Below are 71,700 nucleotides of genomic sequence, written 5' to 3' on the forward strand. Positions count from 1 at the left end.
AAATATCTGTATATTAGTCACTGGGTAATTGGTAGTAATGGCTAGAATTAGTGTGTATGTGAAACCTATAGGCCAGAGAGGCCTTTGTTTTTGTGAGTGCATGTGAAGGAGAGAGAGGGGGAGGGAGAGCCCAAGGGTTGTAAAGTGTTAGAAGCATGGGGGAGTGGAGGAGGGGGGCAGCGTGTGTGAGAACGTGCGTGTCTTAGCAGCTGTCTATGCCTCCCTGCACTGGTCAGTATGGAAAATGAAAATATTCACTGTAGAGCTGTTTGTGGACGGATTTGGCTCAAACTTGGCACACAGCACCACAATGGTCATGTGAATGTGGATGTCAATTTTCATAACAATCAGACATACTATGGCGTAGTTATTGAACTGTGAATTTGATGTGTTACGATGGTAGCATTGTGATGCATATGAAAAATATTAATTTGTGAAAACCTTAGGATTTTTTTGCTAATCTTAGCATTTTAGAGTCTGCTGAGTATTACAAGGTGTGATTTAAAGGTAATGGAGTTAAAATGCTAGGACTAGTATGAAAATGACAAGTTATATATATTTGATAATAGTGAAAAAGTGGTACATTTTTGCAAAACACATGTAATTAGAAAGTTGCTAGGAATTCTGCATACAATCATATGAGTGCAAGCATTTCTTGATCAGTGAAAATATGTAGGAGAAATTCTGGATTTTCTAGTATAGCGCCACCTAGTGGTGCAATTCCCTTCTAACATGAGTATGTCTTAGAGGGTGTGTACATGAACATACCATGTCAGTTTCATGTGTATGAACCTATGGTAAGTCTGTCAAATGGCCAATTAATTCAAATAAAAATTTATTAGCTCCTGGCGGCCATGTTTTTTGAGTGATGATGTCATCCATGTGTGCCTTGATACCACTTGGGCCCCTGATGATGCCTGTAAAGTTTTGGCTTGATGTGACTAATGGTTTCTGAGAAACAGTTTTTCCCATGTTATAGCGCCCCCTATTGGACAATCGTGGCCAGCTTTGACCTCTGACCTTTCAGTCATGTGCTCTAACAACTGATAAATTTTCATGAAGAAAGGTCAAAGCATTGCTGAGATATAGCTACTGAAGTAAATTTGGCCACGCCTCAGAGCTATTGATTGACATGTGACAACCAGACTGTATACCCATGTCACAGTTTTGTTGATATTCCTTAATAATGAGATTCTTGTGAATGTTTTGACACCAAGATTGTGGTGATCAGATGAAAAACCAGGGACTAGTATAAAAAAGTAGGTTTTGCATATTATGCAAATTAGCAAAAAATCTAAGTAGGCGGAGCTTAATGGTTCTTGAGGCTTTTTTGTTTGTCTGGAGCCAAGGAATGCACCTGAAGTGGAATTTTGTTTCTAGGACCTACGGGGTGGGAGATATGAACCCAAACGCAAAATGCTGCGCTATAGCGCCACCATCAGGCCAATTTGGGTGTCTGTACTTTAGCACGGTCCCGCAAACAGACTACACCAGTCTGCCAAGTTTGGTCTCCCTGGGCCTTACAGTCTATGCTGCAGTATGCGTTTTATGCGGAGAAAAATAATAATAAGAAATATAGCCGCAAGCGGCGATTGGCGGGTTCACACAAAAAAGGCAAAAAAGCCCAAAAGGTCTTTTAGACTAACAAATTGGCCTCTTGGCCTCAATAGGCAAAAAGAAGCCCATTAGGTCCTTTATACCCAAAAGTGAATAGAAGCTGTTTGAGTGGAAAAAATGCACAAATAAATCAATGTGACAAAACATTCAATTCAACTGAGGCACTAAAGGCCCAAAAGGATCACAATAATGTGTACTGGGAAATTGAGTCAGATCAAAAAGCTAAACCACATGCTGAGATCAGCTTTGTGTGTGTTTGTGTGGTATTTCATGTGAGCAATAGTTTTCAGTCAGTTCTGGAATATGGCCACTAGATGGAGGCCAAGTACTACCATACTGATATCTCATTAATCTCAGTAATGAAATAGGACATTTTGGTGAAATAAAAGGTTCATTTCTGGTCAGGCAGTGCACTTTTTGTTATGAGATGTAATTGCAAAGTTATAGACCTCATTGATCTGAATCATACAAGCCCCATTACTTGTCTGTATTCTGCATAACAACATTCCTGCATGAGTTTTTATGATTTCTTAGGTTTTTGGGTACTGTAGCGCCCCCGACAGGCCAATTTAAACCAACCTTGGCATACCTCAGAAGGACCTCAGGCTATAAAAGGCTGTCAAATTGGGAGTAGATTGCATACATGGTTTATGAGTTATAGCAATATAGGTCATTTATGGCATGGCCAGAAGGATATAATGGAAAAATGGACCTGCCTGAATATTTAAAAATCCAACATTTTTAAAAAAAAATTTTACCTCCAGAGTCTACAGATTATGCTCATATCATTTTTTCCATAATTGCATCAAATTCCTAGGACTAATTCCAAAAGAGCTATTTTCAAACAATTGATGAATGTGACAAAAGTATGCATTTTTTAATAGGACTTGTAATTGCAAAGTTGTCAGGTCTACTGCAAGGACTCAAAAGAATCAAGCGGCATTTTCCTAAGTGAAAATTTGGAGGAGTTATGCATGATTTTCACAAATAGCGCCACCTAGTGGCCAAATGTTTCAAAACTGCACAGCATGACACATAGTCCTGAGAAATGCACAGTGGTGAGGTTTCATGTTGATTGGGCAATGTTAAGTCTGTCAAATGGCCAATTAATTCAAATAAAAATTAATTGGCTCATGGCGGCCATGTTTTTTGAGTGATGATGTCATCATTGTGTGCCTTGATACCAATTAGGCCCCTGATGATGCCTGTAAAGTTTGGGCTTGATGTGACTAATGGTTTCTGAGAAACAAATTTCCCCATGTTATAGCGCCCCCTATTGGACAATCGTGGCCAGCTTTGACCACTGACCTCTGAGTCATGTGCCCTAACAACTGATAAATTTTCATAAAGATAGGTCAAAGCATTGCTGAGATATAGCTGCTGAAGTAAATTTGGCCACGCCTCAGAGCTATTGATTGACATGTGACAACCAGACTGTACACCAATGTCACAGATTTGTTGATGTTCCTTGATAATGAGATTCTTGTGAATATTTTGACACCAAGATTGTGGTGATCAGATGAAAAACCAGTGACTAGTATAAAAAAGTAGGTTTTGCATATTATGCAAATTAGCAAAAAATCGAAGTAGGCGGAGCTTAATGGTTCTTGAGGCTTTTTTGTTTGTCTGGAACCAAGGAATGCACCTGAAGTGGAATTTTGTTTCTAGGACCTACGGGGAGAGAGATATGGACCAAAACGCAAAATGCTGCGCTATAGCGCCACCATCAGGCCAATGTGGGTCTCTGTACTTTAGCACGGTCCCGCAAACAGACTACACCATTCTGCCAAGTTTGGTCTCCCTGGGCCTTACGGTCTAGGCTGCAGTATGCGTTTTATGCGGAGAAAAATAATAATAATAATAAGAAAGAAAAATCCGAGCAATAACAATAGGTTTCCCACACTATGTGTGTGAACCCTAAAAATAGCCGCGAGCGGCAATTGGCGGGTTCACACACCAATAGGCCTCTTTGGCTGTATAGGCAAAAAGAAGCCCCAAAGGTCATTTAGAACTATAAGTGAAAAGAAGCTGTTTCAGTGGAAAAAATGCATAAATCAATGTGCAAAAAAGGTTCAATTGAGGCACTAAAGGCCCTAAAGGTTCAAAATAAATTGTATTGGCAAAATGATTTAGATCACAGAACTAAATCACATGCTGAGATCAGCTTTGTGTGTGTTTGTGTGGTATTTCATGGGAGCAATAGTTTTCAGTCAGTTCTGGAATTTGGCCACTAGATGGACCCAAGTTCTACCATACTGATATCTCATTAATTTCAGCAATGAAATAGTACTTTTGGTGAATTAAAAGGTTAATTTCTGGTCAGGTATTGCACTTTTTGTTATGAGATGTAAATGCAATGATATAGACCTCATTGATGTGAATCATACAAGACCCATTACTTGTCTGTATTCTGCATAACAAGATTGCAGCATCAGTTTTTATGATTTCTTAGGTTTTTGGGTACTGTAGCGCCCCCGACAGGCCAATTTGAACCAAACTTTGCATACCTCACAGGGACCTCAGTGTTTAAAAGCCTTTCAAATTGGGAGTTGATCGCTTACATGGTTTATGAGTTATAGCAATAAAGGTCATTTATGGCATGGCCAGAAGGATATAATGGAAAAATGGGCCCACCTGAATATTTTAAAATCCAATATTTTTAATAAAGTTTTTACCTCCAGAGTCTACAGATTATGCTCATACCAATTGTTCCATAATTAGATCATATTTCTAGGACTAATTCCAAAAGAGCTGTTTTCAAACAATTAATGAATGTGACAAAAGTATGCATTTTTTAATAGGACTTGTAAAGGCAAAGTTGTCAGGTCTACTGCAAGGAATAAAAAGAATCAAGTTGCATGTTCCTAAGTGTAAATTTGGAGGAGTTATGCATGATTTTCACAAATAGCGCCACCTAGTGGCCAAATGTTTCAAAACTGCACAGCGTGACACACAGTCCTGAGATATGCACAGTGGTGAGGTTTCATGTTGATTGGCCAATGGTAAGTCTGTCAAATAGCCAATTAATTCAAAATAAAATTAATTGGCTCAAGGCGGCCATGTTTTTTGAGTGATGATGTCATCATTGTGTGCCTTGATATCACTTGGGCCCCTGATGATGCCTGTAAAGTTTTGGCTTAATGTGACTAACGGTTTCTGAGAAACAGTTTTTCCCATGTTATAGCGCCCCCTATTGGACAATCGTGGCCAGCTTTGATCTGTGACCTCAGAGTCATGTGCCCTAACAACTGATAAAATTTCATGAAGATTGGTCAAAGCGTTGCTGAGATATAGCTGCATAAGTAAATTTGGCCACGCCTCGGAGCTATTGATTGACATGTGACAACCAGAATTTATGCAAATGTCACAATTTTTTTGGATAATTATTGATAATGAGATTCTTCTGAATATTTTGACACCAAGATTGAAGGAATCCGATGAAAAACCAGGGACTAGTAGGAAAAAGTACGTTTTGCATATTATGCAAATTAGCAAAAAATCTAAGTAGGCGGAGCTTAATGGTTCTTGAGGCTTTTTTGTTTGTCTGGAGCCAAGGAATGCACCTGAAGTGGAATTTTGTTTCTAGGACCTACAGGGTGGGAGATATGGACCAAAACGCAAAATGCTGCGCTATAGCGCCACCATCAGGCCAATGTGGGTGTCTGTACTTTAGCACGGTCCTGCAAACAGACTACACCATTCTGCCAAGTTTGGTGTCTCTGGGCCTTACGGTCTAGGCTGCAGTATGCGTTTTATCAGTAGAAAAATAATAATAATAAATATAGCCGCAAGCGGCGATTGGCGGGTTCACACAAAAAAAGGCAAAAAAGCCCAAAGGGTCTTTTAGACAAACAAATTGGCCTCTTGGCCTCAATAGGCAAAAAGAAGCCCAATAGGTCCTTTAGACCCAAAAGTGAATAGAAGCTGTTTGAGTGGAAAAAATGCATAAGTAAATCAATGTGACAAAACATTCAATTCAACTGAGGCACTAAAGGCCCAAAAGGATCAAAATAATGTGTATTGGCAAAATGATTCAGATCACAGAACTAAATCACATGCTGAGGTCAGCTTTGTGTGCGTTTGTGTGGTGTTTCATGTGAGCAATTGTTTTCAGTCAGTTTCGGTGTTTGGCCACTAGATGGAGCCCAAGTACTATCATACTGATATCTCATTAATCTCAGTAATGCAATGACATTTTGGTGAATTAAAAGGTTCATTTCTGGTCAGGCAGTGCACTTTTTGTTATGAGATGTAATTGCAATGTTATAGACCTCATTGATCTGAATCATACAAGCCCCATTACTTGTCTGTATTCTGCATAACAAGATTGCTGCGTGAGTTTTTATGATTTCTCAGGTTTTTGGGTACTGTAGCGCCTCCGACAGGCCAATTTGAACCACACTTGGCCTACCTCACAAGGACCTCAGTCTATAAAAGCCTTTCAAATTGGGAGTTGATCACTTACATGGTTTATGAGTTATAGCAATAAAGGTCATTTATGGCATGGCCAGAAGGATATAATGGAAAAATTGACCAATCAGACAAATAAAAATGCAACATTTTTTCCTTATTTAGTTAACTACAGTGTCTACAGATTATGCCTATGCCATTTTTGCCATCATTGGATCAAATTCCTAGGACTAGTTCTTAAAGAGCTATTTTCAAACAATTGATGAATGTGACAAAAGTATGCATTTTTTAATAGGACTTGTAATTGCAAAGTTGTCAGGTCTACTGCAAGGAATAAAAAGAAACAAGTTGCATGTTCCTAAGTGAAAATTTGGAGGAGTTATGCATGATTTTCACAAATAGCGCCACCTAGTGGCCAAATGTTTCAACACTGCACAGTATGACACATAGTCCTGGGATATGCACAGTGATGAGGTTTCATGTTGATTGGCCAATGGTAAGTCTGTCAAATGGCCAATTAATTCAAATAAAAATTAATTGGCTCATGGCGGCCATGTTTTTTGAGTGATGAGGTCATCATTGTGTGCCTTGATACAACTTGGGCCCCTGATGATGCCTGTAAAGTTTGGGCTTGATGTGACTAATGGTTTCTGAGAAACAAATTTCCTCATGTTTTAGCGCCCCCTATTGGACAATCGTGGCCAGCTTTGACCTGTGACCTCTGAGTCATGTGCCCTAACAACTGATAAATTTTCATAAAGATAGGTCAAAGCATTGCTGAGATATAGCTGCTGAAGTAAATTTGGCCACGCCTCAGAGCTATTGATTGACATGTGACAACCAGACTGTATACCAATGTCACAGTTTTGTTGATGTTCCTTGATAATGAGATTCTTGTGAATATTTTGACACCAAGATTGTGGTGATCAGATGAAAAACCAGGGACTAGTATAAAAAAGTAGGTTTTGCATATTATGCAAATTAGCAAAAAATCTAAGTAGGCGGAGCTTAATGGTTCTTGAGGCTTTTTTGTTTGTCTGGAGCCAAGGAATGCACCTGAAGTGGAATTTTGTTTCTACGACCTACGGGGTGGGAGATATGGACCAAAACGCAAAATGCTGCGCTATAGCGCCACCATCAGGCCAATGTGGGTCTCTGTACTTTAGCACGGTCCCGCAAACAGACTACACCAGTCTGCCAAGTTTGGTCTCCCTGGGCCTTACGGTTTAGGCTGCAGTATGCGTTTTATCCGGAGAAAAATAATAATAAATATAGCCGCAAGCGGCGATTGGCGGGTTCACACAAAAAAAGGCAAAAAAGCCCAAAGGGTCTTTTAGACCAACAAATTGGCCTCTTGGCCTCAATAGGCAAAAAGAAGCCCAATAGGTCCTTTAGACCCAAAAGTGAATAGAAGCTGTTTGAGTGGAAAAAATGCATAAGTAAATCAATGTGACAAAACATTCAATTCAACTGAGGCACTAAAGGCCCAAAAGGATCAAAATAATGTGTATTGGCAAAATGATTCAGATCACAGAACTAAATCACATGCTGAGATCAGCTTTGTGTGCGTTTGTGTGGTGTTTCATGTGAGCAATTGTTTTCAGTCAGTTTCGGTGTTTGGCCACTAGATGGAGCCCAAGTACTATCATACTGATATCTCATTAATCTCAGTAATGCAATGACATTTTGGTGAATTAAAAGGTTCATTTCTGGTCAGGCAGTGCACTTTTTGTTATGAGATGTAATTGCAATCTTATAGATCTCATTGATCTGAATCATACAAGACCAATTACTTGTCTGTATTCTTTATAACAAGATTGCAGCCTGAGTTTTTATGATTTTCTAGGTTTTTGGGTACTGTAGCGCCTCCGACAGGCCAATTTGAAACAAACGTGGCCTACCTCACAAGGACCTCAGTGTATAAAAGCCTTTCAAATTGGGAGTTGATCACTTACATGGTTTATGAGTTATAGCAATAAAGGTCATTTATGGCATGGCCAGAAGGATATAATGGAAAAATTGACCAATCAGACAAATAAAAATGCAACATTTTTTCCATATTTAGTTAACTACAGTGTCTACAGATTATGCCTATGCCATTTTTGCCATCATTGGATCAAATTCCTAGGACTAGTTCTTAAAGAGCTATTTTCAAACAATTGATGAATGTGACAAAAGTATGCATTTTTAAATAGGACTTGTAATTGCAAAGTTGTCAGGTCTACTGCAAGGTATAAAAAGAAACAAGTTGCATGTTCCTAAGTGAAAATTTGGAGGAGTTATGCATGATTTTCACAAATAGCGCCACCTAGTGGCCAAATGTTTCAACACTGCACAGTATGACACATAGTCCTGGGATATGCACAGTGATGAGGTTTCATGTTGATTGGCCAATGGTAAGTCTGTCAAATGGCCAATTAATTCAAATAAAAATTAATTGGCTCATGGCGGCCATGTTTTTTGAGTGATGAGGTCATCATTGTGTGCCTTGATACCACTTGGGCCCCTGATGATGCCTGTAAAGTTTGGGCTTGATGTGACTAATGGTTTCTGAGAAACAAATTTCCCCATGTTATAGCGCCCCCTATTGGACAATCGTGGCCAGCTTTGACCTGTGACCTCTGAGTCATGTGCCCTAACAACTGATAAATTTTCATAAAGATAGGTCAAAGCATTGCTGAGATATAGCTGCTGAAGTCAATTTGGCCACGCCTCAGAGCTATTGATTGACATGTGACAACCAGACTGTATACCAATGTCACAGTTTTGTTGATGTTCCTTGATAATGAGATTCTTGTGAATATTTTGACACCAAGATTGTGGTGATCAGATGAAAAACCAGGGACTAGTATAAAAAAGTAGGTTTTGCATATTATGCAAATTAGCAAAAAATCTAAGCAGGCGGAGCTTAATGGTTCTTGAGGCTTTTTTGTTTGTCTGGAGCCAAGGAATGCACCTGAAGTGGAATTTTGTTTCTACGACCTACGGGGTGGGAGATATGGACCAAAACGCAAAATGCTGCGCTATAGCGCCACCATCAGGCCAATGTGGGTCTCTGTACTTTAGCACGGTCCCGCAAACAGACTACACCAGTCTGCCAAGTTTGGTCTCCCTGGGCCTTACGGTTTAGGCTGCAGTATGCGTTTTATGCGGAGAAAAATAATAATAATAATAAGAAGAAAAAAAAAGAAGAAAAATTCGAGCAATTACAATAGGTTTCCCACACTACGTGTGTGAACCCTAAATATAGCCGCAAGCGGCGATTGGCGGGTTCACACACAAATAGGCATATTTTGGCCTCAATAGGCAAAAGGAAGCCCAAAAGGTCCTTTAGACCTAAAAGTGAAAAGAAGCTGTTTGGGTTTGGCCAGTGTGTGCTCTACAGATAGTGTGTGATGACATCTGCGTGTGTCAGAAAGGGAGACACAGAAATAGCACATCTGGCTAGGGCTGCATCTATGTGAACAATATAGGAAGGCCTATATTGTGTCTATACATGATTGGGCCTGTATATTACAGACAGAGAGAGATTGAGGGTGCCAGAGACTATGCTTTGTTAATTCACTCCTTGCACACCTTGCACGCCTAACATGACTGCCCGTGTATTCAAAGTATGAATGTAGTCTGCAAAGCCTGGCATTACATGACTGACATGACTGGCATGACTGACATAACTGATATGACTGAAATGACATCACTGGCATGATGAACAAAAGTAATATGACTGATATGACTGACATAACTGGAATGAGTGACATGACTGGCATGACTGTAATGACATGACTGATATGACTGACATGACTTATGTCTGACATGACTGGACTGACATGACTGATATGACTGGACTGAAATGACTGACATGACTGGACTGACATGACTGTTATGACTGGACAGATATGCATACAAACTATACATACATTTAGGTAGAAGTGTGTGTGTGTGTGTGTGTGTGGTAGTGTATGTACTGAAACTATGACAACATATACTAATACATACATACATAAGTATACATAGAAACTATACATACATATAGGTATAAAGGTGTGTGTGTCTGTGTGTTTGTGTGAGAGAGAGAGACAAAAAAGAAGCCAAATATCAGTTTGTATGAGCATGTGTTAGTCACTGAGATATGGGTGGGTATGGCTAGGGAAGTGTCATTGTGAATGCTATAGGAAGGCCTGCTTGTGCCTGTATGTGTGTGTGCCTGGTTAATAGACACAGAGAGATCTAGGTAGCCAGAGCAATGTTTACTTAGGGCACAGAGATGGGAGGGGGAATGTGGGTGAGAGTGTGAGAGAGACTGAGAGTGTGAGTTTCAGCTTGCGTGCGTGTGAGAAGGAGAAGGTGACAGAGGGACTTTACATGCATTCTTATGCATTGTATATAATACTGCACTGTAGAGCCATACGATAACCGATTTAGATGAAACTTGACAAATTTGTTCAGGATGGGATTCTGAATGGGCTTGTGCATTTTGGTCAGAATTGGGTAAAATATGAAAGAGCTTTAAGAATATGAATATTATATGTATCGATGCTGTCCATTAAAAAAATATTTAGCAGGTATAAGTGTCCTCAAATTCAAAATCTTTGGATTGTTTTTTGATTTCACACTCTGTAGAGTATTATAAGACTTTGCTTGACATGATAGTATGAAAATCCTAGGAGGAGTATGAAAAATGATGATTTCAAACTATTATTAACTGTAAATAAACTGTGCATTTTTTAATAGGACATGTAATGGGAAAGTTGTTCGCACTACTGCAAGGAATCAAAAGAGTCCAATTGCATGTTCCCAAGTGGAATTATGTAGGGGATACACTTGCTTTTTTTGCAATAGCGCCCCCCAGTGGCCAATCGACACCCGGCTGGATTATGTCATAGGGGGCGTGCACTTGTCCACACCCAAGAGGTTTCGTGCAGATCGACCAATGGTAAGCCTGTCAAACGCGTGCCGATCACTGATTGGCCGATTACGTCAGCCATTTTGGAAGTATGGCATGTCTGCTTTAGGACCTGGTTTCCAGAGGCCCATAGATGATGTCTGTCAAGTTTCATGTGGATCGGCCAATCTGAGTGCATGGGGCAAATTTTTGCATGTTATAGCGCCCCCTAGCAGGTGAGGTATGGCAACCACTGCGAGCTGCCCCAGACCCTCACACGGAAGCTGTCTGTGAAGTGCCATCTCATTACATGCAAGTTTTCTTAAGTTAGAGTTCCATATGTGCAAAATTTACTATTGAATTTACGCCCCCTCATTTGATTGGCTTATACTGACTAGGTAGTGAAGAAATTAGCATTTTTGTTGGATACATTTTAAAGTTCAGACTCTTCTGAACGTTTTGATACCACATATGTGCACGTATGTGAAAAATCCAGGGACTAGTTCGCGCTCAAAGATGTGTGTGATTTTGCACATTATGCAAATTAACTCGAAATCTAAGTGGGCGGAGCTTAATGGTTGTATATTAATTGTCCTATTGAATTTAGTCAAGGAATGCATAGGAACTGGAATTTTGGTTCTAGGACCTACGGTGTAGGAGATATGGACAAAAAGTCAATATGGTCTGCTATAGCGCCACCATCAGGCCAATTTGGGGTCCCTGTATGGGAATCTGGTCCTTGGAGGTAACTGAACCTTTTTGCCAAGATTGGGTTTTCTAGGCATTACGGTCTAGGCTGCACGATGCATTTTATGTCAAAAAATGGGCAAAAGAATAAGAAAAATAAGAAAAATACCAGCAATTACAATAGGGTTCCCACACTATGTGTGTGTGAACCCTAATAATAAGAAAAAGAAGAAAAATTCGAGCAATTACAATAGGTTTCCCACACTACGTGTGTGAACCCTAAAAAGAAGAAAAAGAATATAGCCGCAAGCGGCGATTGGCGGGTTCACACACCAATAGGCATTTTGGCCTCAATAGGCAAAAGGAAGCCCAAAAGGTCCTTTAGACCTAAAAGTGAAAAGAAGCTGTTTGGGTTTGGCCAGTGTGTGCTCTACAGATAGAGTGTGATGACATCTGCGTGTGTCAGAAAGGGAGACACAGAAATAGCACATCTGGCTAGGGCTGCATCTATGTGAACAGTATGGGAAGGCCTGCACTTGTCTATACATGATTGGGCCTGTATATTACTGACAGAGAGAGATTGAGGGAGCCAGAGACTATGTTTTGTTATTTCACTCCTCGTACACCTAGCACGCCTAACATGACTGCCCGTGTATTCAAAGTATGAATGTAGTCTGCAAAGCCTGGCATTACATGACTGACATGACTGGCATGACTGACATAACTGGCATGACTGTAATGATTTGATGATTTGACTGACATGACTGATATGACTGGACTGAAATGATTGGCATGACATGACTTACATGACTGGCATGACTGACATGACTAATGTAACTGACATCACTGGCATGACTGACATATACTATACATATACTATAGATATGCATACAAACTTTACATACATTTAGGTAGAAGTGTGTGTGTGTGTGTGGTAGTGTATGTACTCAAACTATGACAACATATACTAATACATACATACATAAGTATACATAGAAACTATACATACATATAGGTATAAAGGTGTGTGTGTCTGTGTGTTTGTGTGAGAGAGAGACAAAAAAGAAGCCAAATATCAGTTTGTATAAGCATGTGTTAGTCACTGAGATATGGGTGGGTATGGCTAGGGAAGTGTCATTGTGAATGCTATAGGAAGGCCTGCTTGCGCCTGTATGTGTGTGTGCCTGGTTAATAGACACAGAGAGATCTAGGTAGCCAGAGCAATGTTTACTTAGGGCACAGAGATGGGAGGGGGAATGTGGGTGAGAGTGTGAGAGAGACTGAGTGTGTGAGATTCAGCTTGCGTGCGTGTGAGAAGGAGAAGGTGACAGAGGGACTTTACATGCATTTTTATGCATTGTATATAATACTGCACTGTAGAGCCATACGATAACCGATTTAGATGAAACTTGACAAATTTGTTCAGGATGGGATTCTGAATGGGCTTGTGCATTTTGGTCAGAATTGGATAAGATATGAAAGAGCTTTAAGAATATGAATATTGTATGTATCGATGCTGTCCATTAAAAAAATATTTAGCACGTATAAGTGTCCTCAAATCCAAAATCTTTGGATTGTTTTTTGATTTCACACTCTGTAGAGTATTATAAGACTTTGCTTGACATGATAGTATGAAAATCCTAGGAGCAGTATGAAAAGTGATGATTTCAAACTATTATTAACTGTAAATAAACTGTGCATTTTTTAATAGGACATGTAATGGGAAAGTTGTTCGCATTACTGCAAGGAATCAAAAGAGTCCAATTGCATGTTCCCAAGTGGAATTATGTAGGGGATATACTTGCTTTTTTTGCAATAGCGCCCCCCAGTGGCCAATCGACACCCGGCTGGATTATGTCATAGGGGGTGTGCACTTGTCCACACCCAAGATGTTTTGTGCAAATCGACCAATGGTAAGCCTGTCCAACGCGTGCCGATCACTGATTGGCCGATTACGTCAGCCATTTTGGAAGTATGGCATGTCTGCTTTAGGACCTGGTTCCCAGAGGCCCATAGATGATGTCTGCCAAGTTTCATGTGGATCAGCCAATCTGAGTGCATGGGGCAAATTTTTGCATGTTATAGCGCCCCCTAGCAGGTGAGGTATGGCAACCTCTGCGAGCTGCCCCAGACCCTCACAGGGAAGCTGTCTGTGAAGTGCCATCTCATTACATGCAAGTTTTCTTAAGTTAGAGCTCCATATGTGCAAAATTTACTATTGAATTTACGCCCCCTCATTTGATTGGCTTATACTGACTAGGTAGTGAAGAAATTAGCATTTTTGTTGGATACATTTTAAAGTTCAGACTCTTCTGAACGTTTTGATACCACATATGTGCATGTATGTGAAAAATCCAGGGACTAGTTCGCGCTCAAAGATGTGTGTGATTTTGCACATTATGCAAATTAACTCGAAATCTAAGTGGGCGGAGCTAAAGGGTCCTAGAGGCTTTTTTGTTTGGTTTGAGCCAAGGAATCCATCAGAAGTGGAATTTCGTTTCTATGACCTACGGTGTAGGAGATATGGACCAAAACGCAAAATGCTGCGCTATAGCGCCACCATCAGGCCAATGTGGGTCATTGTCTGGGTTTCCCTCATTGCACCTCTGGTGCACCTGTCTGACAAGTTTGGTGTTTCTGGGCCTTACGGTCTAGGCTGCAGTATGCGTTTTACAGCCTGAAAAATAATAATAATAAGAAGAAATATAGCCGCAAGCGGCGATAGGCGGGTTCACACACACAATAAGCAAAAGGAAGCCCAAAAGGTCCTTTAGACCTAAAAGTGAAAAGAAGCTGTTTGGGTTTGGCCAGTGTGTGCTCTACAGATAGTGTGTAATGACATCTGCATGTGTCAGAAAGGGAGACACAGAAACAGCACATCTGGCTAGGGCTGCATCTATGTGAACAATATAGGAAGGCCTGCATGTGTCTATACATGATTGGGCCTGTATATCACCGACAGAGAGAGATTGAGGGAGCCAGAGACTATGCTTTGTTAATTCACTCTTTACACACCTAGCATGCCTAACATGACTGCCCATGTATTCAAAGTATGAATGTAGTCTGCAAAGCCTGGCATTACATGACTGACATGACTGGCATGACTGGAATGACATCACTGCCATGGCGAACAAAATTAACATGACTGATATGACTGACATAACTGGCATGACTGTAATGATTTGATGATTTGACTGAAATGACTGATATGACTGGACTGAAATGACTGATATGACTGGACTGAAATGATTGGCATGACATGACTTACATGACTGGCATCACTGACATGACTGATATGACTGACATGACTGGACTGGCATGTCTGATATGACTGACATCACTGGCATGACTTACATATACTATACATATACTATAGATATGCATACAAACTACATACATTTAGGTAGAAGTGTGTGTGTGTGTGTGTGTGTGTGTGTGTGTGTGTGGTAGTGTATGTACTCAAACTATGACAACATATACTAATACATACATACATAAGTATACATAGAAACTATACATACATATAGGTATAAAGGTGTGTGTGTCTGTGTGTTTGTGTGAGAGAGAGACAAAAAAGAAGCCAAATATCAGTTTGTATGAGCATGTGTTAGTCACTGAGATATGGGTGGGTATGGCTAGGGAAGTGTCATTGTGAATGCTATAGGAAGGCCTGCTTGCGCCTGTATGTGTGTGTGCCTGGTTAATAGACACAGAGAGATCTAGGTAGCCAGAGCAATGTTTACTTAGGGCACAGAGATGGGAGGGGGAATGTGGGTGAGAGTGTGAGAGAGACTGAGAGTGTGAGTTTCAGCTTGCGTGCGTGTGAGAAGGAGAAGGTGACAGAGAGACTTTACATGCATTTTTATGCATTGTATACAATACTGCACTGTAGAGCCATACGATAACCGATTTAGATGAAACTTGACAAATTTGTTCAGGATGGGATTCTGAATGGGCTTGTGCATTTTGGTCAGAATTGGGTAAAATATGAAAGAGCTTTAAGAATATGAATATTATATGTATCGATGCTGTCCATTAAAAAATATTTAGCAGGTATAAGTGTCCTCAAATCCAAAATCTTTGGATTGTTTTTTGATTTCACACTCTGTAGAGTATTATAAGACTTTGCTTGACATGATAGTATGAAAATCCTAGGAGGAGTATGAAAAGTGATGATTTCAAACTATTATTAACTGTAAATAAACTGTGCATTTTTTAATAGGACATGTAATGGGAAAGTTGTTCGCACTACTGCAAGGAATCAAAAGAGTCCAATTGCATGTTCCCAAGTGGAATTATGTAGGGGATACACTTGCTTTTTTTGCAATAGCGCCCCCCAGTGGCCAATCGACACCCGGCTGGATTATGTCATAGGGGGCGTGCACTTGTCCACACCCAAGAGGTTTCGTGCAGATCGACCAATGGTAAGCCTGTCAAACGCGTGCCGATCACTGATTGGCCGATTACGTCAGCCATTTTGGAAGTATGGCATGTCTGCTTTAGGACCTGGTTCCCAGAGGCCCATAGATGATGTCTGTCAAGTTTCATGTGGATCGGCCAATCTGAGTGCATGGGGCAAATTTTTGCATGTTATAGCGCCCCCTAGCAGGTGAGGTATGGCAACCTCTGCGAGCTGCCCCAGACCCTCACACGGAAGCTGTCTGTGAAGTGCCATCTCATTACATGCAAGTTTTCTTAAGTTAGAGCTCCATATGCGCAAAATTTACTATTGAATTTATGCCCCCTCATTTGATTGGCTTATACTGACTAGGTAGTGAAGAAATTAGCATTTTTGTTGGATACATTTTAAAGTTCAGACTCTTCTGAACGTTTTGATACCACATATGTGCATGTATGTGAAAAATCCAGGGACTAGTTCGCGCTCAAAGATGTGTGTGATTTTGCACATTATGCAAATTAACTCGAAATCTAAGTGGGCGGAGCTTAATGGTTGTATATTAATTGTCCTATTGAATTTAGTCAAGGAATGTATAGGAACTGGAATTTTGGTTCTAGGACCTACGGTGTAGAAGATATGGACAAAAAGTCAATATGGTCCGCTATAGCGCCACCATCAGGCCAATTTGGGTCCCTGTATGGGAATCTGGTCCTTGGAGGTAACTGAACCTTTTTGCCAAGTTTGGGGTTTCTAGGCATTACGGTCTAGGCTGCACAATACGTTTTAGGTCAAAAAATGGGACAAAGAATAATAAGAAAGAAAAATTCTAACAATTACAATAGGGTTCCCACACTATGTGTGTGTGAACCCTAAAAACTTGAGCAATTACAATAGGGTTCCCACACTATGTGTGTGAACCCTAAATAGCCGCAAGCGGCGATAGGCGGGTTCACACACACAATAAGCAAAAGGAAGCCCAAAAGGTCCTTTAGACCTAAAAGTGAAAAGAAGCTGTTTGGGGTTGGCCAGTGTGTGCTCTACAGATAGTGTGTAATGACATCTGCATGTGTCAGAAAGGGAGACACAGAAACAGCACATCTGGCTAGGGCTGCATCTATGTGAACAATATAGGAAGGCCTGCATGTGTCTATACATGATTGGGCCTGTATATCACCGACAGAGATAGATTGAGGGAGCCAGAGACTATGCTTTGTTAATTCACTCTTTACACACCTAGCATGCCTAACATGACTGCCCATGTATTCAAAGTATGAATGTAGTCTGCAAAGCCTGGCATTACATGACTGACATGACTGGCATGACTGGAATGACATCACTGCCATGACGAACAAAATTAACATGACTGATATGACTGACATAACTGGCATGACTGTAATGATTTGATGATTTGACTGACATGACTGATATGACTGGACTGAAATGATTGGCATGACATGACTTACATGACTGGCAGAACATGACTGGCATGTCTGATATGACTGACATCACTGGCATGACTTACATATACTATACATATACTATAGATATGCATACAAACTACATACATTTAGGTAGAAGTGTGTGTGTGTGTGTGTGGTAGTGTATGTACTCAAACTATGACAACATATACTAATACATACATACATAAGTATACATAGAAACTATACATACATATAGGTATAAAGGTGTGTGTGTCTGTGTTTGTGTGAGAGAGAGACAAAAAAGAAGCCAAATATCAGTTTGTATGAGCATGTGTTAGTCACTGAGATATGGGTGGGTATGGCTAGGGAAGTGTCATTGTGAATGCTATAGGAAGGCCTGCTTGCGCCTGTATGTGTGTGTGCCTGGTTAATAGACACAGAGAGATCTAGGTAGCCAGAGCAATGTTTACTTAGGGCACAGAGATGGGAGGGGGAATGTGGGTGAGAGTGTGAGAGAGACTGAGAGTGTGAGTTTCAGCTTGCGTGCGTGTGAGAAGGAGAAGGTGACAGAGGGACTTTACATGCATTCTTATGCATTGTATATAATACTGCACTGTAGAGCCATACGATAACCGATTTAGATGAAACTTGACAAATTTGTTCAGGATGGGATTCTGAATGGGCTTGTGCATTTTGGTCAGAATTGGGTAAAATATGAAAGAGCTTTAAGAATATGAATATTATATGTATCGATGCTGTCCATTAAAAAAATATTTAGCAGGTATAAGTGTCCTCAAATCCAAAATCTTTAGATTGTTTTTTGATTTCACACTCTGTAGAGTATTATAAGACTTTGCTTGACATGATAGTATGAAAATCCTAGGAGAAGTATGAAAAGTGATGATTTCAAACTATTATTAACTGTAAATAAACTGTGCATTTTTTAATAGGACATGTAATGGGAAAGTTGTTCGCACTACTGCAAGGAATCAAAAGAGTCCAATTGCATGTTCCCAAGTGGAATTATGTAGGGGATACACTTGCTTTTTTTGCAATAGCGCCCCCCAGTGGCCAATCGACACCTGGCTGGATTATGTCATAGGGGGCGTGCACTTGTCCACACCCAAGAGGTTTCGTGCAGATCGACCAATGGTAAGCCTGTCAAACGCGTGCCGATCACTGATTGGCCGATTACGTCAGCCATTTTGGAAGTATGGAGTGTCTGCTTTAGGACCTGGTTCCCAGAGGCCCATAGATGATGTCTGCCAAGTTTCATGTGGATCGGCCAATCTGAGTGCATGGGGCAAATTTTTGCATGTTATAGCGCCCCCTAGCAGGTGAGGTATGGCAACCTCTGCGAGCTGCCCCAGACCCTCACAGGGAAGCTGTCTGTGAAGTGCCATCTCATTACATGCAAGTTTTCTTAAGTTAGAGCTCCATATGCGCAAAATTTACTATTGAATTTACGCCTCCTCATTTGATTGGCTTATACTGACTAGGTAGTGAAGAAATTAGCATTTTTGTTGGATAGATTTTAAAGTTCAGACTCTTCTGAACGTTTTGATACCACATATGTGCATGTATGTGAAAAATCCAGGGACTAGTTTGCGCTCAAATATGTGTGTGATTTTGCACATTATGCAAATTAACTCGAAATCTAAGTGGGCGGAGCTTAATGGTTGTATATTAATTGTCCTATTGAATTTAGTCAAGGAATGTATAGGAACTGGAATTTTGGTTCTAGGACTTACGGTGTAGGAGATATGGACAAAAAGTCAATATGGTCTGCTATAGCGCCACCATCAGGCCAATTTGGGTCCCTGTATGGGAATCTGGTCCTTGGAGTTAACTGAACCTTTTTGCCAAGTTTGGGGTTTCTAGGCATTACGGTCTAGGCTGCACAATACGTTTTAGGTCAAAAAATGGGACAAAGAATAATAATAAGAAAGAAAAACCCTAACAATTACATAGGGTTCCCACACTATGTGTGTGTGAACCCTAAAAAATCCTAACAATTACAATAGGGTTCCCACACTATGTGTGTGAACCCTAATAATAATAATCGGAACAATTACAATAGGGTTCCAGCACCGCTGGTGCTTGGACCCCTAATAATAGCAATTACAATAGGTTTCCCACACTATGTGTGTGAACCCTAAAAAACAAAAAATATATTTACAAAAATATATGTGACAATCATTGGCAGTCATAGAAAGGTCTTATGAACAAATTCTAACTTGTAGATTTAGATTTTTAATTTTAGTTTGTAGGAATGCTTAAGTGGTTATCCATGCCTGCATGTTTCACTGGTGAATGAATATGAGATGACATACAAGTCAAAGTGAAGTCTCCCAGTCATCCAGCAACCAATCAGAGAATGCATAAATACATACACGAGTTCCAGATTTAAAATAAAGGTCTGGCTAAGTCTGCCAGGAAGCTACAATTGGCCTGAGGTCTGGTCTTTCAGCAGGACAAACTCCCAAGTATATCTCAGCATCCATCAGTGGGTTCATGATAAAAGAATCAAGTTTTTATCATGTCCATCTGAATCTCCAGATCTGAACCCTACTGGAAACCTGTGGAGTGAATCCACAAGCAAGGACCCAGGACTCTGATCTAGAGAGATTCTGTACAGAGGAATGGGCCCAGGATTCTGATCTAGAGAGGTTCTGTACAGAGGAATGGGCCCAGGATTCTGATCTAGAGAGGTTCTGTACAGAGGAATGGGCCCAGGACTCTAATCTAGAGAGGTTCTGTACAGAGGAATGGGCCCAGGACTCTGATCTAGAGGTTCTGTTCAGAGGAATGGGCTCAGACGCTTGTCCTGGGCTCTCTCACTCCATCTAGCATTACTGGTGTATGGCTGCTGTTATGTTGACTTAGGGAGGCTGGAGGCTACATAATAAAATTCTAAATGTAGGATTGTCTCACTTTTTATCTGATTTTGAGAATGATGATCATCTTAGTCATTGACATTTCACTAGAAGGTTATTAAGATTAGTTCTAATCCTAATCATGAAATCAGACTTTTAAACTCTTAAGGTAATATTATTAAGTTATTTTCCATTTATGAAAATTTTCTTATGGAAAAAACATTATCTTATATCCAATACATTTGGGGTTAATAACAACTAATAACGATATAATCTTTTTTAACACTAGAAATTAACATCTTCATATCAACCTCTGAAATAGGCCTCTCTCACCTGAAATAGTCACTACAGACACAAAGGACGATCTTGTGAGCACTGATCTCTACATCTTTGAACTTGAGGATCACGTCACAGAGTTTTCCCTCCAAACGAAGATCGTTGAAGGCAGTACAGGACATAGCACTCATTTTGCGCTCCATGTGACGTTGCCCGTGGGACACCTCTGCTTGCTCATTCATTGTCACCAGTTTTGGACACGTGTGAGTTTAGCTAGGACTTCCTTCAACACTGTTAAGATTGTTAAATATAATTCTAATAGCCACATAAGACTCAAGAGAGTTCCGGAATGAATCTCTATTACATCATAGTAACTCTATTTACATCATAGTAACAATATGTTGATGAGGTGAGCTTTATGTGCTTCATAAGGTCTGTCTTGAGTGCCTAATTTAAGGCAATGACAGAGTACACATTTCATGCAATAGCCAGTGCCATACTTTCACATTGAAATCACAGTTACAGTTAAATGGGAGGGGAAACATATGTTTTTACAAAATTCCTAACTGTAAATACAAGTTCAGTGTTTGTAACAACCAGATGAAGCTTAAAGGGAACCCTGGCTGGTAACACTTGTAAGCCTTAATATGCTGTAATTAAATTATTAAGACATGTTGTAAAAAAAATCACAAAAGCAGCAGATTTATTTACAAATCAACGCTTTTATTCGAAATATTTGACATATGGGCGCAGCCATGTTTTCTGACGCGCAATGCCTGCTGGGTAGATGACGTCAAATGGTTGCAGCGCGCTAAACTTAGCTACCTTAAAGAAAACCAAGCCACACTGTGTTGCCGTTGGATGTTATTTCCAGTCGAAAGGCAGTGGGAAGACTGATATTAGTCTTCACAGTTTTCCCAAAGATAAAAATTTGTGAAGCAGCGTGTGGACGAACACAGCTACCAAAAGACCCGCGGCTCTGCTCACTTCAGTCCCGATGCGTTTGAGTCATTCAGTAGACCCCAACTGGTGAGAGAGTTGACGGATGCTGTTGGTTTTAAACATAGACTAAAACACAGTGCAGTGCCCACAGTTTTCCCACACAGAAAGTCCAAAAGCCCCAGAATGTGGAGCGAGAACCGCACGAAGAAACGTGAACATAAATATGCACTGGATTCTCTCCTGGCGTCCCGGCAACAACGTTTACCGCTAACGTTTACTGCTTCTCCCTCGTTTACCGCTAACGTTTACTGCTTCTCCCTTGTTTACCGCTAACGTTTACTGCTTCTCCCTCGTTTACCGCTAACGTTTACTGCTTCTCCCTTGTTTACCGCTAACGTTTACTGCTTCTCCCTTGTTTACCGCTAACGTTTACTGCTTCTCCCTCGTTTACCGCTAACGTTTACTGCTTCTCCCTTGTTTACCGCTAACGTTTACTGCTTCTCCCTTGTTTACCGCTAACGTTTACTGCTTCCCCCCTCGTTTGCGGATCCTGAACTTGAAGGTACAGCATTAGCGGTCATTGATAAATCTGACGATCTGCTAGATACGAATCAATTACAGATAGTCGAGGAGTCCGTAGGTGTACAGTGTTCTCCATCCAAGACGGATAACGCAACTCAAACAGACATGACTTTTACATCAGATGTAGCGGCCAAAAAGATTAGGGTTAATTAAATGTGAATCACAACATATTAGCCTGTCACTAATCACTACTAGACATGTATAAAAGAAAGCCCTGTGACCTTATATGCGACGTCAATCTTCAATAAGAGCTCGCTACACGTTATTAGAAATACCGGTAAGACAAAAGTTACGGCCAGTCACTGCAACCATTTGACGTCACTACCTGCTGCGCCCGTCAGCAGTTATAAAAATGGCGACCTACGTGCAGCGGGATTTTACAGAAAATCTAATAAATCTGCTACTTTTTGTGATTTTTTACAACGTGTCTTCATAATTTAGAGTAATTACACGATATTAAGGCTTACATATGTTATCAACCGGGGTTCCCTTTAAAAGTAGCTTGTAGTGTCTTTGGCCTATGTTATACTTTATGTAATGATTTCAACTAACACACACCACAGCTTTGCTACCTCTGGACATAATGGTTGGCCCCTGTCCGCAGACACAAATATTTTGCATTGAAATACTTTAAATTAGGCTTTTGATTGTATTATCTGAATAGAAATATTGGGTGAAAAGAATGTGTGGATCCATCGCGGGGATAAAATATTTAGGGGGAAATACTGGTCAGCGCGGCCATACTGGAAGTCATATTTTTCATAATTAGGATAGCAGTACGTTTTAAAAAATGTCTGCTTATTATCCAAATGTTTAATCCGCGAGAAAAACACCCGAGAGCGTGTTGCAGTTGGCATCCGCACTGCTAGGTATTGGAGTTTGTTTATTAATGTTCTGGCTGTATATTTTCCCTCAGCAGTACTAGGCGGTGCCTCAAAACGTAAACAAAGGGGAGAATTAACCAAGCGGGCTGCTCGCCTTCGAAGTCCACCCGTCTTTGAAGAACCAGAACACCGTACCGCGACACACTCCGTTCTACCCAGCAACAAAGCGGCGGCGTTCGGTTCCTCCGAAAACTGGGACTTTTATCCGCGCGAACGGACCGAGCCCGACGAGCCCGACGAGCCCGACGAGTCCTGCAGAACCGTGCAGAGCGCGAGGCTTCGCGCACCCGGTGCAACGTCGCCCTTTCCTTCAATACGGTTATACAACAGAAAGGAGCAATAACAAGGGTGTGTGTGGTCCAGAGGCGGTCTTTGCATAGAGGCGTGGCTAGGCAACTGCCTTGGGCCCCTCCCACTGTAGCCCACTGTAGGGGCCCCCTGATTAGCTGACTTCTTTCTCGCATATTAATGTTGATGGGCCCCCTAGTTAAATTCGCCTTGAGCCCCCAAATTGCTAAGTCCGCCACTGGTGTGGTCTGAGCTTAAAATACTGCGTGGAAGTCCGATCAGGAATAAAAAAGCGAGCCGTTTGACTGAAGGGATGATGGGCAATGAGAGGGAGGTGAGGCGGGACCCGCTCCAATGCAGAGAGAAAGAAGAGCGTACATTTACCACTACATTTACCAGATCGTACATTTACCACTACATTTACCAGATCGTACATTTCCCAGTGGATTTAATTGGGTTATTAATGGTTTCAATCGTTTTCATATTTTGCGGTAAAACAAAGTTACTGCCGTTCTCTACAGCGTTGAATATAAATAGGTAGATAGATAGACCTATTAAGTTTTTTCTAGGGTCTGTAGTTGTAACTGGTGAATCCAGGGACGGGTGAGGATAACATTCGCGCCAGGGCTGAAAAGGTTGAAGATGAAGTTGTAAACGCTTGTCGTTTGAGTCTACCCTGTGCTTTAGCCCATGTTAGAAAATAAAAACACGTGAACCCTGGTATTTTTACCATTTTCGCTGCTGATGTATTTATTGGTTCATTAAGACGTAATGGTTTTGACTGAGCCATCTGGAATGGCGAAAGCGGCCTCTCGCGTTTAAGGATCTGGCTCCATACATTGAATCCATTGACAGAGCCCGTAAGGTGACATCATGTAAAAAATAATAATAACGCGTGGCCACGACTTACTAACGCGTGGGAACGAGATACTAATGTCGCCTTTCACACGCGGCAACAAAGTTTATTTTTTCACAGCAAAGCAAGCAGATCCCAGGGATGTTCGCGAACTGACTGCCCAAGGAAGGTAAACCTGGCTTTATATAAAGTAATACTTAATTATCTTGTTCACACACGTTAATTATCTCGTTCGCACGCGTTAGTAAGTCGTGGCCACGCGTTATTATATTTTTTACATGATGTCATGTAAAAAATACACCCATGACGTCACATGTCCCGCCGTATACCCATGACGTCACATGTCAACGCCCCGTATCCCCATTACGTCACATGCCCCTATGTCTTCTCACCTTTTTAACCCCTGACCCATTTTCATGCCTGGTTTATAAAAAGACACGTTTACTGTGACGACGGCAGCACTTCATGTGTGAGCCCATGCCGCTTAAAGCACCGCGATAACCGTCGGTGAAAAGTTGAGAGCGCATTTCAGAGTTCCCAACGCACCCAAATTTGCCCCCGCGCTGTGAAATCTCGGTAAAGCGAAGAATGGAATTGCGCCAAGTGACATATGAAACTCCTCCTGTTGTAGAACCCCCTCCCTCCACCAGCCCAACCAGCGCCACCCTCACAGCACCATCCTCACGCCTCCATCAGCGCGCAGGCTCCCTCTCCCCCCGACGTCTGGCCATCTTAACGGTTCGTGTTCTGAAACAAACCAATGCTTCAATGGACGTGGTTGTTTTGACCTATTTCTTTGTATTATGACAGAGACCGAAAAAAATCTCGAATCACAATGATACCAAATTTGCACTAAGATTGTATTTCAGCTACTTATTTAAAATTATACGGTTTCCATAACCTACAACAATTTTAATAGTTTTAAGACATGGTTTAAATTGCTTTTGTAACCACATTGTGTAGAAAATGTATTTACAGTATTTAGAGGCTATGATATTTACCCTTATATGACCCTAGTCATATAATTCCATGAGCAATTATTGTACCCCAAACAAAGCAGTATAGAAGTTAGCATGACTGGCAAAAATTTAGCCTGTATACATTCAGTTGTTTATTTCAACTGTATTCTACTCTATCTCCATAGTTCACATTCCTGTTTGATAGGCTTTTCGCCCACACACCCTTATCGCTGCTGGGGAGACCTGCCATTTCTGTGTCTCACAAGCGGGTCTATCTGTGCATGTCAAAACAAAATTTCAAAGGAAGCCCCGACCACAGTGGTTCCTTGTTGACAGCTTGTGTCAGTGAGCTGTTTAAGGTAAAGGACAGAAGCATTGCTGCTTGGAGATCTGTCACCACACAGCCCGATCAGCGGTCCAGCGATAGAGTAAAGAGGCTCTCAGTGAAACGGTGCATTAGTCACCTGACACTGGAAGACCAGAGAAATCAGTGGACTATTAAATGGATTTATGGAAGATATTGAGATTTTTTGCAAAGATGGCAGTGATCAATTGCATGTAAAATGATTTTCAGACATCACTTTGCTGTTTGCAAAATATTCCATTCTTGAGACATGGCATAACAGCAAATAATAAAACCATCAGTTAACTAACTTAAGAGAGCGTAGCATTGTCTGAAAAAAGATTATTAGCATATAAGCACAGCTATAGAGCAGGAGGGCAGTTATCTGCTCTGATAAACAAATTATTTGGTGTATTTAGTTGGAAATAGGCTTTGTCTTCTAATGACCTGGTATCATGTTTTAATGTTTTTTTCCTGCATGTTTCCAACATGATGTAATCAGATCTACCTTTAGACAGTTGACACGTTGCGTTGCCTCTGCATGGCGGTCATATGCCTTCTGATATTTTCACGCTGTAGACAATGAAAATTATGTAAGCAATGCAGTTTCAATCAGCAATCATGTTTTTGCTCTTTCTCATGGTAGAATTTAAAGAAGCTCTCTGCAGTTGTAACTCACAGATATTATCAGTCATAGTGATCCGTACCCCAGTGTGTGGGCACGCACCTCACCCTTGGCATCAAACAGATTCACTCAGCTTCTGTCACAGAGGAATTACATTTGTCTTTGAAGTGGAAGCGTCCATGTTTGCTTCTGGTGCTTGATTAAACTTTATTTGGTTGCAGTATTGCTCTTTTACTGAATATTTCAGTGCTTGTGTATTTGTTTTTAAAAATGCCAGTGGATGTCTGTTTCATTTAGGAAAGACAAGCCATTAAAGCAGACACTTTCTGTCAATTAGTCTCTGTTTCTGCCAAGATGTAGGGACACACAGGAGAGAAAAAATACAGAAAATTGTTAAGCACCCTCTCAACATCTCTAAGGCTTATCATGGTTTACCATGATGACAGAATGTAAAGACTGCACAGAGGCATAATTGAATTCAGAGACTTCTATCTACTACAATAGCAAATACCTAGTAATCCCGTAAGTATCATAAGACACTAAGTACCACCAGCAGTGTTATGCTTAAGATATGTACAGTGTTTATATTATCATTTGTTATATTGTGGATGATTTCTTCATGCTTTTGTTTTGCCCGATTTTCTGCTTAATCGTTCACAATACAATCAGTGTAATTAGCAAAAGGAAAGCAGTGTCACCTTCTGAAAAAGGGGCTGCCGTTTCTTTTAAACAGTGAATTACGGGTTTGCAAGTTCTGTGTTGTAACCTACCAGTGCAAGTTCACTAGCTCGAGTGTGTTGGCCAGTTTCTCTGTGTAATTGCAAACACACTGCAAGCTATTAAACACAGGCATGGCCTCTGGGAGAAATGCATACATGCGTGTCAAATAAATGCAAAGTTTTATGCTGGTTCTTTTTGCATTTCTTAATTTTTCTTTGTGACAATATGACAATAAAGTTGAAAGTTGAATTGAGTTCTAGATCTCTTCCATGCCCCCTTTCTAAGACATGTGTGTGTTTGTGTGCGTGTGTGTGTGTGTGTGTGTGTGTGTGTGTGTGTGTGTGTGTGTGTGTGTGTGTGTGTGTGTGTGTGTGTGTGTGCGCGCGCGCGCGCGTGTGTGTGTGTACCTGCACAGGCTGTGACTGGCTGCTGTGTTTCAGGATAAACACAGAGCAATAGGAGGAATCATGGTAACTCTCAGACAAACCCAGACTGAACTCTGCATCCCCTCAAATACACATTAACATTCACCTCCATCTGGCCTATAGCTCAAGTTATATATATGCTGAAGTTACCAAGCTCTGTCTTGTCAATAATTTAGGAATACAGTAATCACAAAACCAAAACAAAGCAAACAACACAAAACAAAACATAAAGACAAAGAAGCAGAAACAGAAAAAAAACAAGTAGAGAACAGAGTTCACATCGAGATTTTTATAGCTGAATACCTAGATTCTGCATTTTGTCAGGTAGATAGTTAACATTAGTGCGTTTTAGTTAACATTACTAGATGAAATCGCGGAAACGACGATGGAGATTAAATGTGGTAGTGCATTGGCGCCCCCTTCTTTCAAGAAAAACATTGAAAAACAAAATTATCAATATTTTGGGAGTTATTTCAGGCCCTTAGATTATAAGATAATTTGTACTTTATATACTGTTATTCATTTGTTATTTAGAATCACTGTTATTTGAAAGAACTGACTATTGACATTCTCGTAATGGCTTCTAAATTGATCATATTTGAACGTAACAGTTCTACAGACGCTTTTATTTTGAAATTTGGTTGGGTCACACTACTTCCGTATTGAAAAGTCACCAAACAACATGGAGATAACAGTAGAAAGTGTGCGTCCTTTAGTGGACTAATAATAGTGTTATTTTGAAATATTGATATTTTTAGCAACTGTTCAGGTAACCGCCATACACTGCGACAAATTATCTGTAGCCACTACCAGGTATTATCTGAATAAGCAAGACATTAACGTATATGTGCCCGAAAATGAATGGCATTCTTAAACTTGCTATAAATCAACTAAGAAGGGAAATTACCAAGCAAGAGGTAAGATATCAGTTATGAGCAGAGTGTAACTTGCATTGTCTTGCTGGGAACAACCAATTAATAAACAGTACAAATAAACTTTTCTGCTACACGATGATATATTTTTTACGGAATTATTTATTTTTTGTCATACAACAAAGTGTAGTATAATTCATTATATAACAAAATACGTTTGGATTTTAGACTTTACACATCTATCTCTGTGTGTAGATGTGCTGGCCCTAGCATTTTTTAATGTATAGCAATATTCTCTCAATAATGCGCATAGAAAGATTTCATACATTTAAAAATGCAGATCAGAGTACTTTTCAGATGTGAAATCAAGGTATAGTAGCACAGTATTTGTTTAACGTGAAGTTCGCATTTGGGACATAAATGCAAAAAGCTGCTTCTTGATTTGATAAGCAATCACTATTTTTATTATCTGTACTTTTGCAGGCTTTGGTCAAATTATCCTGTCGAGCTGTAGGTGGCGCTGTTGTCCCTCGTGCAGACGACGGTGTTACAGGAGAGGAGGCAGTGAGTCTGTGGTCTCAGCACTTCCTGCAGCATGGAGTCTCTGAGCCTCTCCTCTCCAGTCACTACATCATCGCTCATGTACTTGGAAATAAAACAGTGAGTCTCCCTCATGCATTTCCCCACGAGTGCCCGTGCAGTGGCGTGGGTTTATTGTTTTTTTTGGATCTCGACCCTAACCCTAACCCCCAGCACACTGGATGTGAAATGAAGCAGTGACTACGATCGTAAGGTCAGAAGGTCAACTCTGATTTGTTTGTATTTGTTTGGGTAAACTCTACAGAAATAATTTGCCTTTCTGCTCTCTCCCTGCACTCCACTTCACTTTTAGAAGACCATAAATAATAAGAGCATTTACTGCTCTCTTGTTTCTGGCCAGCAGCGCCTGTGCATCATAAGAGCGAACACAAGGTCTGGCGTTGATTTGTAGCATTTGGAGACTGTTGCTGTTGTCTTTTAGCACATGGACAAAAAGAATGATAAATAAAGTCAGTAAAGCAGGCTAATTCAAATGCTAGAATAATTAATCAAAGGCATAACTAAACATTAGGTTTGCTAATCTCTTAAATATGAACTTCTTGTTTAAAATTATTTTTCTTTATTTGGTTGGTAAGGTAGTTAGTAAGGTATATTATTCAGTAAATTCTGTTAATTATTCAGTAACCACATTGAAACTGTTGTCACTGCTTTGCATCCACCACTGAATGAATGACAAATGCTTTCAGTCATGAAGAAAAACCTGCTGAGCAGATAAAGAATTCTATGCAAAATGTAGGTAGAGATCAAAAAAGCAAAGAATGCACTGGCTAAACTCAGTGGGTCAAATCAGTTGTAAATCAAGAGCTGATATCGAACACATTTTTCTGACTCATATTGCAATTGTAAATGAAGTTGCACCTGTGTTTTGGAATTAAAGTTCCAGCCCTAAATGTGGAAGGGGCTGGTCTGGGACACCAGACCTCACGGCTGAGCCTTCTGGACATGTTGGGTTCTGGGACACCAGACCTCACGGCTGAGCGTTCTGGACATGTTGGGTTCTGGGACACCAGACCTCACGGCTGAGCGTTCTGGACATGTTGGGTTCTGGGACACCAGACCTCACGGCTGAGCCTTCTGGACGTGTTGGGTTCTGGGACGCCAGACCTCACGGCTGAGCCTTCTGGACGTGTTGGGTTCTGTTACACCATACCTCACAGCTAAGCCTTCTGGACATTTTGGGTTTTGGGACGCCAGATCTCACAGCTGAGTTTCCTGGACGTGTTGGGTATTGGGAGGCCAGACCTCACGGCTGAGTTTTCTGGACATGTTGGGTTCTGGGACACCAGAGCTCATGGCTGAGCCTTCTGGATGTGTTGGGTTCTGGGATGCCTGGCCTCATGGCTGACCCTTCTGGAGGTGTTGTGGGCTTAATTCAGCAAAACTTCAACAAAGGGAGTTTGCCTACCCGTTGACTTCTATGAAGAGCTTGTAGTAGATTCTAGTATGAAGGTAGTGAGCTAAGTCCTACATGACACTAGTGAAGTCCTCTTCAAAGCTCTAATGGGAAAGGATATTTGATTATATCTTATAGCATGGTGTTACTATGTTTAAAATGCAGCTCTTTGGAAGTTCTGCATTTTTATTAATTGTTATTCATTGCTACTTTGATGTTAGCTCAGTTAATTGTTCAAGTGAAGATCAAAAGCAGCGTGTTTGCTACAGTCTGGCAGATAGTACATAAAAACAACTGTAGATTTCTGGGGCAAAATCTTATGTACAGCTGAGATGAACATCTCATACCAGAGTGAAGGAATGTGGAAGGTGTGTAGGTGGGGAACTGTTCATGGTCAAACCTATGTCACATGATTTGAGACACGGTGGCCCAAGCATGTGTGGGTGTAAGAGGAACTGACTTACTTGTTTTTGACACCAGTAGCAGGGCAAAATACAAAATGACACAGAAGCCTTTTATATCAGCCACACCAGTGAATACACTCAGGGGAAGTTTCTTAGTGTAAATAAACAGCTCCTTAAATTTTCTGTTCATTTTTCTGAATTTTAAATTGATTATTGGTCAGAGATGCCATGCATGTATGAATCTACAGGGTACCTTTGAAATGTAGACATTGCTTGGCGTCTACGTGGCTTAACAATACAGATATAAATTACATTGATTGAAAGCGAATATTTTGAAAATCAAAACCATGGATGTTTCACTGACACAATGTGATGTAATATGGAGTCAAAAAGCAATCATTTTACTGTTCAATTACTTGTGGACACTCCAGACACAGATTGTATGTGAATATAATAATAATAATAATAATAATAGAATGAAATGTACACTTATTAACAAGACAACATGCTCTAAGTTTGGTCTAGTCTAATCAGCATATGACTAATCTATTAAGCAACTGATGCTTATTCTATTTCTAGCTTGTAAACATTTTTAAACATTAACAATGTATTTTATTGTGGAGGAGTCTGTGTACAAACATACTTTATGCATAGAACCTCAGGTTTTATTAATAAAACCTCAGACTGTATGCATGAAACCTCAGGCTTTATGTATAAACTTAAGGCTTAAATTTAATTGGTTTGCCTGTCTGAGTCACTTTTTCATTTTTATAGTTTAGATGAGTGATTCACTGTGTATGTTATCTTTCTGTATTTATCCATTGGGAGGACACATATGCATGTACTCTTTCCAGCAAACATACTGTGACCTAGTCAGGCACAATTACTGCCTGTTTGCTTGGAAACTTCTAGGAATCAAATTATGTTTTCCACCAGTCCCAGTGCTTTGTTTTCCTAATTTGTTCTCTCTCTCTCCCTTCCTCCCTCCCTCCCTGTATCTCTTTGTTTATCTGTCTATGGAAGCTGGAGTGTGTGGAGAGAAGAAGACTGAAGGAAACTCTGACTGATAAGGAGAGAGAGAGTGTTTGGAGATTATGTTCCAGACGTCTCACGAGGTACCACCATTGCTGTTCTGGATGTTTCTGTGTGTACCCTGGTAGTGTAGTACAGACAGCCCCGTCGACAGGGGGGGACAACCGGGTCTGTTGTCCCGGGCCCTAGGGCCAGGGGGGCCCATCAAAGAGCCCAGCAATTTATTTTTTATTTAAAGTCTATAATTTTTAAATAATCTTGACATCTTTCATTAATATAAAATTATGTACTCATAATAAGCTCGATGGCTCAAATATATATGTTTTTTATCTATCTGCATATTTTCCATTAAGTGCATACACCCCCGCCTCCCACTGGAAAATGGTTTGATCCAGCACCGACTGTAGCCGGCCGGTATCCGCCCAACAGCGGGAAATACAGTGGTGGGTAGTTAAAGTAAATACAGAAATCTGGAGCGCAGAAAAGAAAGGAAAAACATTTACCTGACGAATTTTAAAGTTGCATTGTGTTCCAGGTTTGAAAAGTGCTGGAACTTAGGGTAAAGTACTTGAAAATGCTTGAAATTGTAACTACTTCGTTTCACAACAAATAGCTGTCTGACTGAACAGTTCTCGTGAAGACGTTAAGATTGGGCGTTTTGAAAATAAACAACCATTAAATAATGTGATAAAAAGCGAATTATTTCGAATCATTTCGAGTATATGTATAAATATTTAACTTAAGTAAGTTTAACGTGCTGGAAAATATTGAAATGGACCTTTAAAGTGACGTACACGTGCTTTAATTCCACCTTATAAAGGTTTATGAACCCTACAAACATGACTGTTCATTGCGCTGAATCTTTCTTGTCCCGGGCCCCAGCAAGACTGTCAACGGGCCTGAGTACAGACACATACTGATAATTACATTATAGGATCTTGAAGAGTGGATTGGAAAGAGTGGAAAATCTTGTCTTAAATCTTGTGGGTTTCATTTTTTCTGTGTGTGTGTGTGTGTGTGTGTGTGTGTGTGTGTGTGTGTGTGCGTGCGTGTGTGTCGGGGGTTGTGTGTGGGGGCTGACATGCTGAACTGTGCTTCAGAATGCCTGTACAGTACGTGATTGAGGAGTGGGACTTCAGGGACCTGACTCTGAAGATGAGACCTCCAGTGTTCATCCCACGTCCCGAGACAGAGGTCCTGCCTTCCACACACACTCTTCATCCATCCACACAGTCTTGATCCATCCCCGACTCAATTCCCGGCATCCTGCAGTTCCCTTCATGGTGTCATCCAACCAAGGATTTTCACATGTAAATGAACTAGAAATAAACCCAGGACACTGCGGGACATGAAGAGGAGAAACACGCACGTACACACGGTGTGCATGTCCATGTGTCGGGCTTGTGTGCAGGAGCTGGTTGGCTTGGTCCTGGAACATCTCCAGTCAGAGCAGATGAAGGCGGGGGGGGAGGCTGCTGTCCTGGAGGTGGGCTGTGGGTCAGGTGCCATCACTCTGAGTCTGCTCCACGCTGCCCCTCAGGTTGGGTCCACCACCCTTCAGGATCCTAGTATCCTTTTGCCTCTTGATGTGATAAAGATATATTGAAATATTTCATTCCACATTCATGATGTGTGTTAAAGTTGTGGCATATGTTTCCTGTACTTGTATTAGAGAGAAACGTAAGAATAAAACAAATACATAATAATAATAAAGCTAATACATAGTAATAAAAACGAATACATAATAAAAAATGTAATAAAAAGCATACTTTTTTATCACCATAATTGTGGTTGTATTTAATGGTTGTATGAAAAATATTAATTCTTTAATGTACTTTCTCTAAGCTCAAGGCCATTGCGTTGGACAGAAGTCATGAAGCAGTGTGTTTAACAGAAGAAAATGCGAACAGGTGGTTATAACCTCTGGATGTGGGGGTGAGTACATGCATGTGATAAGGTTTCACTGATGAAAATATACTGTGTGTGTTTTTTTCTTGGTTTTTTTGTAACAGATTGGGTCTTCAGGACAGACTGGAAGTTCGTAAATTAGATATTATGAGTGGTAAGTGGATTAAGTACATGACATGCTGTTGCATTTGTGTAGACTGTGATGAAAGGTTGGATTCCTTTCCTCTTTCCTGCTACTAATCCTATCGGTAATTCCTGTCACTAACCACTGAAAGACAAAGGCTCTATTTTAGCAGATAGGATCAAGGAAGCATTTCTTTTTTCCATGGTTCTCATATAACAGACTTTTGTCTGGTCTTTCAGACACTACGGTTCTCGTATTTAACTATTTATAATATTAACATGTGAAAAAAAAGATGTAGTCAATATATCATTTCACTTCTTTGAAATTATATTATTCAATAATATAATTTATTATATTATTTTATTTTTTCTTTATTTTAAAATAGAAATTGATAAGACACTTGAATAATCTTATAATGGAAGTATTAGATATACCGGTTACATGCCTGATTTCACTTGCTAGGATGTTTTCTTGAAGTAAAAGGACCACTGTCCCACCTGACCACTGTCCCGCCTGACCACTGTCCCGCCTGACCACTGTCCTGGATGCATTTGAGTGGTCACACTGTTGCAGTGACCAGAGCCTGTTGGCATGTCTGTTCTGTGCATTAACACTGCCAGCTTTGAAAATACTGTGTTTCAATGTGTGTGGGTGTATGTGTCCTATTCGCAGATGCGGGGTTGATGGTGAGGGACTACAGTCCTGTTGACGTGCTTGTTAGTAATCCACCCTACCTGTTCACTGAGGATATGACGTCTCTGGAAGCAGAGATACTTAGGTATACACACAATGGACCACACGTATATGGACTAAGACATTTAGTGACTGATACATAAACATTCAGATGTACTTCCAGTGCCTACATAAATGAGCCTCTGTGATCCTCTGTACAGGTTTGAAGACCACTCAGCGTTGGACGGTGGTTTGGATGGAATGTCAATAATCAGACAGATTCTAGCTGTAGCACCACAACTCCTAACCACTGATGGGTAAGAATGTATCTGTGTGTGTGTGTGTGTGTTCAGGTGGGATGCGTTTGTGTGTGTGTGTGGTTTTTAAACGAGCCTTCTGGTAGGTCTGTTACACAATGAACATGAGCTTGTGTCTGTGGCCTCGAAGAGCAGTGGTGTATAAATAGCATGCTCAAATCTCGCTAAGGAGCTTTCCCAGCACTTCTAAAACACTTCAGGGAATCCGGTACCACTCACAGAGTATTCCAGGGACCGGGAGTCTTTCTCACTAATTCCCCCTACGGCAAACACAATGATGAAGAGTTTTCAGTAGACTTTGACAGTTAAAAAGCAAGGCTTGTGAAACACATCTTCTGTTCCGATGACATTGAGAATTTTAAAGAGGGGCTAACCCCCCGTTGGAGGTGTAATAAGCTTGGAACACTTGTGTTGAGGAGAAAGTATTTGAACGTGTGCAGAAGTGTCATGTTCTCTGTGGTACTTTTCAAACATTTCTTTGTGTGTATGACCTAGTATACATTTATTACTGTGGACTAGTTAATTCGCTTAAGCTTCTAAGATCTACTTTTCATTCGTGTTGTGTCTTCTATATAATTTAACCAAAAAGCCATCATACTTAATTCCTCTGATTTTGACCCCATATTGTATTTAAGACCTTCTTTCTGATAAAAAAAAAATCAACCTCAAACATGAATTTTTTCGGGTGTCGTTTCTTCACTCTTTTGTCTGTCTCTGCCTCCCTCTCAGTCGGGTGTTTTTGGAGGTAGACCCACGCCATCCCCCTCTCATAAAGAGCCTTGTAGAGGAACAGATAGAAGGACTGCAGTATGTGGGAACAAGCTATGATCTTACCACCAGGTCAGAATGACTAAAAATCACACTTTTAATGTAATAATAGGTGTGTGTATTGAGTATATAGGTATATTTATCCTGAAACTATGTTATGTTGCATTATGTTACTGCAGCCAAACCAGACATTTGAAAACATCTTCATCAACTAGTGTTAAATATTTGCACCATCCTTTCTGGTAGTGTTTCCCAACTAACATTTTTGAGAAATGTTTGGTTGTGCTGTGTGCTGCCCATGACTCTGCACAAGTGTCATATGAGGCCAGTTTTGTGTGACAGCTCCTTAGATTAGCACCCTTGAGACGCACCATCTTGCAGAGGTCTCAGTGACTCCTAGAAACACCTGCAGAATGATGCAATAACGTACACCTTTACACCACACATGGTTTATTTAAATCCACCAGCCAATAAATAGAATTATTATTATTTCTACGCAAAAACAACTCCCTTCCAAATTCCTGGTTTTCTCATAACATTATTAGATAATATTCTCCAGTGTCTAACTGTACGGATGAGCACCACTGCATTGATTCTGTGTTGTTGTTGTTGTTGTTGTTTTTCTAGGCCACGGTTCTGTGTCCTAAAGAAGAATACTAGGTAGTCTGTTGAAGGCCGGGTGTCTGAGTGGTCGCTTCGGGGTTAGAGCTATAGACTGTGTAAGAGTGAAGTCCAGGCTGAAAGAGCAGGGGAGATGACGCACACCGCGGAGGAGAGCTGATATGCCTGTCTGGATGGACTCTGAGGATTTGTTTTACTGGCCTTCTGCTGGGGTCCAAGGCATGCACCCCCCCCCCCCCCCCCCCCCAGTACTGATCATTCTAGAGCTGAGAATGGTGCAGATTGTAATTCTACAATTTTACAGTGAAATTGCAGACCAGCCATGTGACTCCATGTTACTTTTTTTATCATGAAGGGTACTAGACGATGCAAATGCATAAAAAAAAATTTATACTTTGAAGCTATGATAACTAAGGTACTTAGCAGGGGTTTCCAAGCCCTGGAGAGTTGCACAGTTTTGTTACAACCCTGAACTAGCACACCTGCTTCTGATACTGAGAAGCTACTGAAGGACTTTATAACCTGCATCAGGTGTGTTGGATTAGAGTTGGAACTGAATTCTACAGGGCAGCAGATCACCAGCACTGCGCTTGTCCACCCATATTCAACAGCTTTTTATAGTAGCCATCACTGGACTTTATGCAAAAGTCCAGTTTCTATGGAAATAAGCACCGCCGATATTCCCATGGCTGCTTTGCTTCCTGAGTGAGGTCATCATCCTGTTCCTTTGACCCGGCTGTGCGTTCCATGGTGCTTTCACAGATGGAAAGGGTAGTTCTGCAGATACTCGAGGAGTGGGTTTGGTAGAGGCAGCATTTTGGGGCACTTGGTGGCTCTGTTGATGGCCAGTCGTGTAAGATGCTGTAAGGAGGGAAAGGCTTGAGGCCTGTTCAGTGGGCGTTTGAGCTTGAGAAATACGCTGCAGTCCGGAGGCGCCGGTGGGGCCGTGGCGTCGCTCTCGTCCTCGCCCGCCCCCTCCTTGCCCTTCCCGGAGCCCACATAGTGCTGCACGAGGCTGGGCACGTTGGGGAAAGAGTGGAGCCGTGGCCTGGCCGGAGAGCTGGAGTCCAGGCGGAAGCGCCCGCGGCTGTACTCAATGCGGACATTGGTGGGTCCGCGGACTGTTTTGACGGACAGGGTCAGCATGTAGAGCGGGTGACTGCTGTCCCGAACAAGGAATGTGCCCTCTGGTGCCCCCTGCAGGACGGAATGGGCCTCACCAGCAGTGATGGCACCCCAGTACCATCCTGGGAAAAAGAAAAAAAAGTGTAACCATTAATCACTAGTACTGAAGGAGAGAACACGAATTATGTTAAACAGTAATGGCGATCTTTCACCATTCAATTTCCATGTCTCTGCTGGTTGTGTGATGCGATTGTATTCTAGACTCTAGATAACACTCATAACACTCATATGTGTGCTGTGCCATTGTTTCTTAACACATTGTTGAGAAAATAAGTTTTTTGCTTAGCAATAATATTAGCAATAGTATATTTTGCTCATTAGTATGTGTGATATTAAAATTAGATATGATTGCTGCATGATATGTTTTAAAGCTATACATTTTGAGAAGGGCAATTCAGCTTTTAGTTGCATCAGAAAATTCAATGGTCTAAGACAAGTGTTAGACTCTTGTGAAGTGTCTGTGAAATATGTTCTACACTGATAAGCTCCACAGAAGGTGAATAGCAACAATTGCCTGTAATGACACCTTATCAGGCTGAGACACTGGGACCATGGAAGAGCACTGAGGGGGTGGAGCCATACCATATATAACTTACATGTTACTAGTAACTTTCAGATCTCTCTGGTGTACATGTTTGGTGTGTGTGAGATCTCCTGAGATATATCTTAGTTATAATAAAGGCCTTTTGATATTGCTATAAATTTGGTCTGTTGTTCCTGACATCCTCCTCTGCATCAACGAACACGCTGGGCTAAAGTGGTTCAAAGAAGTGTCCAGCCCAACAACATGTACATCTAGCTGTAAATGTCCTCGCTTGTATGAATTTTAAAACGATCTGGTGTTTGCCTGAGCATGTCAAGGGTTTGTACCTGATGCATCAAGATAACAGAATGTGCTGCCATGTGGCTTTAGTAATTATTACATTTAAAATTTAACTAGGCTTCTCATATCTTTCCATTCAAACGTAAAATACAGATGTACTCACCCCTGGACGCAGAGAATCATCGTGAGAATCGAGCCTACAATCTGATTCCTAAACGATTTCAAAGTTATTGTGGCTGTTGTTGCCGTTAGTTCAAAATTCACTACGACCGCGTTTCTTCTTCACGCCTAAACGATCCTCGGTACCACGCTGTCAACTCCCTTGTGAAAATGACCCACGTTATAAAAGGACGCTTTAAATAATTACAAAAGGATCTAAACTGCATGAATCGGCAGCATACATGGTTTGGGCAAATGAAAGGTGTCACGCCAGTTAATATCCTAAACCCCAACACGGTAGGGTTTGGCTTGTTCAGTTCGACTGAATTCCAGCGACGGCGTTTCTCAGAACCAGCGCGTGTACCAGCTCCTCTGACGCGCTCGGCAGCCAGTCCCACAGACCGTGTGAATCTTTATTTCTAGGATACTACTTCATATCGTGTTTTTTTACAAGCTCAGAAGACTTCAGCATGGTTTTCTTACAGTGTGGGACCCTGCTTGAGTTTTTTTTTTTTATAGATAATGATACGATTGCGGGTATTACCTAGGGATTTGCCGCGAAAACGTTCTAAGAATTTCCAGGCATAGAGAGAAGGTACAGTAGAGGTATAGAGGCAGGTAGCCTGCCGTAAAAAGCACCCCCTTGTAACTCGGTCTTTGTTGATGGTAGGTCAAATTCACTTTAGAGTTACATAGTTAAGACCAATTCTTGTTGATTCTATGAGTTTCATGCATGTAGCACCACTGTAGCCAAATTGGGGGGGGGGGTGTCTTTTACGGCAGGTGGCCTGCCGTAAATAGCACCCCCTTATAGCTCTCACTTTTTGTTTGAATGTTGTTGATTCTAGCTCAAAATAATTGTAGCCATATAGACACAACCAACCAGCTTTACAGATGCAACACCATAACTTTAATATAAAATGTATATGCATGTCAGTTAGAAAATACAGAATAATAATTTTATAATTATATCTCAGTATTAAATACACTGCTCAAAAAAATAAAGGGAACACTTAAACAACACAATATAACTCCAAGTCAACCACACTTCTGTGAAACCAACCTGTTCAGTTAGGAAGCAACAATGATTGTGAATCAATTTCACCTGCTGTTGTGTAAATGGAATAGACAACAGGTAGAAATGAGAGGCAATTAGCAAGACCCCCCCTATAAAGGAGTGGTTCTGCAGGTAGGGACCACAGACCACTTCTCAGTACCTATGCTTTCTGGCTGATGTTTTGGTCACTTTTGAATGTTGGTGGTCCTTTCACACTCGTGGTAGCATGAGACGGACTCTACAACCCACACAAGTGGCTCAGGTAGTGCAGCTCATCCAGGATGGCACATCAATGCGAGCTGTGGCAAGAAGGTTTGCTGTGTCTGTCAGCGTAGTGTCCAGAGGCTGGAGGCGCTACCAGGAGACAGGCCAGTACACCAGGAGACGTGGAGGAGGCCGTAGGAGGGCAACAACCCAGCAGCAGGACTGCTACCTCCGCCTTTGTGCAAGAAGGAACAGGAGGAGCAGTGCCAGAGCCCTGCAAAATGACCTCCAGCAGGCCACAAATGTGCATGTGTCTGCACAAACGGTTAGAAACCGACTCCATGAGGATGGTATGAGGGCCCGACGTCCACAGATGGGGGTTGTGCTCACAGCCCAACACCGTGCAGGACGCTTGGCATTTGCCAGAGAACACCAGGATTGGCAAATTCGCCACTAGCGCCTTGTGCTCTTCACAGATGAAAGCAGGTTCACACTGAGCACATGTGACAGACGTGACAGAGTCTGGAGACGCCATGGAGAGCGATCTGCTGCCTGCAACATCCTTCAGCATGACCTGGTTTGGCAGTGGGTCAGTAATGGTGTGGGGTGGCATTTCTTTGGAGGGCCGCACAGCCCTCCATGTGCTCACCAGAGGTAGCCTGACTGCCATTAGGTACAGAGATGAGATCCTCAGACACCTTGTGAGACCATATGTTGGTGCAGTTGGCCCTGGGTTCCTCCTAATGCAGGACAACGCTAGACCTCATGTGGCTGGAGTGTGTCAGCAGTTCCTGCAAGATGAAGGCATTGAAGCTATAGACTGGCCCGCCCGTTCCCCAGACCTGAATCCGATTGAGCACATCTGGGACATCATGTCTCGCTCCATCCACCAACGTCCAGGCCTCCATTGGTTAATAAATTTGATTTCCATTGATGATTTTTGTGTGATTTTGTCAGCACATTTAACTTTGTACAGAACAAAGTATTCAATGAGAATATTTCATTCATTCAGATCTAGGATGTGTTATTTGAGTGTTACCTTTATTTTTTTGAGCAGTGTATAACAGGATCCACTGCTGTCAGGCCTCGTCAGTACATGGTTTTTCTAACAGACAAACAAGCACAGCACTCACATACAACCCAGTATGTGTCGAACACAGGACATACCTATCCATGCCTTCATTGCAGCTGTTGTTGATGCTATCAATCAATCAAAACATTACTTAGTAAACGTTGGCATATTAAAGTCACTACCTTTTGGTAATCACATCGCTGAAACCATCGTTTTTGTACATTATGCAAAACTACATTTTCCTGTGGCGCCCCCTGCATCATCAATCATCAGGTTTTTACACTCACACAGACACCGCAAATTTTTATTTTAGAACGAAAACAGTAAAATAAGTATTAAAGGAACAAATAAAAACCAGATGAATTATAAATATTACAGTATAACTAAATATATTGCTCAAAAAATATTTAAAAACTATTTTAGATAAAGTAGTGCAGAGAACAACTTCTAAATAATAATAAATAAATATTGGTGTAGTGAGGTGGAGGGATATGATGGTGTAAATATTAATAATAAATAAATATTGGTGTAGTGAGGTGGAGGGATATGATGGTGTAATGCTGCCTCACTGGAACGTGATAAGGTTGAGAATGTGTCTTCTGGTGGACCAGGATGTGTAGAAACAGGATTTAAATATATTTCAAAAGTGCATCTGAAAGGAACAGAGGAGTAAATATGTGTTTTAATATATATTTATTAAAAAAAACTTGCTGAGCTAAGCTAATAGTAGCACCTACTAGGATTGGGCAGTATGATGACAGTATTGTAAAATTGTGGCAGTATATTAACCACGTGACGTGACGCAACGTGCCAAATCTGTACTTTGAAAAATTTGGCGCATTCATTAAAAATATCTGTGGGCGGGGTCAGCAGTTGGAGTTCACTGATTGGTTGTGGAGTGGCGGTTTTCACTAGGATCATACAGAGGGGAAAAAGCCATAATGACGACGAGTGCTAGTTATGAGTGAAGCGAACTGGTTTCAAAGAAAAACACCACTGCTACAGCAACATTTTGGATTTGTTTCAAATTAAAAGGGAGAGTCAGTAAACCTATATGAGTCAGTGTGTAAGATCTGCTTATAAAAATTCTCCGCCAAAGATGGAAACACATCAACATGCATTCTCATATTAAAACGAAGCTCCCTTCAACAACATACAGTATAGTGTAATTCACCATATTATATTACCTTTGGTTTCTTCCTCCTCTTTTCTCATTTTTCTCCTCTGGGCACCAGAGAACTTCGGTCTTTTTGGCATCTTTCCGGAGAGATGTCACTCACTCTGATGTTGTTTTTTCCCCACAGAGAAACAGTAACGTGGTGCGCAGAGCAAACAGGTTGAGGGTCCTGCGCTGGTGATGGATATCGTGTGCTATTATAATTATTAATTTGACTAATTATTAAACAATGAAGTTGTGATTATGTGGACTTTGCTTGTTTTCATATTTATGAATTGTTCATTTGTGAATAAATAAATAAACAAATAAATATACAACCTTGCTACCCATATCCATATCCCAACATCACACACACCAAACAACTTCTCTTCAAGTACTATCCTTACCCCACCTAACATCAGCCCTTCTTAGCCACACCCACTGACTAGATCTCTCAGCTACTGCTGAACAACTCCTCATCAATGCTCTCATCACACAGCCTCTAAATCCAAACTCAGCCAGCAGTCTTGTGGCAGACTTCGCCACAAAACCCCTAGCCCCTACCTCTACAGGTCTAATATATGCTTGCCAGCCCCGCTCTCTTACCTCAGCCACCAAATCTGCATACTTCAACCTTTTCCTTTCATATGCTGCATCAACTTCATCTTCAAATGGAACAGTTAACACTATGAAATACACTATCCGCTTACAACACAACATCTGGCCTCAAGGTTGTGACTACAATACACTCTGGGACCTGTAGCTACTTTACAGCCTACATCAACCAACAGTTTCCAATCTCTTGCATCGGCCCACTTACCGCCAACTTTTGAAGACTGCTGGCTCCTTACTATGCTGCCCCTCACACACAAACCTAATTACTCTATTGGAACTAGCAACTGGCATGCCATTAACTTCCAACCGCTTCTTATCCAGTGCACCTGCCAATGATTTGAGTACCTGATTATGCCTCCATGTGTAACGTCCCTGTGACAAACTCACCTTACATGCCGACAGGATGTGCTTCAATGTACCACTTCCTGCACATAGCTTACAAGTTGGATCCTCACCTAACCACTGCCCAAGGTTTTGTGGAGTTGGAAGCACATCATAGGTAGCTCCCACAAGAAATTTTATACGGCTTGCATCCAATGCCCATAACTCTCCCCAGGTGATTCTCTTCTCCACACTGTCCCATTTCATCCACTGTCCTGCAGCTTTTGCCCGTCTTACTTCCTCCTCCTGCTCTCGAATAAACCAGTCACCATTCGCCTTCTCTTAGGTGATGTGGCCTTGCTGAATGCCCTCCATGTATCACCTGACCCTAGTCCTTCCCTCTCATTTTGCACCTGCTCTACAACATCTCTATGCTCCAATGCCCTCTTTGCTGCCTGAGTTGCCTCTTGGGAATTCCACTTTCTTCCTGTATGAGTCACTGGTGCCGCTGCTTTGATCAGTGCATCTTTCGACTCTATTAACAACATTCGTAGACAACAACATTGGTATATCTTTATCTATAAAGCAATACTTGGCAAACTTCCAATATACCTTTGTAATCTTCTGTCTGTTAGCTCTGGTCCATATCAGCTTCACTCTAACAAGTGGTTGCTTTTTAATGTACCACGAGTGTCAACTGAATTAGGAAAATTGGGGATGGAATAATCTACAAAAAGTGCTTAAAATAGAAACACTCATGTCCTTAAATAGATTTAAAGCTGCCTTAAAGAATGTAATGATGGAGACTTGTGCTTGTTCTTCTTGAGACCTTTTGTATTTTTATATTGTATTTTGTATTTTTATATTGTATCTGTGGTTTGGCTGCTACCTTGGCCAGGTCTCTCTTGTAAAAGATTTTGAATCTCAATGGGAATTCCTGGTTAAATAAAGGTTAAATAAAATTAAAAAAAATTTCTTGGCCTACCTTGGCACATTTAAACTCCTCAACTAAGCTTGTTAGTGGCAGTTCTAGCACTCCTCTCCCAAACCATGCCACACTACTAAGACAATGTGGAACCCCAAGCCATTTACTTACAGCCTTATTAACAATCCTTTCTAGCCTCTCAACTTTAGTCATCAGAATATCATACACTGTTAGTGGCCACTTTAGACGAGGCAACAATCCAAACTGCAAACACCATAACTTTAATTTACCTGGCAAAAATGACTTTTCGATACTATTAATAGCCTCATCCATTTTCTTCCTTAAGACACTCGAGCCCCACGTCCGCTGCCTGTGCGTCACTATCAGATACAGTGGACTGGACGACACGAGTGAAAAGTGAAGCCTCCGTGAGTCAGCTGCCCTCTAGTGGCTGGCTGCAGTACAACTTTTAACCCCGCCCATTCCCATGTAAGTGAACGGGCCGGACAAGAAACTTTGAATTTTTATTACACGTAAAATAAGTTTTTTGAGCAATTATATTTTATATGTGTCCGGCGGCCATCTTGGTGGCTTCAAAAGTTCACAATGGGAGTCAACGGCGACGTACTGTCCATTATATATACAGTCACTGGTCACTGTGCAGAGCAGATATTGTGGATGAAGATGCATGTGCAGAACACAGCTGCACACTCAAACATTCTTCAGACCAGCACCCGTGTAAGGCACGACGTGGCACAAACCCAGTCCTTTCACGACCGTGTCTTCGCTTTCTGAACAGAAATGACCACACAATAGTTTAAAATCACTCAGCAGACAATCTGACACATCACTTCAGAAATTACAGATAATTATGTTAGAGAGGCCTATATTGTGCTTTTAATATGAATTTCAAAGTAAATTCACGCGTTGTCACGTACTTTGTCATGGAAGCCAGGGTCGCCGTCATGGGCGGCACGGGGCGGTGGCCACGGGCGGCCACTACGGGGGCGGCGGCCTCGGGAACACTGGGGGCAGTGTTCGGGTGTCACCGGCGTCTGAGGGACGGGCGGCGGCGTCTCGGGCGGCGTCTCGGGCGGCGTCTCGGGCGGCGTCTCGGGCCGCGTCTCGGGCGGCGTCTCGGGCGGCGTCTCGGGCCGCGTCTCGGGCCGCGTCTCGGGCCGCGTCTCGGGCCGCGTCTCGGGCCGCGGCACGAGACGCGGCATGTGCGGCGGCTTCACGGGCGGCGGCTTCACGGGCGGCGGCTTCACGGGCGGCGGCTTCACGGGCGGCGGCTTCACGGGCGGCGGCGGCTTCATAGCCGGCAGCGGCGGCACGTGCAACGCCGGCACGTGCAGCGGCGGCACGTGCAGCAGCGGCAGCACGTGCAGCGGTGGCACGTGCAGCGTCATCAGGGGTGGCGAGGTCACGGCGAGCCGGGTTTGCCCGCGTGGCATCACGGGGAGCCGGGTTCACCTGCGTGGCGGCCTGGGGAGGTCGAACACAAAAGCTAAAGACATATTCCCCATAAAATTACCTGTCTCCGCCCCTACTACAAATAGTTAAAATGTAACCGAAGAGCTAGGATACCATCTCAAAGGAACTTGAACTTACGGTCATCAGATGCAATTGTAACGAGGGCGTCCTCCGGACCACGGCGGCGGTACGTGCAGCGATGTCATGGCGAGCCGGGTTCACCCGCGCGGCGGCCTGGGGAGGTCAAAGACAAAAGGTAAAGACATATTCCCCATAAAATTACCTGTCTCCGCCCCTGACGTAAAACAGTGCCGCTTACTTCATGATAGTCATTTTGGATAAATCATTTACACATTCTATTTTGCAACAACCTGAATTGTAATTAGACCTACTATAAATAGTTAAAATGTAACCGAGGAGCTAGGATACCATCTCAAAGGAACTTGAACTTACGCGCTCCAGACGCATTTGTAATATCATGACCGGCACCCTCTGGACACGGGGCGACCACCCGTACTGGAGGAAATCGAAGCATTCGTGAAGGGCGACAAAGGCACGGGCCGCGTTACGGGCGGCTGCGTCACGGGCCGGGTCATAGACCTGTCTCTGCCCCTGACGTAAAACAGTGCAGCTTACTTCATGATAGTCATTTTGGAAAAATCATTTACACAGTCTATTTAGCAACAACCTGAATTGTAATTAGACCTACTATAAATAGTTAAAATATAACCGAGGAGCTAGGATACCATCTCAAAGGAACTTGAACTTACGGTCATCAGATGCAATTGTAACGAGGGCGTCCTCCGGACCATGGGTGGCGGCCCCGGGGACACGGGGTGCAGCCGCGGGCGGTGGGCATGGGCGGCTGCGTCACGTGCGGATGCGTCACGGGCCACGTCACCGGCCTCGTCACCGGCCTCGTCACGGGCGGCGGCGGTACGTGCGGCCATGTCATGGCGAGCCGGGTTTGCCCGCGTGGCGTCACGGGGAGCCGGGTTCACCTGCGCGGTGGCCTGGGGAGGTCAAAGACAAAAGCTAAAGACATATTCCCCATAAAATTACCTGTCTCCGCCCCTGACGTAAAACAGTGCCGCTTACTTCATGATAGTCATTTTGGATAAATCATTTACACATTCTATTTTGCAACAACCTGAATTGTAATTAGACCTACTATAAATAGTTAAAATGTAACCGAGGAGCTAGGAATTAAGGTACCATCTCAAACGAATTTGAACTTACGCTCATCAGTTTCCTCACGGCCCAATTGATTACGTATATCCCATGAAACATTGCTCCGCAATCATCAAAAACGTCGTCCGTCGTTTTAAACAGCGGCCGCTCCTTTTATAGTCACTTTGACTGTGACGTCACCAGTGTTGTCAGTAACGCGTTACTTAGTAACCAGAGACCGTACGTGACTCCCCGATCCGTACACTCTGCCCGATCCGTACCGAGCATGCGCGAGAACATGTGCGATTGGCCCAGGGACGTATCGGGCAGATATTTTGCGCATGCGTTAACGACACGGGCAGATATTTTGCGCATGCGTTAACACTTTACGACACTACTGGATGCGAAGTAGTAAACGGAGTGTGTCATTGTGAAAAAATGAAGGATTTTAGATTTTATGGCGAGTTAAAGGAGTATATCTCCCACGGTTTATTCAAACCGAGTTGTGATAAAAATATGCGACGCGAAATTCGTCGTGTCTCTGAAAATTTTATAGTTAAAGGTAAGTTAAATTCAAACCATGTTCTCAAGTTAACAGTCGGTCCTGTCGTGGAATCCCTGATAGCACATATACGTCTCCAATACGTCTGGAAAAGGTCGTAACATCTTAAATGCGTCTGTTCCATTTGGATTGATCTTACATTGGTCTTATTATCATCGTGTTGCAGACGTCTACGCATATACGTCTTCCTTACATCTTCACCTGATCTGCAATTTGACAGCTAGCACACTTACATCTCCAATACATCTGGAAAAGGTCGTAACATCGTGTTCCATTTTGAATTTAACCAATTTAACCACGCCGCCTACTTTCGTATTGTAGCAGCGAAACACCTCAACAAGATTGTTGGAATCTCCGTGGCGAGTTTAAAGAGCTAGCGCGAGCTAACCAATTAACGGACACTCAACTGTTTTGTGAGCTATAGCCGATGACACCGACTACTCCTGACCTGTTCACCGTTTACAAAAGTAAGTAACTTTGCTAACTGGCTAACATTTACTGTCTGTGGCCAAATTTCCTGAAGAACACTACCGTTCGTTTTTAGGAGCAGTTTTTTTATATTCATAGCTAGAAACTTGTCAATTCATACTAACAAATACAATTATATTATTAATTTAGCATTAACTGGCTGCCGTTTGTGACGTTGTTAGCGTCACTGTTAGCATATTGCCTTAAGAATGGTTATCGCCGGCTAGCCATTAACCTAGCCTCATTTTAGCTTTGGCTAACGCTAGGAAACACACTTGGCTTGTCTTGGCCTGTTGTGAATAAGTTTGAACAGCCGTGAATACAAATATGCAGAATCAATTGAGGCACTAAAGGGCCAAAATGATCAAAATTAATTGTATTGGCAAAATGATTTAGATCATAGAACTAAATCACATGCTGAGATTAGCTTTGTGTGTGTGGTCTTTCATGACGAGGCTGAAATTTGTTCCTTATTCGCCAGTGTCTTATTCGCACTTTCCCACCTTAAAAAATAATGCGGTAGTTTCATTATGTCGCCGCGATAGAATGTATTGTACATTTCTATGGCTGTATCTCCTGATTCTTACATCGTCTCCGGGATCTGACAAGCTGGTTTGGTTGACCACATAAGTGACTGTATAAATCCAGAAGAAGAAGGTTTTTTACTGTAGAATATTTTTACAATCATCCCGTGAAATTGGCATGTCAGGCGATAGAATGTAATGTGCATACAGTGCATTGGTCTTAGTTTCTATGGCTGTATCTCCTGATTCTTACATCATCTCAGAGATCTGACAAGCAGGTTTAGTTGACCACATAAGTGACTGTATAAATCCAGAAGAAGAAGGTTTTTTACTGTAGAATATATTTTTTTATTGACCTGTGAAGTTGGCATGTCAGGCGATAGAATGTACTGTGCATATAGTGCATTGGTCTTAGTTTGTATGGCTGTATCTCCTGATTCTTACATCGTCTCAGAGATCTGACAAGCAGGTTTAGTTGACCACATAAGTGACTAGGGCTGGACCCGGATATTCGGTCATTGAGTAGGTATTCGGTTTTTAATTTTGGTATTCGAATATTCATGTTTTTTTTTTGTTTTTTTTTTCTTAGCTCCGCCTCACTCTAACTTTACAGTTCCGTTCAGGTTAATGGCGGTACAGTGGGGAAATTAAGTATTTAGTCAGTCACCAATTGTGCAAGTTCTCCCACTTTAAAAGATGAGAGGCCGATAATTGACATCATAGGCAGACTATGAGAGACAAAATGTGGAAAAAAAATTGAGAAAATCATTTTGTCTGACTTTTAAAGAATTTATTTGCAAATAATGGTGGAAAATAAGTATTTGGTCAATAACAAAAGTTCAACTCAATACTTTGTTGTATATCCTCTGTTGGTAATGACAGAGGTCAAACGTTTTCTGTAGGTCTTCACAAGGTTGAAGCCCCAAAGCATGATGTTGCCACCCCCATGGTTCACAGTTGGTATGGTGTTCTTTGGATGCAACTCAGCATTCTGTATACTGTTAACAACTTCAAAAAGGTGCCATTAATACAGGTAATGAGTGGGGGAAAGAGGAGCCTCTTAAAAAAGAAGTTACAGATCTGTGACAGCCAGAAATCTTGCTTGTTTGTAGGTGACCAAATACTTATTTTCCACCATTATTTGGAATGGAAAGTGTGAATAAGACACCGGCGAATAAGGAACCAACTTCAGCCTCGTTCTTTCATGTAAGGTTTTCAGTCAGTTTGCCAGTAGATGGAGGCCAAGTATTACCATACAGATATTATAGTGACAAAAGACATTTTAGTGAATGAAAAGGTTCATTTCTAGTCAGGCAGTGCACTTTTTGTTATGAGATGTAATTGGAAAGTTATTGACCTCATTGATCTCAATCATACAAGACCCATTACTTGTCTGTATTCTGCACAACAGGATTGCAGCATGAGTTTTTATAATTTAGGTTTTTGGGTACTATAGCGACCCCGACAGGGTCATTTATGTCATGTCTTTAATGAACTATTATATATTTAATCTTTACACAACTTTTTGGGTTTTAGGTAATCTGCATTGCAGCTCATGTATTCACAATAATGAACAGCAATGCAGATGACCTAAAACAATCCAGCAAGTATAAATCAGAATCAGAAATACTCTATTGATCCCAGGGGGAAATTGCACTTGTTACAGCAGCAACCTATATAGGTATAAGCACTCCCAAGAAATAATTTACAGCAATAAAGAAAATTGCAATATGCATATCTAAAGATACAAGGACTTATAATACAAAGCAAAATATAATATATAAAATTATATTATACAATAAAATATGACTGTACATGTGGGCGGTGTCATGTGATAATAGAGGAATTGTAAAGTCTGATAGCCACTGGTAGGAAAGACCTCCTGTGGCGTTCTGTAGTGCATCTAGGCTGAATGAGTCTTGCACTGAATGTGCTCCTATGGCTCATCACTGTGTGATGAAGAGGGTGGAAGCCATTGTTCATGATGGTCCGCAGCTTGGACAGTGTCCTCCTCTCAGACACTGCCGTCAGAGAGTCTAGCTCCACACCCACAACATCACTGGCTCTTCGGATCAGTTTCTTGAGTCTATTGGCATCTGCCACCCTCAGCCTGCTGCCCCAGCATGCCACCATGTATAGGATGGTACTGGCCACTACAGGCTCATAAAAGATCCTCAGCATGGTCCTGCAGATATTGAAGGACCTCAGCCGCCTCAGAAAATAGAGACAACTTTGGCCCTTCTTGTAGAGGGCGTCGGTGTTCTTAGTCCAGTCCAGTCTGTTGTCGATGTGTACGCCCAGATATTTATAGTCCTCCACAATGTCCACACTGACCCCTCTGATGGAAACAGGGGTCACCTGCATTTTGTCCCTCCTCAGGTCTACCACCAGCTCCTTTGTCTTCGTCACGTTGAGCTGTAGATGGTTCAGCTCACACCATGTAACAAAGTCGTTCACCGTCGCCCTGTACTCATCTTCATCACCCCTGCTGATACATCCAACTAGTGGAGAATCATCAGAAAACTTCTGGAGGTGGCAGGTCTCTGTGCAGTAGTTGAAGTCAGTGGTGTAGAGAGTGAAGAGGAAGGGAAACAGAACAGTTCTTTGTGGGGCTCCCGTGTTGCTGACCACTCTGTCTGACACACAGTGTTGCAGACGTACATACTTTGGTTTGCCAGTCAGGTAGTCAACAATCAAAGATGATTAAATATATAAAAGTTCATTATCTAGAATGCCATATATTAAATCTTGAGGCAGACAAACTGATATGACAGAAGTATATGATCAAATATATATAGTTTATGTCTCTCCCATAAATATTCTGGATCCCTCTCAAAATACAGCTATAAACAAGATTATCACAAGTAGCATATGACAATTGACTCCAAACATTTCATGGTATAGTGACTAACAATGTTCAGAATGAAGATCAAGATGCATAAAACCTATTATTTCTTTGTCAAAGTTAAAGTAATCACCAAGTCTAACATGGCAAGATTATTAACTACAAGTCCCAAAGTACTTTTTTCTAACACTCAATAATTGTCTCTTTTTGTGCAGGTTGACTTGCAAGACAGGTGCCGCCTTCATCCAAAAAAGGTATGAATTGAAAATGCAAAAGTTCCTTTAAATGGTTATGACAAAACAGACTGAATATGACAATGTTTTGTATGTTGCTTTATTGTGTAGTATGTCTTGCAGAAAACCATCTTATTGGACAATTAAACGAAGAGCGAAAGAATGGGTTGATAGAGACATACAGTCAATTCAGGCAACAGAGTGGGGGCAGAGCAAAATTTAGAAAAAGAAAACAATACAATAGGTCTAGATGGCGATGATAACATGGAATTCATGGACTGCCAAAGTACTGTGTGTGAGACAGTGACTATGGTTCCTGTACTAATGATTTATCTGAGTTTAATTCTGGATCTGACTCTGAAACGGAGTGTGACTTTTTACAGGATGAACTTGCGAAATGGGCAGCTGAGCACCACATTACGCACAATGCCGTAAATGCCCTGCTATCTGTCCTTGGCAAGCATCACCCAACTTTACCTAGAGATGCTAGGACACTATTAGGTACAGTGAGGTCAGGTGAGTTTGCAATTCAGGAGAAAGCTGGTGGTCAGTACTGCTACTTTGGTGTGCTTCACTCAATCTTGCACATTCTACAAAAAAAACAAGAGGTTACCAAACATTTGAAACTTCAAATCAACATTGATGGGCTGCCACTTTTCAAAAGTTCACCAACACAACTATGGCCGATTCTTGTAACTGTTGTAAACTTACCACACCATGAGCCTGTCACAATTGGACTGTTCTGTGGTGCAAGAAAGCCTGATTCTGCAAGTGAGTTTCTGGATGACCTCGTATCAGAGATAGTTAAACTGGAAGATGGGTTTGACTTTGAGGGAATCAGGCTATGCTTAAAGGTCTCCTCTGTGGTTTGCGATGCACCGGCACGTGCTTTTGTTAAGTGTGTAAAAGGTCACACAGGGTACCATGGGTGTGAGAAATGCACACAGGACGAAGTTTACATGGACAACAGAATGACATATCCAAGAACGGACATGCCACTCAGAACCGATGAAAGTTTCAAAAATAAGACAGATTCAGATCACCACCTTGGCATTTCACCTTTAGAAAGAACATCTTCAGGAATGGTATCTGGGTTCCCTCTTGATTATAAGCACCTTGTGTATTAGGTCCACCTTGTGTATTAAGTTAGGTCCTCTCACTTGCAGGCTGTCTGGGTTTCAGCAAAATCTATTAACAGAACGACTGCTGGGTGCTCAGAGCTGCGTGCCTCTAGAGTTTGCACGTAGACCAAGGTCTCTCAGAGAAATTGACAGATGGAAAGCCACAGAATTTAGGCAATTTTTATTGTACACGGGTCCTGTTCTGCTCAAAGATGTACTGCACACCGCAGTGTATGAACATTTTCTGCTTCTGTTTGTGGGAAATTTCATACTTAGCAATAATAGCCTGATCGAGGACTACTTGGGCTACGCCAATTACATATAGGGTCTTTTTGTGTCTCATTTTGGAGAGCTGTATGGCCCTAAATTTGTCTTCTACAATGTTCACAATTTAGTGCATCTTGCACAAGATGTAAAAAACATGGTGCTCTCGACAGCTTCAGTGCTTTCCAATATGAAAACAACCTGAATAAAATTAAAAAGCTCATTAGGAAACCTAGCTGTCCTCTGAGTCAGATTGTAAAGAGACTATCCCAGAAACCATGGAGTGACAGCATGGAGAAAAAGACAAGGGTGACAAAAGAACATACCTCTGGTCCTCTTTCACCACCTTCCTGTGGTGCAACACAGTACAAAGAACTGGCAACCTCACTCTTCACTATCAAACTTGACCAAGCCAACAGCCATATATATTTTTTTAAGGTTATTTGTAGATAGTACTGCAAGCTACACATCAAAAGGTTCGGATATGTTCTAAAATAGTAATATACTTTTAATATTTTGTGATCAACAATGAGATCAAAAATAATTTATTAGATCATAAATCTAATTTTCGTATTACCTAATTTTATGCCGCAATATCTGATAATGAAAAATTGATGTTATAGATAATCATTATTCTTGATGCGCTACATGTCATGGTACAGAGGGCCCATACCGTGAGATGTAGAGCATCAAGAATAATGATTATCTATAACATCCATTTTTTTAATGAAAACATTGATTTCAAGCTTTTGAATGGCTGTCTAGATGGAAGATTATTTATTTAGGTATTATCCGACAGAACACATTTAATTTTCGGGTCTGGGGTCTGGCTTCACAGTACAGCTTACAATGTACCTCATAAGGCTGGGCGATATGGAGCAAAAATAATATCTCGATATTTTTTAGCTGAATGGCGATATACGATATATATCTCGATATTTTTTCTTCCCAAAAGGTAATAACAAAGAGGCAGTAATAAGTCAAATCTACGTCCCAAATGAGTTGCGCGAAGAAGAGAGGCAGGACAGGGCGGAAGTTGTTAAAAGAGAAACTCAAGTAAATTCACTATTCACAGTGTTGTGCGTGACCGAGTTCAAAAGAACGCATTCATTGAACACGCTCATTTTTTCGTGAACGTTGAACTGAACGAAACACATTTTTAAATAACTTGAATGTGAATTAGTTCACATTGTGTCATGAACGGTAGACATCACTGTAAATCAGGGGTAATCAATTAAATCTTTCCGCGGTCCATTTTTGGCAGATAGCTCAGACCTTAGGTCCGGGTCCGCGGTGGCGAACGAAAGTTGTTGAGCGGGGGGGGGGGGGGGGGGGGTGTTGGCGAACGAATCAGGGGCCGTATCAGGAATGTGATTGGGTCCGGACAGGACGGCGTTCGGGTCCGGATCCGGACCGCGGTCCGCCATTTGGTGATACCTGCTGTAAATGAACGTTGGAATTTGTTTCCATTGAAAACTGAGTGACATCTGTTTTTTCTTTTGAAACGCAACGAGAGAAAGTTCCTCCCTTCTGTATTCTCGCTGGTGCCGCTTAAATCATGCATCACCAGACAGAAATGGTTTTGACGTTGTGTGCGCAATGCATTGTGGGCAACGTAGTGTCCGCATGAGAATAGTTAACATACTGGCTAGTTAATAACATACTGGCTTCCGCACGACCTTACCCGTGATGAATTGCAGCAGAGCGGGGTAGGCATAGCACTTATAAGAACGTATAGTGATTTCTAGCTTGTAGTTGTCACGTCTGGCTCCGCCCCCTTCTAGTCTTGTCGTTTTTATGTTTTCCTTGTTCTTGTTACGCCCCTCTGTTTCAGCTGTTCCGTGTTAGCTTGTCTTAGTTTTACAAGTGTGTGTGTGTGTGTATTGCCTATGTCCAGACTATACCTTGAGGGATCATTGTCGTTTCTTTAGCTCCTAGTTGGTGTGTATATGTCCAGACTATACCTTCAGGGATCATTGTCGTTTCTTTAGCTCCTAGTTGGTGTGTATATGTCCAGACTATACCTTCAGGGATCATTGTCGTTTCTTTAGCTCCTAGTTGGTGTGTATATATAGCCTATGTCCAGACTATACCTTCGGGGATCATTGTCGTTTCTTTATTTCCTAGTTGGATGTGCACGGTATTCACGCCTTATCTGTGATTCGTGGTTTTGATTAGCTTCGTGTTTGTGTATGGTTAAAGTCTCTGTTCCATTTTCAGGTTCGTAGTGTTTTAGGTTTTCAGTTCATGTTTGGTCTCCGTGTTCTCTAACGTGATATCGTGCCTGGCAATACATGTATGTTCTGTTAGACTTCGTGTTCATGTATGGCCGTTACTTGCTTCCCGTGTGTTTGTTCATGTCAGTGTATGTAACAATTAGTTGTACTCTTGTGTTTGGTCTAGTTTTGTGCCCTTGTCATTTCCGCTGCCTTTCAGTGTATTAAGCGTTATTTCTCTATTCATCATGCCACGTCATTCGTGGTCCACTCGCGTGTCGTCTGCAACTGTAAGATGTGAAATAAAATCTAATGAGATTGTACTATCTGCTTCGCATTTGTGTCCGCCCCTTGATTGCGCAACAGCCAAATCGTGAAAAAAGTATTTGAATATCTCACGAAAAAAAGTAAAATTAACTGAACTTTGAACTATTTCATAATTAAAATTGTGAACTTTGAACGTGAACTGTTCATGAAATACTTCCACACTACTGATGTAGCTCCTCGTTTAGGAACTAAATCATTCACAGTGTGAGCACTGCTGCTCTCTCCGCTGTTGGCCATGTTTATTTTGCGCGCTGCACGCACAACCTGCGTCCTTGCGTCATAATGTCGCGATATTGCGAAATCCTATCGAATAAAGAAATGTACCGGTATTTTTGTGAACGATATTATATCGCCCACCCCTAGTACCTCATAGTGGAGTTTATTAAGGAGGGGCAAACTGGACCAGTGGCAAAGTCCTGGTACATGGATGGGTTCTCCTGGTGGCCTCCCTATAAAGATCAAAGCCGACTTTTTAAAAAGTGTTAAAAAAGCTGAGGTTCCCCAGCCAGATAAAGGGTGGAAAAAACACAGTGTGCGAATCCTTTATGAATCAGGTAATAAAGACATGCATATGTTAACATATACAATACAAAATATTATTAGGACCTTATCATAGCATGACAGATGGTTCTTTTTCATGGCTGTCATTATTTCCCCCCAGAATCATTTGATAAGGTTTTTTTCTAAATGGAAAAAGTCGTGCTATACATCAGATGTTAACTCTGACACAGAGGTTCTAGGAAAGAGAGTCAGCAAGTAAGCTGTGCATTCTATACAATTAATGTTTTAAAACAATTCTGTGATAGAACCAGTTATTAACATACTTTTACTTGTAGAAGAAAAGTATACTCTTCATCGGACAAAGATGAAATGCCACCTATGAAAAAACAAATTCCTTCTGCCCCAAGACCCCCAGCCCCACCACAGACATGTAGATGTCACAGTGAGGTGTGCCCCCTACTGGCCGCCTCCGTCCACAGCGGCTGTTGTTGTTGTTTGGTGACGTCATGTGCGTCCCTCAGGTGGGCGGAGCCCGTGATCCGTCTTACCTGAGGGTCGTTTGTTTGCCTATATATGTCTTGTCTTTGTACCAGTTGACCGCTGGTCATTATATCCTTAATTTGGATCTTTTGCACGGGTTTTGGTTTGCACACTTTCTATTAAACCATCCTTTTTCCCCTGAGACTTGGTGTGATCGCTTCCTTTTAGTTGCTCACCCCTGCCCGTCACAGAATGACCAGCCACCCTTCGGAAGCCGCCAGTCTCTTTTTCTTTCTCCTTCGTTCGTGGTCATGTCTCGTGGTAAGTGTTTGTCTGCGTGGTGTTTTGTGAAGTGTTCCGTCGTGCTTATGTGTTGTGTTTGTGGCACGGCGAGGACCAGGGCTGTCTGCCCTGGGAAAACTCTTCGTGTTTGTCGTTTGTTTGTTGGAAGAGCTCCGCCGTGCTCGTGTTGTGTTTGTGGCACGGCGAGGACCAGGGCAGTCTCCCTGGTAAGCTCTTCGTCTTGTGTGGTGTTAGTGTGTCCAGGTGAACGGACGTGAGGATCTGTGTGCGTGCGCGTTTGTTATATGTTAAGTGTTTTGTGTGTGTGACGCGGTCGCCGCTCGTCACTGTCGCCTCGCTCCCCGTGTGTCGTGTGTTTTATGTGGGGAGCGACTGCGACTCTGAGCGGCGCGTCACTGTCGTTTATGTGTAGTGCACACAAGTATCGGTCCCGTTCGTTCAGTGTCTGCACACTAAGTTCTGTTTGTCTAGTCTTTGTGTGCATGTTTTGTCCTAGCGTGTTGTCAACTGTTAAATGTGTAATTCCACGCATGCTCCTCCCCTTAAATGTGTGTTTGGGGGGGGACCGGCTGTGGTCCCGAGGGCGTCGCTCCCGAGGGAGGCCCTGAATACGGTAGGGCGCGTTTAGAGCTGTTTGTAGTTAATGTTACCACCACAGTCACTACTGTACAATAGCTAGCTCTTAGCCTTGCTAGTTGCTATTTAGCTGTAGCCATAAACACAGCATGAGCAGCGATGACGTGCTACACATTTTGTGCAGTTACGCTATATTGTTGTTGCTTTCACGGGAATGCTTGTGTTTAATATTTGTTATTTTTTACGTTCAAGATTCCCCTTCCACTGACGAGGCGAGCGGAGTTGGCGGAAAATGTTTCCTTTAACCGGGCTTTCCTCGGGGTGCTTGGCGAACTTGTGAACACCATGCAAGACAGACGCCAGTAAAAGCACACAAAATGTTGCTTGTAGTACTATAAATATTTATTTCATATAAAGCTATACGTATATATTTGCTTTTTGCACTTTTTTTAGCTATAACTATATTATTTACATATGTTGTACTTTAAATATCTATATTTCATAATAAAGTTTGATTTCATTTGATTGTATGACTGATGCTTTTTATGCAGGGTGTGTTCAGCCTGTTTGAGTAATACCAAATTATTATCAATAATTAGAGCAACCACATACAATAATGAAGATAAAGATAAATAAGATACAATAATGCTATGTGTTAAGGGGCATCGACCGGTGTTGTGGTCGCATACAAATGATGTCACGACACTACAACCCGCGCGCCAACAGCGACTCCACCCACATTGTGGTGGTCCACCATTGTAATGGAAACACAACGCGACCGTACCGTTCCGTTGCGAATCGACCTGTATCGAACCGTACCGCGCCAAGCAGGCCCTAATGGAAATGCGCCATAAGAGTTAATGTGCCTTACACCCACTTTTGGGCAAATGTTCACACAAGTTGCCCACACGCAGCATTGGCCAAGGAGCCAGTTTTCCATCTCTGCACCTGTTCCCTTCTGTACTCTCCCCTCCCACCTTCCTCTCATTATATTTGAGATGTAATGAAAAATCCTTAATCTCTTACTAACTTAACAACTTCTAACCTGGAGGGCCCTGGCTGGGGCTGAGTTTCAGGAGTGCTGGGTGGTGTCTCTGACAAAAGCAAAACTATGGCCCTGGACTTTGCTCTGGCTGCTTTTTTTTGCCTCTCTCCACTTCTTTCTTTTTGCCCTTTTTCTTTCTAGTGTCTCTGTCCTTCTTCCACCTGGCCCTCTCTTTTTCAAGATACTGTCTTCTTCTGTCAGGGTCAGCATCACGTCTGACGTTTTGCTATTTCAGCTCCTCTTTGACTTATAACTAAAACAGATGCAGGACACCCTTAAACCAGCAGTCTGACTTTAATTGTTATTGTTAACAAGAGGTGTGTATAATGTTATTTTATTACGTTATTATTGTCATTATTGTCACAAAACTATCCACCTGTCCCCCCTGTCATGCATCATGTCCACCCTATCAGGGAAGTATTAATGACAGGGTGGACAACGATAGGGTGGACATTTTCAGCTAAAATTTGCAATTGCTAAGCACATGGGGGCCCCTCAGCTAGCAGAGTTAGCAGTAGTGAAGGTGACCTCAAAATAAATATGACAATATTTAAAAATTTTGAAAAATAATATTTTTAAATATTTCTCCATGATAGGGTGGACATGTTAAGCTCGACACCATGCAACAAGAAAGACAATATGAAGAAAATTGTGAAATTAAGGTGTAAATACTTACTGATAAGGGGTCATATGTGTCAGCCATCACTGAAGATCATCAAATTGGTGGTCGTGATGTCACAGATGACATCAGCTACCGCATTAAAGGGCCAGTTACAACATAATGACAGGGTGGACACTGATTTGAGGGACATGCATTAAATACTTAATATTTATATTAAATATCTGTTGGAAACTACTAGAATTACCCATTCATGAAAGTTCTTGTCAATAATAATAAGACCACAAAAAAATTATTTTAATTTTGTTTAATTTAATGACTTATTATACTCATAGCTGCTCCCACTATTGTGAGAGGGACATGGCAAAATTGCCTACACATACTTAAAGAAAATAGTACAAATTAATAAAAAATAACTCCCAAGATGGTAAATATAGTATAGATATATATGTGTTAATGATTATACATTCGTAATAAAAACTCAAAACATCATTATTTTACATTAAATGGAAAATAAATGTGTGATTCTGACTGGGACCTTGAAAGGCACTTTATAATGATAATGACCCCATTATGCTCGCTTTGAGGCAGACAACACCTCCCCTGCTGCCAAACTCGATCAGGAGAACCACCCTTTTACCATCTATGTGTCCGAGGTGGCCAGATCCTTTATGTCCTTAAACCCACGCAAAGCTCCGGGTCCTGATGGCGTCCACAGCCGAGTTCTCAGAGCATGTGCCAGCCAGCTTGCTGGGGTCTTCACCAACATCTTTAACCTCTCCCTAAGTCTGTCAGTGATTCCCACATGCTTCAAGAAAACAACGATTGTCCCAGTTCCAAAGAAACCAGCCGTCACCTGTCTAAACGACTACCGTCCTGTCGCACTTACATCAGCAGCCATGAAGTGCTTCGAACGGCTCATAAAATCACACATCTGCTCTATTCTTCCCTCCACCATAGACCCTCAACAGTTCGCTTACCGACCCAACAGATCCACAGACAACGTCATTTCACTGACTGTCCACAACGCTCTCACACACCTGGACAAAAAGAACACATATGTTAGAATGCTGTTCATAGATTACAGCTCAGCGTTCAACACCATCATTCCAGCCAAACTCATAGAACTGGGTATCAGCACACAGCTATGTAACTGGATACTGGACTTCCTGACGAGCAGACCCCAGGTGGTGAGAGTAGGAAACAGCTTCTCCTCTACTCTGACTCTAAGCACTGGTAGGTGCTGAAGAGGGTGGTGAGGACAGCAGAACACATTATCGGGAATAAACTACCTGCCATACACCAGTCTCGCTGTTCAAGGAAGATCCACAGAATCCAGAAGGACAGCACTCACCCAGCACATGGACTGTTCACCTTACTGCCATCAGACAGGAGGTACCGCAGCATTCAGGCCAAAACGACGCTGTCAATAAACAGTTTCTACCCACAGGCTATCAGGCTTCTAAACAAAGTGGGCAAATAAAGACAATAATTAATATAAATTCTGCACTGCAATCGTCTTACGAACTTTTTTTTTCACTCACTGAGCCACTACCTCTATCAATGCAACAGTCACTTTAAAAGATCACAGTCACTTTAATACATCTTGTGCAATTTTAGTTTTGTTTTGTGTACTGATGTGTATATAATTGCATATAATATGTCTGTATATATATTGTACAAATTTGATTCTCTATGTTATCTTTCTTCTCTCTTTTCACTATTATATTATTAAGCTTCATTATTGTAGAGTGTATCCCTAACTCTCACCATAAGAATTTCAATGTACACATGTCCCATGGAGTGCAAATGACAAATAAACTTGAAACTTCAACTTAAACGCTTGTCGTTTGAGTCTACCCTGTGCTTTAGCCCATGTTAGAAAATAAAAACACGTGAACCCTGGTATTTTTACACTCATTTTCGCTGCTGATGTATTTATTGGTTCATTAAGGCGTAATGGTTTTGACTGAGCCATCTGGAATGGCGAAAACGGTCTCTCGCATTTAAAGCCTGGTTTATACTTTTGCGAGCGACCGTAGCGCGCGACTCCGCCCACCTCGCGCAACCCTGCACGAGCGGTGTAGACGTTGTTCTCCGAAACGATAGGTGGCAGTGGAGAATAAAAAACCCCTGCAAAACCGGTGAAAGAACATTTTTACCTGACCAGAGACCGTATATATATACACATCAGGCATCAAACGTAAATATGGCTTTGCAGTGTTGTCTGAAACGATACGTTAACAAATACGAGCCTCTTGTAATTCCAGGACGAAACATGAGAGAACGTGAAGACGTTAAGATTGGGCGTTTTGAAAATAAACAACCATTAAATAATGTGATAAAAAAGCGAATTATTTCGATTCATTTCGAGTATATGTATAAATATTTAACTGAATTAAGTTTAACGTGCTGGGAAATATTGAAATGGACCTTTAAAGTGACGAACAAGTGCTTTAATTCCACCTTGTAAAGGTGTATGAACCCGGCAAACATGACTTTGTCCATCGCGCTGAAGCGCGGCGCGCGCACGAAGTTACAAATTTCAAGAGGTGCACGACCTCGCGCACGGGCGGAGCCACAGCGATTACGTCATTTTCGCCGCAAGTATAAACCAGGCTTAAGGATCTGGCTCCATACATTAAATCCATTGACAAGACAGTCAAAAAAAATGTAATGGATTTTACTATATTTTACGGAGCCCGTAAGGTGACATCATGTATAAAAAAAATAATAACGCGTGGCCACGACTTACTAACGCGTGGGAACGAGATACTAATGTCGCCTTACCCACGCGGCAACAAAGTTTATTTTTTCACAGCAAAGCAAGCAGATCCCAGGGATGTTCGCGAACTGACTGCCCAAGGAAAGTAAACCTGGCTTTATATAAAGTAATACTTAATTATCTTGTTCGCATGCGTTAGTAAGTCGTGGCCACGCGTTATTATATTTTTTACATAATGTCACCTTACGGGCTCCGTAATATTTTATGGAGAGAATTCAGTGCCTATTCGAAAAGTAATCGCTACTAGGCAAAAATGGAAATGCAATCCACAAAATGCATTGCTTTTCCATACAAACATGCAGAATACGTGCCACAATGAAATGCAAAAGCACTATTACATTACGTTTCAATGCACTTTATCTCTTTATTGAAAAACAATACACAAGAATTACCATTCAAAACCAAAACGCTGAATTTGTGCCAGAATTGAATATAATACAGCTCGAAATGTAATCACGGCACCGAGGTATTGCTTTTCACCGTACGGTATTTCTGACATAAATGTCTCCTTTAAATGTAATGATCACGAGATTGATTTAAACACTGATGTGATGAAAACATGCCACAATGAAAAGTAAAAGCTCCAGGATTTGTATTTAAAGAAAGAAACGCTGAATTCGTGCCAGAAGCCACCCTGAAATACAATGGACTGAACGTCATTGTATTCTATTGTGTGTCTCTGCGAAGCTGTATTCATGCCAGAATGAAATCTAATCACAGTCCAATAGGAACGCTCGCCTGAATTTGGGGCGGGGCTTAGACTCCAGTCAGAAGCAATCGCTCATAGTTGGACTTGAAAGCAGCAGAAATGTCTTTTCACGACAGAATAAAAGGAAATAAACAGTCTAATTGGACAAATTGAGGCTGGTGCAGTTACAGACGACTACGTGCTTAACTTAATTATTCCCTATCTACCAACCTATCTACAACTCTAACCATCTATCTACCTATTAATCTACCTACATCTCTCTTTCTATCTATAACCATTGTGTCCTATCTATCTATATCTCTATCTCTCTATATCTCTATGTCTCTATATCTCTGTCTATCTCTATCTCTCTCTCATTTCCATGTTAACAGCACCTACACCACAACAAGGGCAAACAAGGTGGAACATGCCCAATACGTACACATGGCCATCTCAGGACACAAGACAAGGCCAGGATGTTCTTCATCATACAAATGGTGAGTTTACCTAAAACTTTACAAGCCATATACACACATGCACCTCCTTGTATCTATGTATACTGTCTATTTTATCAGCTCCATTTTGGAGCATGTTATAGTTTTTATAGATATTTGTCAGTATGTATAAATAAACACTCATATTTACAATCACTTCTTAGATTACTAAAATTAATGTTTAAATAAACCTTGTACTGTAAACAGCACACACTGCACAACAGGGACCCTCAAGGCGGTTCATCAATAATCAGTGCACATGTAAGTTTGGTCTTTAAGACAAAGTAGTTTATAAATTGCTTACAATGAGTAAAAGGATAACTTCTATCTTATTTTTGCAGCTGTAGACAGAACAGTGTTAGAGGCAGTGAGAGAGATGGACCTGAAGATTACTTACCTCACATCACTTGTTGAGTTTCTTGTGGGTGGCTGGCGAATTTTGCCCCCACAACAGGTCCAGGATGAGGAGGAAATTAAAGTTTTTCCACTAAATTCAATGGAGGCCCTAGAAGATTTAGAGAAAAGACTGTTAGACAATGGGCTGAAGCAGAGGATGGTAACTTCATTTATAGATGATTTCCCATTACAGTTTTTCTCAGTCGATTTGGTTCATTTCTCAGATCAGAATTGAAATTCTCAAAACTGTTCATTCAGTCTCCACATCACCTAATCACTTGTGCACATCATAATTGCATTTCTCATTGTGTTTCACATTTTGCAAATGTTTTTGTACATTTTGCAAATGGACATGGACAATTGTCTGTTTTTTACATTATCAATTGCTTATGTTATGTTTATTAAAATGTATTGTACGGATTGTCTGTTTGGATTGTCTTACTCTCCAAAACATTTAGTCTTTAGGTCATCGCCTTGGTCATTGCATGCAAAAGTGCTGAACATGTTGTCATAATCTCTAAGGCATCATTTTACTTTTTTTTGTTGTTACATTTTGGTAATTTTATCCTAACTTGATTAAATGATTCACATGTGAACATTCAGTTACAGTAAGAAAGGGAATTTGTGAAGGTTTAGATCAACCAATAGTTTCAATGGTTTTTGGGATTTGGACCCATAGTATTGTTAACCTTGTAAATCCTGTAAAGCGCTTTGTGACAACATATGTTGTGAAAAGTGCTATACAAATATATTTGATTTGATTTGATTTCAACCACAGGCCAGAGGTGCGTCTCATGAACTGTTACTGTAATTGGCAAACATTTTTAGATGCTAAACATTGCAGTATCACAAAGTCTCATAATGGAAACACGAGGCCATGTACAGGGTGAACAGCCAAGAAGAGGACGAAGACTATGTGGTGTAAGGCTGAAGGGACAAAACAGTAAAATAAGGGCAACAATTGTGGACCATGTTTTACATGTAAGTCATGGTCTCACAATGGCTGAAGCTGGTCGCTGGGTGCAGCTGAATATTGGAAGAACAACTGTGTCTGTGTTCAATCGTTCAAACATTTCATAGAGAAAATGTATGTAAATTCAGAAATGTGCATTCTGCTGTAATGCTGCACACTGACATTACAGTAATTCTGACATTATAAAATTTTGTGTATTGCATTTTTGCATTCTTATACCATATAGGACATAAAAATGAGCTCATAGGGGTGGCAGAGGTTCCATTTTCTGTATTTTCTCTGGAGGTTGTATGTGCTCAGGTTGTTTTGAATGTGTAGAGTAAGTTTCTAATTTTGCAGTTTTTCCAGTCAGCTGTCTGTCTTTTCTGAGTTTCAATCAGATTTGTTTTTGTCAACAAATTGCAGTGCAAACAATACAGTCAAACAATATTGCTATACAAACTTGATTCCAGGCCAATTTCTTTCTATCAGTCTCCCACATGTGTAACTTTTGTGTTCTTTGTATTTTGTGTGTAACGTAGTATTTAATTTGATATACCACAGAATATTGACTGAGAAAAACTGTAAATCAAATCTAGCTACCACCAACTCTCTGTCTCCACAAATATGGACTTGTGCTAACGGGCCGCCCAATGGAGAATGCATTACCTTTTGAGTCTTGGTCCTCCCGAGGTTTCTTCCTAATCCCCACCATCATATGGAGTTTTTCCTTGTCACTTTTGGCTTGCTATTTAGGGAACTGGACCCATACGATTGTAAAGCTGCTTTGTGACATGTTTTGTAAAAAGCGCTATATAAATAAATTTGACTTGACTGACTAGCTAGCTAGCTATCTATCTCTATCTAGCTATCTATCTCTATATCTCTGCAGAATATCTGTCAATATCTAAACATTTTCTAAAAAGAAGTGCAAATATTTTAGCCAAGATTGTATACAGTTTTATATTATTAGTAAAAATCTTCTAATCACTTACTTTAAGTCAATACAATAAATAAGATATTAACTGATTTTAAATAAGAACCCTGATTACTAAATGCAAAACATAATGCTATGTTATGAAGTGTGTCTCATGTTACGTACTAGTAAGGTTACACAACAGGTAAAATCATCCTACCTACATTTTCACTATAAGCACGTTCTGGTAAGGTTAGACAACAGGTAAAATTATCCTACCTACATTATCATCACTATAAGCACGTACTGGTAAGGTTACACAACAGGTAAAATCATCCTACCTACATTATCATCACTATAAGCACGTACTAGTAAGGTTACACAACAGGTAAAATAGTCCTACCTACATGATTGTCGAAAGCACGGTATAATTACAGGATTTATAAAGTAATATATAATGTATTTTAACATATATACGCGCTGTGGTTGAGCATCTACATTATCGCCGAAAGCACGTTATAATTACAGGATTTATAAAGTAACATATAATGTATTATAACGTATATACGCGCTGTGGTTGAGTATTTCGAAACGGTAGGACAAATTTTTACGGTAGCACAAATCCACAGATATATCTGTAAATTCGTCCTACCGCCGTGCTCTGGACAATGACGTAATTTTTCATGCGCATGCGCAGTACATCTGGTAGGTCAGTTTGACCGATAGGATAGATTTTTTCATTTTTTATTGTTGATTTTCTGTTAAATAAACATGTTAAAGGAAAATCCCTTTGACTTAATTTTGTTTTGGGGTAATAATAATATTAATTAGTTACATAAAATAATATATCAATTTTTCCAGTGTAGATTTCTGTTTGAGTCTTTAGGCTTCTTAATGGCTCATACGATCTCGCTGTTTATGTATTTCATAGCTTTAACTTGGGGAGGAAGAAGAATATAAAATCTAGCTTTAAATGTAATTTAATCTAAGAAGGTTTGATTTTAAATGCCGCATTCAGGTATTTTCAGATGCTGCATTTTAGCTATACTGTACATATGAGCAGGGTCTGAGTGGGTCACTTTTTCAGCCCGGGAGATTCATGTCCAAATTCGGCCCAAAATTATTTTTCCCTCCCAATCGGCCCAAACTAGAGATTGACATGAGCCGGCCCATCGGGAATCCTCCCGAATCTCCCGATTAGCCACTCCGGCTCTGCATATGAGTCTGGATTGCAGCGTATGAACGTCATTTTGGCATCCAAGCCTGACGTTTAAAAGATGTACTGCAGATGAATAAACACTGTATTAAATAGTCTAGGAGAGATCTCATAAGCGTCTCCGAGATGCAGGCGCGATCATGACGCAACCAGATGGGTCTGGAATGCATCTGCTGAAGGTCTTTCACGATCCACCAGAGACGTATTGCCGATGAGCACACGCTCTATTAAATCTTTCGCACTGACCATTACCTTCTGGGTGGTAGGGCGTGGTTCTGCTTTTCTCAACCCCATAGGTCTCAAAGGCTTTTTAATAGTTCCCCCTCAAAGTTACGGCCCTGATCTGAGTGGATCCTTCTCGGAACCCCATACACATAGAATCATTTCTCAGTGAGTATTTTTACCATTGTAGTGGCCTTTTGATCAGCCACTGGGTAAGCTTGGGTGAACTTGGAAAACATGTCCGTAACGACTAGTACATTCTCCAGTCCATTACTGGCCCGTTCCATAACCGTGAAATCGATGGCAAGGATTTCCAGGGGCCTAGTAGCCAACAAGCTACCCATAAAAGTTCTCACCTTAGGTTGGTTAGCTTTTGCCACAGAGCACCGCACACACTCACTACACCACTGCCAGACGTCATGCCACATCTTTGGCCAGTAGCACCTCTGCTGAACAAGATCAGTGGTATGATCCACCCCCTGGTGGCCATGGTTGTCATGCAGCCCTGTAAGAATCTCAGCTTGTAAGGCTGCTGGCAGCAATACCTGCAGGATTGCGTCTTTGGCTGATGGTAGCTGAAACTTCCTATACAGGACTCCTTCCTTCTCCACAATCCTATTCCATTGCTTTACCAACTCCCTCACCCCTGGCACTTCTTTCTTTATTTCCAGCGCAGTTGGCACCCGACCTCTTTTCCAATACACTGAAAATGCAGCAATACATGGATCTGCTGCCTGTAGGACATTTAAGTCAGCCTTACTACGGATGGGAATAGCATGTATAGCCTGAGATGCCACACATGGCATGTCCCCTTCTGCAACAGGCCCAGCTGTGGGAAACTCACAGGGAATGGAGATCCCTGCCATGCCTTCGACAAAAGAGGAGTTTGTAACAGTAGGAAGCCGTGACAGGGCATCCGCATTGCGGTTGGCTGTCCCAGGACGATACTTGATATCGTAATCAAACAAAGCTAACTGGGACACCCACCTCTGCTCCACCGCACCCAACTTTGCCGACTGCAAGTAACTCAACGGGTTGTTGTCAGTGTAGACTGTAAACTTGTGACCTAAAAGATACTCTCTAAACTTCTCCGTAACAGCCCACTTAAGAGCCAACAACTCCAGTTTCATGGAGCTGTAATTCGACATGTTACGTTCACTAGGTCGCAAGCCACGACTAGCAAACGCAATAGGTCGCAGCTGCCCCTCTTGTTCCTGGGATAGAACAGCCCCCAAACCTGCGTGGCTAGCATCAATCTCTACTACAAAGGGCAGAGTAAAGTCAGCATACCCCAACACGGGAGCACTGACCAACCTGCCCTTCAAAGCCAGAAACCCTCTCTCACAAGCTTCGTCCCAGTGGTGATCTATACGGCCCTGTCCCCCAAGCCTAGGTCGCTTCCGGGAACCCTCTAGGGTACCCACTAGTTTATGCAGGGGTGCTGCCAAGGAAGCAAACCCTTCCACAAACCGCCGGTAATATGATGCAAAGCCTAAAAAGGACCTTAGTTCTTTGACTGTGGATGGTCGATTCCACTCAGCAACTGCCCGAATCTTTTCTGGATCAGTGGATACGCCAGCGGCAGAAATCACATGACCCAAATAGTTAACTTTAGTTTGAAAGGAATTACACTTCTGCAATTTTAATTTCAAGTTGTAGTCCCGTAGGCGACCCAGGACCATCTCTAACCACTGGATGTGTTGCTGGAACGTCTGGGAGAAAATTACTACATCATCCAAGTACAATAGTAGTGCATGGAAACTCTGATCCCCAAATATGCGTTCCATTAGCCTCTGGAATGTGCCGGGCGCATTACATAACCCAAACGGCATCCGGTGGAACTCGAACAGGCCGAAGGGCGTACAAAACGCAGTCTTTTCCCTGTCCTGCTCTGCTACAGGGACCTGATTATAGCTGCTGGCTAAATCTAAGGTGCTAAACCACTTTGCTCCATTCAAGGCATCCAGTGACTCCTCTATCCTAGGCAGGGGGAATGCATCTTTACGGGTCTTGGCATTAAATTGGCGATAATCAACACACAAGTGTATGGACCCGTCTTTCTTTTGAACAACCACTATAGGGGAAGCATAAGGGCTAGTGCTGAGACTCAATTTTATTGTCTACCAGCTCCTGGATATGAGCTTTAACCAAATTGTATTGTGAAGGGGGGAGCCGCCGATATCTCTGCCTCACTGGGGCAGAGTCTAAGAGTGGAATGGTATGTTGGACCAACGTGGTACAACCTAGATCTCCATCATACTGACTAAAAACGGTCTTGTGTTTCTCCAAGAGGGCACAAGCTGTCTCCTGTTCCTCAGCTGACAGAGAAGGCAAACTAAGCTGGGAAAAATCACTGGGACCATTCTCTTCCCTCTGAACAGGCTGGATAGTGGCAACCTGATGTTGCTCGTCTCTGCAGACCTGTACGGTACTACCATTATAAAAAGACGGGACCACATGAAGTTCCCCTAGCACGACCTTGGGCTGGAGCCACCTATCTTGTGGGCCAACATTGACCACTGGTACCTGTACAACCCCATGCACCACAGATACAAAAGCAGATGGAATGAGGAGGTCACTAGGCAGCTTTCCCTCCATAAAAGACACTGGTTCCAACAACCCTGAAGAAAGAGCAGATCCCAACCCCTCACAACATGATGCAGACACTATTTTCATGGTACTTGCCGGTACTCGTACCGCTGGACCCCGCTGCACTCTGCCCATGCCTACTTTACCATCCTGTAAAGTCTGCCCCAACTGCTGGCATTCAGAGAATACGCGTTGCCACACCTGCCCTGCAGGCTGGGTCTTTAAAGAGTGGAAAAGTGCATTCCCATGTTGTACAAAAAGCTCATTGTAACATTGGCTAATGATATTCATCCCCACCAAACCAGGTGTAGAGTTATGAGTGTGAGTGTCAGCACCACTAGAGCTCTTGGTGATCAATATGCCCATTTTGGGCATAATCCTCCCCAGAATACATACATCCACTTCTAAATAGCCCAAGTAGGGTATATCTAAACCGTTAGCAACTTTTAACCATAACCAAGGGCAAGACTGAATAGTGTGCTGAAGTTGGCCTTGAAGGTGTTCTTCAAAGAACTGGGAGGTTACAGTGCTCACCATAGAGCCTGTGTCCAATAAACACAGCAAAACCACACCCCCAATCGTAACCTCCACTACCGGACACTTCCCAATCAGTTGGACTGCACTGGCTGAATCAACGCCCAAACCCTCCCCTCCCGACACTTGGGCTCATGTGTCGGGGGGGATCTAGTTTTCCTGCTGCTGAGAGATTGTGTGGTTTGACGCCCCTCTACTGCCAGTGTCAGTTCCCAACTCAGCTCTACAGAAACGGGCAATATGACCAGGTTGACTACAGCGTAAACATATAGGTCTCCCATCGGCTTGGAACCGGTATCGTGAGTCACTATTTGAAGGACCACCCCTAGAATTATTAGGCACTACAGGGGCCTCTAACCGTTTCAGAATAGCATCCAATTGGGTCTGTTGTCGTCGAAGACTTTCCTTTAACTCTGCCAATTCATCTGACGCCGGTGCACAAACAGCACTGGATCCTGCCTCGCACTCTGTTACGGCATAAGTGTTACAGGAGCGCACATGTGGCCGATGACTACCAACTGTTTCACCTTCTTCTACCCAGCGAAAAGCTTCACTGCGGATATCCAAGAAAGCTATAGTGAGGTGTGAACGAACCTGACGCCGTAGCTCCCTCCTCAGCAAACCATCACGCACATGCTCAATAAACTGGTCACGTAAAACAGAATCAGAGTTAGCAAAACAGGTAGAGTCACGACATTTTACAGCTTCCATTAGGGACATGAGAGCATGGGAATATACTCTCAAGGACTCTCCCTCACGCTGTCGCCGTTGGAAGAATTGGGTTTGAAGGCTAATGGAGGACTGAGCACACCCATACATGCTGAATAAAATACTAAAATTTTTCTCTGCCTCATCCCTTTCAGAGAGAGGACGGAACTTAACCTCAGCTCTTGCTTCTCCCTCTAGTAAGTCAAACACTATCAAAGCTTGCTCGGAACGAGGCACGGGACGTAAAACCAAGGACCGACGAACCTTCTCTACCCAGTCCTCTACAGATAGAGAGTCCACCGAAACATCCCCAGAAAACCGGGGACATCTCCTTTCCCTGGGCATATACACATAGCGCTCTGCTACCCCATTAGAGACAGACTGATTTTCGAGACCACCACTTGGGTTGGGGAACTGCACTGAAGAGCTACCTTTTCCTAAATGACCTACCTCTCTAGCTGTGGGCTGGTGAGTTGCTTCCTCCCTGAGCTTACTGTTCTCTGCCCGAAGTTGTTGGACCAGTTCAGTAAGTGCCCTCAGCTGCTCTGCTATATTTTCATCGGCCATGTTGGAAATATCAGAAGAGAAGGAGAAAAATTTAGAACTCTTAAGCACACAAAAAATACTTAATATACACAACAACACAGTATACACAGAATATATACTAATTTACAAAAAAACACAAATAAAATAGTTGCAGCCCCCTCCTGGAAGTTTGCAGTCGTCTCTGTAGGTCCCGATGGCTCCAATAATATCTTCAACCTGTGCTGGCCACTGTTTTTCCCACCACACTTAAAATACTGAGGAACACCACCTGATCCGCTTACTAAAAACAGTACAAAAGTGGAACAGCTTCCAATAACGATTATCCTGCTTGCAGCGCCAATTGTGACCGGGTGGAGGTTCCCACACCACAAATACCCAAATAAATGGGTTAGGCAAGCTGTTCTACACGTCAATAATTTTATTTAGTAACAAGTATTAAAATACTAAGATAAGACAAAGCATAGAACTAAAAATTATACACCGATGCGTGGGCAATTTAAATAAATCCACCGATTTCTAGTCAGTAATGTCGATAGAATTGCTTTGCCTATGATGTAGCTATATGAGCTTACTGCACTAGTTGTGCACACACAAAAATGTCACAACACCAAAGCTTAGAGCCAAAATAAAAGATAACACAGTAAAAACCAATGTGAAACACTCAAACCAAAGAAAAACCAAAGCTAGCATAAATTGCAGGCTTCATATAACTTATAACACGCACAGCTGGGCAATAAAAACACCTATGACTGACAATAGGGTATTGTAATCTGATGCCGCGTGCCCGTGGATAACAGCTGAGTATTACTACACAGAAAACAATTAAGAAAAATATTTAAAAAATGAATGCTACTCAAGCAGATACAAATAGTTCCTCCTACTCTAGTGTTCGCGTTTAAAGACAATGGTGGGAAAAAAACAGTGGCCTGCACAAGCCCGGCCTTGGTCCTTTATACAAGAGAAGAAAATTGAATTATTTTCTCTAGGAACAAACACTACGAGAGTAAGGTATCCTTACATGAACAATACAAGTAACCCGTTTAAGAAAACACATAAAACAGAAAACCTACCAATTAAAACACCTGGGAAAGGTGCACGCTTGGCCTGTTGAGGTGGTCCAGGTACGTCGCTATTCCACTGCGCTTCACATGCTCTAGACCGTGAGGTTGACTGGTCCCCACAACTCCCGAATAGTGAAACAAATCTACATATTAGCATCGGGATGCTACGCTCAACGCCTATAAGCAAATCACAATGGTTGGAGAGCCGTCCGGACCGGAGTGGCCTTCTATTCGACGGAAATTATGCTCAAGGTGTCTACCGCAGCCACTCGCAAATAATCCGGCTGGAGACCGGTTTCCGTAATACACTATATTCAAACACGACACTCCTGGAGACCAGAAACAGACATCACACACGCTCGCACCTGGGCCATTTAACCTCACCACCAGATCACGTGATAGATATTATTAAAATTGTGGAATATATTAAATAGAATTAAATTGCC

At 41.8% G+C, this 71,700-nt stretch overlaps 4 protein-coding genes and 1 long non-coding RNA gene across 12 annotated transcripts; 3 read left to right on the top strand and 2 right to left on the bottom strand.

The window, feature by feature from the left end:
* Positions 1–27,852: 27,852 nt before the first annotated feature.
* On the top strand, positions 27,853–36,093 carry LOC143521485 (MTRF1L release factor glutamine methyltransferase-like). Its single transcript, XM_077014397.1, has 11 exons — positions 27,853–28,109; positions 28,548–28,724; positions 31,485–31,576; positions 32,594–32,687; positions 32,905–33,033; positions 33,339–33,403; positions 33,506–33,555; positions 34,198–34,303; positions 34,419–34,514; positions 35,244–35,354; positions 35,910–36,093. Exons 1-11 carry the CDS (start codon positions 28,038–28,040, stop codon positions 35,944–35,946), a joined length of 1,029 nt encoding a protein of 342 aa, XP_076870512.1. The 5' UTR covers positions 27,853–28,037; the 3' UTR covers positions 35,947–36,093.
* Positions 36,094–36,374: 281 nt separating this feature from the next.
* On the bottom strand, positions 36,375–37,984 carry LOC143521488 (cytokine-inducible SH2-containing protein-like). The gene is made up of 2 exons (XM_077014401.1): positions 37,959–37,984; positions 36,375–37,150 (listed from the first exon to the last, which is right to left on the bottom strand). The coding sequence occupies exon 2, from the start codon at positions 37,047–37,049 to the stop codon at positions 36,660–36,662; it is 390 nt and encodes a 129-aa protein (XP_076870516.1). The 5' UTR covers positions 37,050–37,150; positions 37,959–37,984; the 3' UTR covers positions 36,375–36,659.
* A 6,670-nt stretch (positions 37,985–44,654) lies between these two features.
* LOC143522234 (uncharacterized) lies at positions 44,655–46,184 on the bottom strand. The gene is made up of 7 exons (XM_077016040.1): positions 46,133–46,184; positions 45,664–45,906; positions 45,347–45,505; positions 45,032–45,127; positions 44,774–44,905; positions 44,714–44,730; positions 44,655–44,667 (listed from the first exon to the last, which is right to left on the bottom strand). The coding sequence occupies exons 1-7, from the start codon at positions 46,181–46,183 to the stop codon at positions 44,655–44,657; spliced, it is 711 nt and encodes a 236-aa protein (XP_076872155.1). The 5' UTR covers position 46,184.
* A 156-nt stretch (positions 46,185–46,340) lies between these two features.
* On the top strand, positions 46,341–57,332 carry LOC143521486 (uncharacterized). 8 transcript variants are annotated; one of them, XM_077014399.1, is made up of 6 exons: positions 46,341–46,625; positions 46,947–47,092; positions 49,969–50,156; positions 50,678–50,716; positions 51,079–51,211; positions 56,736–57,332. In XM_077014399.1, the coding sequence occupies exons 2-6, from the start codon at positions 47,053–47,055 to the stop codon at positions 56,786–56,788; spliced, it is 453 nt and encodes a 150-aa protein (XP_076870514.1). In that variant the 5' UTR covers positions 46,341–46,625; positions 46,947–47,052; the 3' UTR covers positions 56,789–57,332. The 8 variants fall into 8 exon arrangements, 3 of the variants coding, with proteins under 3 accessions (XP_076870514.1, XP_076870515.1, XP_076870513.1); XR_013132764.1 differs by lacking the exon at positions 56,736–57,332 and having other exon boundaries at positions 49,997–50,299; positions 51,079–53,162; XM_077014400.1 differs by lacking the exon at positions 51,079–51,211.
* Positions 57,333–61,114: 3,782 nt separating this feature from the next.
* LOC143521492 (uncharacterized) lies at positions 61,115–62,799 on the top strand. Its single transcript, XR_013132773.1, has 3 exons — positions 61,115–62,117; positions 62,322–62,375; positions 62,456–62,799. It is a non-coding gene; the product is annotated as an uncharacterized LOC143521492 (long non-coding RNA).
* The last annotated feature ends 8,901 nt before the right edge of the window (positions 62,800–71,700 follow it).

The sequence above is a fragment of the Brachyhypopomus gauderio genome, chromosome 8 (genome assembly GCF_052324685.1).
Source record: "Brachyhypopomus gauderio isolate BG-103 chromosome 8, BGAUD_0.2, whole genome shotgun sequence".
Taxonomy (NCBI): Eukaryota; Metazoa; Chordata; class Actinopteri; order Gymnotiformes; family Hypopomidae; genus Brachyhypopomus; species Brachyhypopomus gauderio.

What these genes read in the sequence shown, in the direction of transcription:
- LOC143521488 (XM_077014401.1), bottom strand. Translation starts at nt 37,049, where the DNA reads ATGCTGACCCTGTCCGTCAAAACAGTCCGCGGACCCACCAATGTCCGC.
- LOC143521486 (XM_077014398.1), top strand. Translation starts at nt 47,053, where the DNA reads ATGACACCGACTACTCCTGACCTGTTCACCGTTTACAAAA. An exon ending in CCTGTTCACCGTTTACAAAA is followed by an intron (nt 47,093 to 49,968) that starts GTAAGTAACTTT and finishes TGATGGAAACAG; the next exon opens with GGGTCACCTGCATTTTGTCC. An exon ending in AAAACTTCTGGAGGTGGCAG is followed by an intron (nt 50,157 to 50,677) that starts GTCTCTGTGCAG and finishes CTTTTTGTGCAG; the next exon opens with GTTGACTTGCAAGACAGGTG.
- LOC143521485 (XM_077014397.1), top strand. Translation starts at nt 28,038, where the DNA reads ATGTGCCCGAAAATGAATGGCATTCTTAAACTTGCTATAAATCAACTA. An exon ending in GGGAAATTACCAAGCAAGAG is followed by an intron (nt 28,110 to 28,547) that starts GTAAGATATCAG and finishes GTACTTTTGCAG; the next exon opens with GCTTTGGTCAAATTATCCTG. An exon ending in TGCTCCACGCTGCCCCTCAG is followed by an intron (nt 33,034 to 33,338) that starts GTTGGGTCCACC and finishes ACTTTCTCTAAG; the next exon opens with CTCAAGGCCATTGCGTTGGA.
- LOC143522234 (XM_077016040.1), bottom strand. Translation starts at nt 46,183, where the DNA reads ATGTTTCATGGGATATACGTAATCAATTGGGCCGTGAGGAAACTGATG. An exon ending in TACAATTGCATCTGATGACC is followed by an intron (nt 45,506 to 45,663) that starts GTAAGTTCAAGT and finishes GTTTTACGTCAG; the next exon opens with GGGCAGAGACAGGTCTATGA. An exon ending in TACAAATGCGTCTGGAGCGC is followed by an intron (nt 45,128 to 45,346) that starts GTAAGTTCAAGT and finishes TGACCTCCCCAG; the next exon opens with GCCGCCGCGCGGGTGAACCC.